Consider the following 51,503-nt stretch of genomic DNA (forward strand, 5'->3'; position numbering starts at 1 on the left):
GTAAAAATATTAGAACAATTTTGATGCGTACTGTAACACCCCCATTTATTTAAGGGCCTGAACTAGGACTCCTCAGATAAATAATGGTGTTACCATCTCGGAAGCCCGAGGCAGTAGATAACAAAGGAAAGAAACACAGTACTTTATTATAATGTTTATAGTGACATTACAACTGAAATAAAAACAAGTCTCCAAATACGACAAAATAATAAGTCTGATAATCTACTCAAAAGACTAAGGTGAGCTAGGCACTAAGTCGGTCATCCAAGCTCTCTTCCCGGCCAGCTCCCATCGTCTACGAATACCGTCAATCTGCTCCCAATAATTGGATCATCAGGGCGTACACGAATACACGGGTCGCCCACGAAGCCGAGTAGGTAATACGATAAAAAGAACACAAAACACATTCTCCTCCATCACCAACACCGCCATCACAACTCACAACCCGGACAACCCAACCCATACCGATCCCGGTAGACTATAAATATCGACCGTAGCCGATCTCGCATTTCCTTGTTGAGGACACCAGGGCAAGTCTGCAGAACCCGCCCGGGCCTTATCACAACGTCATCATCTCCACCTCCACCAACTCCACGGTAATAATATAATAAAACAGTTCAACAATAGTACTTAACGGAATTAAATCAGACAATCATATTATAACATGTAAATCACCGATTCAGCCAATCCAGTCACATAACACGATATCAAGTCCAGTGTATTCCCCTACCTCAAATAGCGATAAAGGCTAACTGCAGATCAGAAGTACTCCACCCGAAACTCGCCACCTAAACATACACATAATATAATTAATTCAATTAACTATTCCCGTTCCCATACTCAAGAGCTACTATAAGTAGAAACCTTCCCAATTTAGAAATTACTAAAAATATAAGTTACTCAAAATAGAAGGTTTTCCTAAAATGGGGAGTTTCCCAAAGTAGCGATTACCAAAATAGCAAGTTACTAAAAATAGTAACTTTCCCAAAATAAAATCCCGACTCAAAAGCTTAAATACATTATTCCGTTACCGCTACTTAAAATCAACTTAATAATCAAAACTAATATTATAAGTATACGCATTCCCGACTCATTAAAATAAAACCCGCAACAAAATTAATTCGAAAACAAAGACACACGCACCCCCCTTTTCCAACCCGTCACAAACCGCCCCTCAACCACCACTCTTCACCGTCGACCACCAGGCCTGACACCAGGTCTGGCCTGGTCACTACCCACCACCACCAACGTGGTCGACCCACGCCGGCGGTCCTGGCCACCACCACAAAACCCCCTGCGCGTCCCCGCCGCCAAACACCCCGAATGACCCCCTTATCTAACCCGACAACCACCACGACACTCCCCGTCACCCTACTAACCACCACCATTGCCACCACCGTCGCATGGCGACTCTGACACACGTGGCACCACCGATTCGACCTCCCCCGAGTCCACGGTGGTGCCACCCCTTTTCCTATGTCTGAAAATGCTACCCAAAACACCCCATCGACCCCGACACCTAAACACCACCACTGCAACCACCACCATCCACGACCACCACTCTAACCACCACCACCCGACTCGACTCTACACCCACAACACATCTCACCACCCCACGACCACCACCACAGTCCCTAAAAGACGCATAACACAAAAAACAAAACAGAGGGATAAATAAAAACGAGAACCCTTACCTATGACGGCCGTCGACCTGAGCTTTTCCGGCCAGAACAACCACCAACGACCACTAGTAAAGACTCCCCTGGACTCCTGGCAGACCCTACTACCTCCACCCTCACTGGCGTGCCCTCTTTGGCCGTGTGCAAAGCTTAAACAAGAGAGGAAGGAGGGTTGTTGTATTGTGTTGTCAAAATGACGGTAGGGGGAAGGGATAGGGTTTTAAAGGTGAATTAGGGTTTGTTTTAGGGTTTGGTGAGGTAAAAATGGTAGGTGGGTAAATGGGTAGTAAGTGGGTAAATGGGCTATGACCTCTCGACCCAAAATGTTACTCGATTATAAACCCGACTCATCTCGCGATATAAATTAAACAATTCTTTTTACGCTTTTACCATTACCTTTACGCTACCATAAAATAATAAACTCGCCCGGACAACAATAAAATACGGGGTATTACAGTCTTCCCCCCTTAAAAAGAACTTCGTCCCGAAGTTCGCCCCCATACCAATCATGACATACGAAAATATAAAAGACATCTCGTATAACTAACACGGTCAAGCACACTACTAGACTACATAAACACGAAATGTTACATTCTACCCTCCTAAAAAGAAAGTTACGTCCCGTAACTTACCTCAAGCGAACAGATGTGGATAACTCTCTCTCATCGCGCCTCGGTTTCCTGTAGCCTCCTCTCGCTTTATGATTGGACCACAACACTTTCACTAAAGCCGTCTCCCCGTGCCTGGTCTTTCTAACCTTCCTGTCTAAGATCTCCTTAGGCGTCTCGATGTAAGTCAACTGTTCGTCCACCTCGACCACATCATGGCTCAAAACGTGCGAAGGGTCACTCATATATCTCCGCAACTGAGAAACATGGAAGACATTATGTACCCTGGCTAAAGCTGGTGGTAGAGCTAGTCGGTATGCCACTTCTCCAACTCTATCCAAGATCTCATATGGCCCAATAAACTTCTGGCTCAACTTTCCCCGCTTCCCGAATCTCATCACTCCCTTCATCGGAGACACTCTAAGAAGTACTTTCTCCCCACCGGAAAGAAATGTCACTTCTCCTAGCATCGCCGTAGCTCTTCTCGCCGGCCCCGGGCAGCCCTCATCTTCTCGTCGAATGATCTCGCACTGTTCAACCATCTCCGAATCATCTCTGGTCCCAAAACTACCGCATCGCTCTATCATCCCAACACACAGGACTCCTACACTTCCCGCCATACAAAGCCTCAAATGGAGCCATCCCAATACTAGCGTGGTAACTGTTGTTGTATGAAAACTCAATCAACCCCTGGGCCTATCCTCCCAAGACCCGCCGAACTCCAAAACACAAGCCCTCAACATGTCCTCGAGCGTCTGAATAGTCCTCTCTGTCCGACCATCCGTAGTTGGATGAAAAGCGGTGCTCATCTTTAATCGAGTACCCATTAGTGATCAGTAACTCCCGCGAATTTGGATAGAAACCGGAGTCTCTATCGGAAATGATGTCCTTGGGTACACCATGCAGCTTCACCACATACTGAACATAAGCCTTGGCCAACTCAGCTTTACTCCAAGTATCCTTCATGGGAATAAAGTGAGCCGACTTGGTTAGCCTATCCACGATCACCCAAATCATGTTGTTACCTTTCTGAGTTCGAGGCAACCCGACAATGAAATCCATGGAAATGCTTTCCCACTTCCACTCTGGCACCTCTAGTGGTTGAACCTTCCCTTGCGGCCTCTTATGTTCACCCTTCACTACGGCATGTCAAGCATCGAGCTACGAACTCAAGAACTTCCCTCTTCATATTCGGCCACCAAAAGGTCTTCCCGAGGTCCTTGTATAATTTATCTCCCCAGGATGAACCGAGTATGGCGTGGCATGTGCCTCAAGCAAGAATCTTCCTCTTCACTCATCATTATCCGGAACACACCACCGTCCCCCAAACCTCGACTACCATCAAGATGGATAACAAACCCGGAATCAACCCCGCCCGCTCTGTTTCCGTGCTTTGCGCCACTTCGAATTCTAGCATCGGTTTTCTGTAGCTCTCTGATCTCCTCATATAACTCTGGCTCAACGGTCAAGTCCCCAAGAGTCTCTCCTTGCCGGATCACGTGGATTCCCATCCCTCGCAGCTCATTAAGCATCCTCACTCTAGATCTGGCACTGCTCAAAGCATGGATGGATTTCCTGCTTAAGGCATCGGCTACGACATTCGCTTTCCCCTCATGATAAAGTATCTCCATGTCATAGTCGCCAATCAATTCGATCCATCTCCTCTGTCTCATGTTCAGCTCCTTCTGCGTGTAAATGTACTTCAAGCTCTTGTGGTCGGAAAACACTTTGAAGGTAGCCCCATAAAGATAATGTCGCCATAGCTTGAGCGCAAACACCACAGCCCCCAACTCTAGATCATGAGTAGGGTAATTCTCCTCATAGGTCTTCAACTGTCGAGAAGCGTAAGCGATTACCTTCCCGTTTTGCATCAATACGCACCCCAGACCCTTCTTGGAAGCATCGGTATACACCTCGAAATTATCATTCCCATCTGGTAGTGCAAGGATAGGAGCTGTAGTGAGTCGTTCTTTGAGGGTTAGAAACGCCTCCTCACAACTCTCATCCCAAACAAACCTGTTCTCCTTCCGCATCAAGGACGTCAATGGCTTGGCGATCTTCGAGAAGTCCTTGACAAACCTTCGGTAATAACCTGCTAGCCCCAAGAAGCTTCGGATCTCACCCACATTCTTAGGACTCGCCATCTCTCACACGCCTCAATCTTGCTAGGATCAACCGACACCCCTTCCTTGGAAATCACATGGCCCTGTAAAAGCAACTTTCTTCAACCGTAACTCACACTTGCTCACTTGGCACATAACCGGTTCTCCTCCAAGGTTTTCAAGACTAACCTCAAATGTTCCTCATGTTCCTCCTCATTCTTGGAGTATACCAGAATATCATCGATGAATACAACCACGAACTTGTCCGGTAAGGACCGAACACTCGATTCATCGTGTCCATAAATATCGCCGGCGCGTTAGTCAACCCAAATGGCATGACCACGAACTCATAGTGCCCATATCTTGTTCTGAAAGCGGTCTTAGGTATATCCTCGTTCTTAATTCTCAATGGTGATAACTCGACCTCAAATCAATCTTAGAGAAAACTCCGGCTCCACCAATTGATTGATCGAACAAATCATCGATCCTTGGCAAAGGATAACGGTTCTTGACGGTCACATTGTTCAACTCACGGTAATCCACGCAAAGTCTCAAGCTTCCATCTTTCTTCTTGACAAACAACACTGGTGCTCCCCAAGGTGAAACACTTGGCCGTATGTAACCTTTCTCTGCTAGCTCATCCAATCGCTTCTTCAATTCCTCCATCTCTTTCGCCCCATACGGTAAGGTGGTTTAGAAATCGCCCCTGTTCTCGGCTTTAGATCAATGGAAAAGTCCACTTCTCTTTTCGGTGGTAACCCTGGAATGTCCTCCGGAAATACATTCTCGAACTCCCTCACCACTGGAATCTCAGACACCTTAGGGGTCTCCGACTCACTATCCCACATCTGACACAAGATTAATCGGTCCCCTTTCCTCGACTCGACTTCAGGGTAATTAACAGATATGAATTTGACTCTTGGCTTGACCACATACCCCTTATAAGACACCCTAACTCCCTTAGGTCCCCTCAAAGAGATCTTCTTCTGATGGCAGTCGATAAAAGCTTTGTACTTCCCTAACCAGTCCATCCCCAGAATCACCTCAAAACCCCCCAAGGGAAACTCTATAAGGTCACAGTGAAACACAACCTCTCCGATCTGAATTGGTACCCCAGTGTAGACTCTATCACAAGATACCGACTCCCCCGAAGGTACCACTACCGAATCAGCAATTCTATCATATGACTTAAGGTTTAAGACTCTGGCATGTTCCGCAGATATAAAAGAATGAGTAGCTCCGGAATCAAACAACACAAAGGTGGGTTTAGAGTTAACAGGAAATGTACCAGTCACCACATGAGAGTCATTCTTAGCTGCCTCCTTGCCCATGGCGAAGAGCTTGCCACTGGACTTAGCCCCACCCACTGGTTTGAAGAAGTCGCTCCAGATTGTTTGTTCCCTTCATTTGCGTCTTCGAAAGTTGGTGCTCCCACTCGCCGGCTCTCTGATTACGGTTCGATAGTTGTTGTAGCTTCCTTGGTAGTTACATTAGCCCTGACCTCGCACCTCCCCCATAGCCGACATAGGTGTGCGATAATCGTTATACCTGCACCCCACCGAACGAGAGCCACCGAACCTGACATAGGTGCCCCGTATCCGCCGGATCGATTCGCCCCGGATGATCGGCATTCAAACCTCTTGTGTCCAGTCTTTCCACAGCCAAAACAAGTAAGCCCCGCAGAACTACCTCCCCACCGGTGCCCCGAAGCCACCTCCACTCGAGCTCTCATACCCCCGGGGCACCGTTAGTGGAGTACCCACCATATCCGCCCGAACTCGCTTCTTTGCCCCAAAGATTATCACTTGTGGTCTCCGACTTCCTTTTCTCGCCTTGCCTTTCTTATCGCCTTGATCTGCTCCGAGAGTCTTTCAAGAAGACCAGCCCTCAAGTAAATGTCCTGAATCGTAGTGGGTGGAGAGCTGCGTGAGCCTCTTCTTGATGTCCATAGTGAGTCCCCGCTCAAACCTCATAGCCATCATAGCTTCATTCTGCCCAAAGTCATCAATGTATGAGGATAACTGTCGAAATTTCCGATGATAAGTCTCCACTGTCATATCTTCTGTCATCTTGAAGGTGTCAAACTCCTCCCGAAGTTTGGCTTTTTGGAACTCGGGCATAAACTCATTCTTCAGAAGCTCTTGGAATTCCAACCAAGATACATGTCCCGTCTCAAGATCCCTAGCAACCTCTCGTATTTCCACCTTGTTCCTGGTCCACCAGTCACCGGCTGTGGCCCTCAGATAGTGGGCAGCTTGGTCCACCTGCAGCTCCTCCGGACATGCTAATAATTCAAACAGATTGGTGAACTCTCTACACCATTCCCCCAGCAACTGTGGTTCTCCCTCTCCAGTGAATTTTGTGGGGTTATGCCTTGCCACAATGGTACTCATCTTTCCCGGATCCAATCGTTTGGCCTTTAGGGCCTCATTCTCACCGAGTTGATCTAACTCTTCCCGGGTGATGTTCACACCGTGTTCCTTCTTGGAGGCATGACTACAAGAGAATTTTAGGGATTAGCTGCAACACAAAACACTTTGGTAATTCTAGCCAATTCTTTTACTCTTATCTTACTTGTCTATCTAACATGGCTTAGGGATCATATAACCGCATATCACTGGGCCTAGCCTTCTGACACAACTTAATAGATGTATAAGTATAAATCAATCTTAAAACATGCCAAGTATTATGCCACAACCTCCTATCAACTTTTATGCAACAATTATCATATCAATCAGTTAATACTTAGGCAATAATATATGGAGTTATGCTCAGTATCATGCAACTTCTCTACCCTTCCTCTCATGTGCACTCAGGGTTCCCGGGTCAAACTGAGAGGGCCAATGGTTCGGTGTGAGGGGGCCCCTAACTCATCCCTTACCTTTAGTGTGCTCCTAACAGTTCTATCCCGGGGTTCATTTTATTTGACTCTTCCTACATTCATTAGATTCATTGGTTTAGGCCTGAGGATCGTTCGCTCTGATACCACTTTGTAACACCCCCATTTATTTAAGGGCCTGAACTAGGACTCCTCAGATAAATAATGGTGTTACCATCTCTAAGCCCGAGGCAAGTAGATAACAAAGGAAAGAAACACAGTACTTTATTATAATGTTTATAGTGACATTACAACTGAAATAAAAACAAGTCTCCAAATACGACAAAATAATAAGTCTGATAATCTACTCAAAAGACTAAGGTGAGCTAGGCACTAAGTCGGTCATCCAAGCTCTCTTCCCGGCCAGCTCCCATCGGTCTCTCGAATACCGTCAACTGCTCCCAATAATTGGATCATCACAGGGCGTACACGAATACACGGGGTCACCACGGGCCGAGTAGGTAATACGATAAACAAGAACACAAAACACATTCTCCTCCATCACCAACACCGCCATCACAACTCACAACCCGGACAACCACCCATACCGATCCCGGTAGACTATAAATATCGACCGTAGCCGATCCGCATTCCGTTGAGGACACCAGGGCAAGTCTGCAGAACCCGCCCGGGCCTTATCACAACGTCATCATCTCCACCTCCACCAACTCCACGGTAATAATATAATAAAAAAAGTTCAACAATAGTACTTAACGGAATTAAATCGACAATCATATTATAACATGTAAATCACCGATTCACCAATCCAATCACATAACACGATATCAAGTCCAGTGTATTCCCCTACCTCAAATAGCGATAAAGGCTAACGCAGATCGAAGTACTCCACCCGAAACTCGCCACCTAAACATACACATAATATAATTAATTCAATTAACTATTCCCGTTCCCATACTCAAGAGCTACTATAAGTAGAAACCTTCCCAATTTAGAAATTACTAAAAATATAAGTTACTCAAAATAGAAGGTTTTCCTAAAATGGGGAGTTTCCCAAAGTAGCGATTACCAAAATAGCAAGTTACTAAAAATAGTAACTTTCCCAAAATAAAATCCCGACTCAAAAGCTTAAATACATTATTCCGTTACCGCTACTTAAAATCAACTTAATAATCAAAACTAATAATATAAATATTATAAGTATACGCATTCCCGACTCATTAAAATAAAACCCGCAACAAAATTAATTCGAAAACAAAGACACACGCACCCCCCTTTTCCAACCCGTCACAAACCGCCCCTCAACCACCACTCTTCACCGTCGACCACCAGGCCTCGACACTGTGTCTGGCCTGGTCACTACCCACCACCACCAACGTGGTCGACCCACGCCGGCGGTCCTGGCCACCACCACAAAACCCCCGTCGCGTCCCCCGCCGCCAAACACCCCGAATGAACCCCCTTATCTAACCCGACAACCACCACGACACTCCCCTGTCACCCTACTAACCACCACCATTGCCACCACCGTCGCATGGCGACTCTGACACACGTGGCACCACCGATTCGACCTCCCCCGAGTCCACGGTGGTGCCACCCCTTTTCCTATGTCTGAAAATGCTACCCAAAACACCCCATCGACCCCGACACCTAAACACCACCACTGCAACCACCACCATCCACGACCACCACTCTAACCACCACCACCCGACTCGACTCTACACCCACAACACATCTCACCACCCCACGACCACCACCACAGGCCCTAAAAGACGCATAACACAAAACAAAACAGAGGGACAGAAATAAAAACGAGAACCCTTACCTATGACGGCCGTCGACCTGAGCTTTTCCGGCCAGAACAACCACCAACGACCACTAGTAAAGACTCCCCTGGACTCCTGGCAGACCCTACTACCTCCACCCTCACTGGCGTGCCCTCTTTGGCCGTGTGCAAAGCTTAAACAAGAGAGGAAGGAGGGTTGTTGTATTGTGTTGTCAAAATGACGGTAGGGGGAAGGGATAGGGTTTTAAAGGTGAATTAGGGTTTGTTTTAGGGTTTGGTGAGGTAAAAATGGTAGGTGGGTAAATGGGTAGTAAGTGGGTAAATGGGCTATGACCTCTCGACCCAAAATGTTACTCGATTATAAACCCGACTCATCTCGCGATATAAATTAAACAATTCTTTTTACGCTTTTACCATTACCTTTACGCTACCATAAAATAATAAACTCGCCCGGACAACAATAAAATACGGGGTATTACAGTACAAGATTTGAACTCATCAAAAGTCACTTACATTATCAGAGAGGGTTCTCCATTTGCATGACGCTAACTTCTTTACCTGATTAAATTTTGACAAAATAATGTATTAACCACGAAGGTAAACAAATGACTGAGACGGAGGGAGTATTAAATACTTCGTATTAATTACTAACCTTGGGATACTCCAAGTAAGGTCTCTGGTTCCTTATTTCCGCCCTTCAAGGTTAAAGTGAGACAATGTATATTAAAATTACGGCGTACTCCGAAAAGCATAAAATTACTCACCAAAAAAATAGAAGAGATGTTCTTTCGTATACCCCTGAACTTTTTTCTTTTCTGGGTGTACCCTTTTTTTTTTTCACAAAAAACTTTAACCGACAATAATTCTCTGTTACGAGTTCAGAAAACGGCAATTTTTTTTCAAATCAATTATCTCGTCGAGGCCTTGAATTTGAAAAAAAAAATTCACCGCTTTTTGAACTCGTAGCCGGTAGTTATGGTTGGTCAACCCAAGAATAAACTTTGACCGACCATAATTCTTGACTACGAGTTGAGACGTCGGTGATCGAATTCTTTTTCAAACTGAAAACCTCTTAAAGACGGTTAATAAAAAAAAGTGTCGTATTCTGAACTTGTAGCCAAGAGTTATTGACGGTCAAAATTGTTTTTGTAAGAAAAGAGAGTACATCTTAGAAAATGAAAAAATTAAAGGATACACGAGAGAATATCTCAAAATAGAATAACAAAAGCTTATAAGTTGGGTAAACATACGCTACAAGGTAGAATGCACGAGAACGAAGGTTGCCTGACGTTTCTCTAACAAACAAACACGACGGTCAGTAAAAACTTTAATCCGAAATAGTTTCTTTAACAAAAATAATGACTATGATGTTTTAGGGACAAGCTGACGTCATTAGAACTCACTCACCCAGTAACTAATGCAGGGGTATCCGAAACTGCCTCATCGCATCCCGTGTGAGTTGTACTCTTGGTATGTTCCTCCTTTGATTCACATGCCTTCTCATTAGTTTTAGTTTTGCCATTAGTTTTTCGACTTCTATTCTTTCTCTCTGCAAGCAAAGACAGCAATGACTTCTCTACCAGTTTTTTTTTTTTTTTTTTTTTTTTTTTTTTTTTTTTTTTTTTTTTTTTTTCAGTTTTTTAAGTTTTTAGGTGAAACCGCTAAGTTCCCTAGCGGTTTGTATCTGTAACACTTTCCAACTGGTACTGTTAAGTTCTAGAAAAAGAGCTAGAAGGGCATAAGCCGCTAAGAACTTAGGCGGCTTGCATGCTTGGGCTCCACCTTTCAAGTTGCAACTTTAGAAAAATTGGTAGAGGATAAGTCATCTAGTTTCCTAGCGGCTTACTATTCCAGTACAAAAAAGTTGGAAACACACATTACACCAACTGGAAAGTGGTAGAGATACAAGCCGTTAGGGGACTTAGCGGCTTCACCTAAAAAATGGAAAAAAAAATACGAACTAATGACATGGACCCCATTCGCCCTAAATAGTTTGAAATGAACTAACCCCAAAAGTCTAATTAATTTGGTAAATAACACTATTTTAGCCAAAAAATTCTACCTCCTTCCCTAATTTGTCAGATGATGTCAAACGTGGTAATTATCGTATATTGCAATTCTCGAAGCAATGTTCATCTTAGGTAATTTGGAAATAGTCTCTTTGTGTTGCTAAGAGACAAGGGTAAGACTACATACCTCCGATCTTCCTTACACACAATTTACGAAAGTTATTGAGGGATTGGGTTAATGTATTATTGTAAGATCAGATGAATAGGAAGAAAGAAGTGAGCAAAATAACCTCGTGTTTCTGACCCGTCAACTTTGTAAAAATAACCATTATCGGAGCAGGAACCATCAGAATCCACCCAACCTTCAGCCGTGTAGGTTGCAGTCACCCGATCAGCTCCTTTGGCTCGAAAATAAACAGAATATGTTCCACTACAATGACGACCCGCTTTCAGGAGGCGAAGAGGATATTTGGGGTGGTTATCCTGCAATGTCAAGGTGTTAAAACAAGAGGTCACAAACAAAAAGGAAAACACCGCTGGCTACATTCAGTGGCGGAGCCAGGATTCCCTGGTTACATTAAAGTGTCGAAGTAACATAGGTTTGAGTTAACAGTTTTAATACCATCTCCTCAGCAAATTCAAGCGCGATATGATGAATGATACGCTTAGCCGCATCCCATTCTGGAGTATTTCGTGCAACCGGTGCAAAATACCTAAATCCGGTGCTACGAAGGTAGTGGTTGAATCTCCCTCTCATCTTCAAGCGTTGCCTAGGGTTTGCGGTAACACTTCTACGCTCTAAGTTCTAACCTCTCAAGTTATATAAATATACAAACTCTAGGGTTTAGATTCTTCTGCCCAACTTGCTTAGCCATTCAGGTAATCAATATAACTTGGGTATTTATTAGCACACACCAAAGACGTACAGCGGCTCCCACTCCCCCTCGTCATCAGGAAAAAATAAAAATATACTCTACACCGAAATTTTATATTTTTGTGTATGACCTTATTTGGTCGGATTAATTTCAGAATAAACATATTTTATTAGAAGGTTTGACTATCATATTATAATTAACAGATTAATTTGATTGTTTGGTAATTGACAGATTATGATTAGTAGATGGTTAGTTTTCTTTGTAAAATGGAGAAAAATTTCCTATTTTACAATATGCTAACTAATATGCTCGGGTAAGGTCTATGATATGGTATCTTTAGTAATCCCCCGTCTCGATCAATATATAGTTATCTATTGCTTTTGACACAAAGATTAAAGAAATAAATATGGGTGAATTTGAACCACACAAATCACTTAACTCCATATACACATGAGAAATGGCCCAGAAAAGGTTATCAAGAATGAAAATAGATAATTATTCACTGAAACACCCAAAAATAGAAATAGATACTACTGAATGGGACGGAGGGAGTATCTTGAGATAATTATCAAAAAAAAATAAAAAAAAATGTGATAATATCTTGAGATTTTATAGAATATTTCTTCATTATCTTGTTACCTTAAGTCTGTAATTATAAATATAGATCTTATCCTAGGGTTTTCTACTACCAAATTGTAGGTATGATGAAATAAGTAACAAAACGACCTCATTTTCTACTCTACCGGATTAAGTCGATAAAACCCCTGTAGTCACTATCAAAACCCTAGCCTTTAGGATGAAATCAAGAGAATCCCGAAAATTATAGCCCTCAATCTTTCGATTATGAAATAAAATCTTGTTTCCGTATTATTTATAAGAATTTGTGCTCCTTTTAAGGTTCACCTACTATGAGAGATTTTATTAAAGTTAAATAATTTAAATTAAATAATAATTATTCCTTACCTTTAATAGAAGGGGTTTTCTAGAAAGTTTAAGTAGCCCAAAAAAGAGTGATTATATTTCTCAAATTCAAAGTGGGTTTACATTTCAATATTCATATTTTTTTTTTTTAAATCATCCTCAATTAGAGCAACTTCAATTTCACAAGACAATCGCTCACAAGTGATATGAGCCATCTTTGTCCTATTGATCATATGCATGTTGGGCCTAGTATAAACGTGCTGAACATATTTCAACAGTATTAGTTTGGTTATTTTCTGTGTGTTTTAACAACTGTCGGAATGAAACTGGCATCAGAAAACATGTTTTGATTGCACTGACCTATTTTCTCCAATATATAGATTGCATTAATATGTCACATGCTGGCTTTTTTCAGAACATAGTCGTTAGTCGGGAAGCGAGGAACGTAATTTGAGCAGATATCAGTTGGTCTGCAACTGAGTTGCACATTGTGAGTTGTGACCCCAGAAAGAAAGAAAGAAAGGTAAACAGATTAAGTAGACAATAGAGACAACACCAGTACACATTGATAATCCCTAAACCATCTTATCCTCATTAATATAACATCAGTGATTTTACAGTTAAGCAACAGGTGTAGCAATCAATTTCTCAAAATTATCGCAGTTTAGTTTAGCCTGATGGGGGAGGTGGAGGCGGCATTGAATATTGCTGTTGCATAGGAGGCCTACCAAGTAACTGTTGAGGAGGAGGCGGCGGCCTCCAGCCAGGCGGACCCCCCATAGACATAGGAGGGGGTGGCCTTGCTAGACCTTGACCTTGACCTTGCTGAGGCGGTGGTGGTGGCTGCATCATGTTTGGATGCATGGGTCTAAACTGAGGTGGCGGTGGCATAGAGTGCTGCATAACTTGACCTGGATGCTGTTGTTGGCCTGGCCATTGACCACCCATCTGCATTGGTGGTGGTGGTGGTGGAGCGAAAGCATTCATTGGTGGAGGTGGCCTAAATTGCTGCATTGGGCTTGGCGGAACCGGGACTGCACCATTGGCCATGGGTTGAGGAGGAGGTGGAGCGGGTACGCCACCATTGGCGGTTGGAGGACCACTAGCAAATAAAGTGTGGGGCCTGCTTTTGGGTGCCTGAGGATTACTGGCGGCCAGAACCCTCTCTGAAGTTCAGAGTAAAGTTATTTAAAATGTTAGATAAATACTTTAATTCAGTGCAAATTACTGTTATTCTATGGTCAATCGAATAGCCATAGTATGTTGCGTGATTAATATTGGTCAAAGTCGACGTCGCCTGACTACCAAAGTCAAATGGGGACGATAAATTTCGGATGAGAAACACTTGTTAACGCGTCTGACTAAAATAATAATCGATGCTAAATTTTGGCATTTTTTACGATACTTGATGTAAGAAGGGTTTCTAAGCAACCATTAGAGAAAATGTGATGAGCAACTTTTATCAAGAAACGAAATCGAAAACTGACCTGCTGGAGTGCCATGTCTCTCTCCTTTTGTATCTTTCTTGTATGCATAAGACACTGCTATTTGACGATTGCATAGATATTGGCCATTCATTGCCTACAGTACCAAACAAAACCCAGTACTTTAAACAAACCGTCTTATTTGTATGGCCAACCATATCAAGTTAGTACCGAAAAAGGATATTAAGTTCGGAACCTGATGAAGTATGGACACTGCTCATGTAATGAGGTCAGTCTATTCTTGTCAGGTCCAAGTTGGACGCTGACACTTTTGTACACTAAATACAAACTTTTAACAATAATAAACCGAAAAATAGACAAATCAACGAAACAACAACGCAAACCCCTTGATCCCAAAATGCTTTGTGGTCGGCTAACATGAATCAGCATTCAAAATCGTTTGGGCACGAGTCCAATAAAAAACAAGTTCTATATAAGCAAAGGTAAATGAAAATAGAATTTATGTACCTGGAACTAATAGGTTGTAAAATATAGAGGCTAAGAAAAAGTGAAAAATGGGAAAAAGCTACAGATGCATGAATATGTTCCAAACACCTTATTGGGCACTACGAGTACGGACCACAAACATATGTCACTTTCTAGTCTCTTCAGTCTTCACCCATATCCTCAATAATACAGATTGATACCTCCAAAATTATATGAAGAAAGGTGGTTCAAGGAATCAAGGTTCAGAAAATCAGAACTATTTACTAACTGATAAAGAATCAAACTGGAATTGGGTAAAAATTAAGATGTTGAGGAGCTTATGAATATTGGATGGTGGATTAATTATCTGAATGGAAGTTAATGATGAATCCTCTAACATGTCGTATCTTAATGTATTTTCAATATTTACATATCCATGAGGCATTGTTGCGCCATAACTAGACTTGTGTCAATCCTTTACGAAAAACATAATGAATCGTACCCGAATAGATGATGACTGAAGTAACTGAACCTTGATTCTATATTACAAAGTAGCATTCAATGATGCAAATGATGGTGAAAGGAGAAAGTTAAATGTATCATTCCTCAAAAGCTTAAAGAGCAAGCACTGGCCGAGGATTAAGGGCTTACATTAACTCGAGAAAATTATAAAGCATCAAAATTCAAAATAATCAGATAACTAATACACCTTTTTCATTGATTTCTTCCACTTTTCCTTTTTGGTCCATTTCTTCCACTTTCTCTTTTTGGTTTTTCACTGCTCTCACCTTCCCCCACCCATCTCTCTCCTTTTGGGTAGTTTATACATTATCTTACATAATGTGCCACTTTGGGAGTGGAACAAATCATAGAAATGGAGGTAGCAGTTTTATTACAGTTACAAGGCCAACAACTACACAGCAGAAAGATAATGGATATAAAACAAGGTGCATACCTCAATAGCGGCATCTGATGCATCGAAAGAATCATAACTAATGAACCCAAAGCCTCGTGAATTTCCTGTTTCTGGGTCTCTCATAATCTGCAGAGCAACAAGACCAATCAGATGAATAGATACCTACGGTAGTATGCTTTACATGATAAATAGTGTAAGGACCTGATACAGAATCTATTGGGATCAGTCTTAGAATGAATCTCAGGAAGATGACTGTTCCACTCTTTTCTTTGATTAAAAGGAGCGAGTGTATTTGCTTAATAATATAAGACGAGCATGTTGGCGAGCAGGTTAGGAGACGAGCATGTAGGCATCAGATTCCCTGACCTTATTTTTTGAAATGATTTAATGTGGAAAAGAAAGAACTCAATTAAATAGGTGTTTTTCGCGTCGAACAGATTATGAACTTGACCTTCTAAGGCAATCCTGTTTACCTTTTCGTCCATGGAAAGGTCAACTGAATATTTATTGAGTATAAAGTTCACTCGCCACTTAACTCTTAGCATTAACACGTTAACAAAGGGCTCGCCAACAAAGAACAAAGTCTTCGACTTCAACTTGTTCGTCTTTAAATGCGAGTAGCTAAAGCTATTCACGGGTGCCTACTGAAAACAACTAATTAAACCTATCCGATGTAAAGTGATTAGGTTTAGGTGTTTTAGAGTTTACATAGAACTCCAACATGTCAGCTGTATGTGTCGCGTTATTGTACGTCATACAAGTTTACCGAACAGACCAAATACTAACAACGATGCAACAACTACCTGGCGTCGAATAAAAACACAAAACACTAAGGAGGAGTTTCTCTGGAAAAAAAGAGAGAAAGGAAAATGATTCGTCGACCTATAAAACTGTAGGTTACTTCCTCCATCCTATTTATATTGTCCCTTTTGACTTTGGGAGTTAAATTTGATGGGTATTATTTTGATAATACACAATAGATGTCTTTTCAAAAAACTGAAAAAAATTATAAGTGTTGATAATTTTAACTAACTTTACATATGAACCGGACCGGCTGGTCCCAGTCGGTCTCCAGGACAACAAAAAGATGGTGGCCGGTCTCCGTTCAAGTCCAAGCTTGAAAAAGAACCTCAACTTACCAATCTTAGTCAAATCGGTCCGATTCAGAGCCGGATAAAACTGAACCCAAAGGGTCTGGTCCGGGTTCCCTCCTAACCGGTTCGGTCTCCAGTTTTAGGGTAAGGGATAATCCGGTCTCCACGTTCTTCCAGTGACTAGTGAACACCCCCTAGGTCAAAGGAGACAACTGGGGCTTGTTTCCAGGGAAAGATGGTTTTTTAAGTAAGATTGAGAAAAATGGTTCAAATGTTATTTAAAGACACCCTTAAAGTCAAAAGGAAAGATGGTTCACCTTCCCTAGACAATAAAGAATAATTTCAGGGCGTAATCATTTGAAAGATGGTAGCCTAGAATTAACAGTCCACACAAGTTACACCAGTATGCTAAAACACGAGGCAAACGTTGCATTACCTTCGGGAATGTGACAATGACACCAAATGCACTGAAAGTATCATGCAAAAGTTTTTCATCTACGTCCTGCAAAAAGAAAAAAGCAGATTCTATGTCAGAAGAGAGCAAGAACTCGACAAAATTTAATAGTGTGGCACAAACAAATACTGTGAAACAGAAACTTTATAATAGTGAGAAGATATATCAAAGTTCCTTACAGGATCCAAATTCCCAACAAAAAGATTTGCTCCAACATCCAAGCTCTTCTTGTCTTGAGAAGCCTGTAAAATGAGCAGAGATGGAAATTAAGAATATAAGAAAAAGTAAAACTATAGAGGAAGTGGACATATGCTGCTCACACATATCTCAAAAGTTCACTATATTATCATAGCTGGACTGGATAATAAATACCTTATTCACACGTATGGGCTTCCCATAGAGTTTGATCATGTTAAGAACTTTGATAGCCTGCATTACATGATGAAATAAAAAGGTCAAAAACAGTTTTATATTGTGTCTCCGGAAACAGCAATAACAAAAGGGTAAAAGTTACAGAACCAAATCTTAAGAGAAAGCTTACATAATCAGCATCTTCTTCACTTCTGAATTCTACAAACCCATAACCTTGATGAAGGTTTGTCACTCTATCTTTAGGCACATACACATTGACTACAGAAACAGCAAAAATTATATGAGATAGGTCACCAAGGTCCAAACTATTGGTCTAACAAATGAAGGTAATTCAGAAAAATTATGTGCAAAGATTTACCAACAGGGCCTGCTTGAACAAATATTTCCCAGAGCAACTCTTCTGAAACCTGCAAGAGATCCTTCATAAGGTCATAAGGAGGGATTGGATGAACACAGTCGTACTCCTCAAGAGATTGTTCCCGCAAAACCCCAAAATGAAAATAGCATTGAGAACTGCATCAAATGATTGTTTTCAACCTAGCTACTCAATATTCTTCCAAAATGATGCCACAGATAAACAAAAATACACATCTCAAGAATTTTACACTATTTCAAAACAAACGTTTATATTTAGCTTTGGTAGTCATATGACACTAACTCTGATAGCTAACCAATAACACAATTACTGTCTAAGACGGTTTTACATTAAATACCCGTCTTCACTTCTTTCAAAAACTATTCATGACTCTAATGAGGATACATTGGTGTTTGGTAGATGGATTTACACTAATTTGTGTAACATACACAAATCCTATTAAATCCATTAAATTATCCTATTGAGCTAAATTAGATCTAAACTCTAAAGTCATGCATTATGTATTGACTTAGCCAAATCAAGATTTGAGCTACTACTTTGCTGACAGTTTAATAGCCAACCAGATTACTAACACGCCCAATAAGAAGAGGTAAGACAAATACGCAATTCGGTCATAATGTACTAACTGGCACAGTACGAGTGTTATACTACACTCCCTCCAATCGAATCCACGCAAGCCGCCTACAACTACCGCAATGGAATAAAATTGATAAAGAGGTAGCAACAGCAGCAACACCGCACTAAACTACCAGATTCCTAATACGTCAAATAGGAATTAGTAATACAAATAAGCGATTCGGTCTTACTAGAGTAACTGGCACACTCCGAGTGTCGTACTCTCTCCAATCGAATCCATTCAAATCGCCTACGTCTACCGCAATATCAAAATTACAGGAAAAATTTGATAAAGAGGCAGCAACACGGCACTAAACTACTAATAACAAAAATCAAATAACTCAAGGCATACGATAAGTCACAATCAATCACATAATACAATCACAAACCCTAAAAAAGAGGATAAAATAGGGCAAAAGGAAACCTTAGAATTGAAAAAAATGGTGAGAAGAGGGAAAAATTAACCTGAGCTTCGAGATTACCGACATAAGCGGTGGCGTCTTGATTACGTTCGGCGGAGTGTTGACCAAGTAAGTTCGCTCCAACTCCAGGTGCGATTCTTGTTGTCATTTTTAATTAGGGTTCATTCGTCGATTGAAGTTGGGGGTTTTGATTAGGGTTTTGGCGATCTAGAAAAACCCCAATTCGATTGGAGGTTAATTGTTTTAGCGGCCAACTTGGTAAATCAATGTATATATATAAAAGAGGCTTTTTTCAGGCATCCTGAGAAACTCCAACTTTTCTAAAACACTTATATAAATAAAATATTTTCAATAGTTATTAATTAAAAGTTATTTATTAAAATTGAGAAACTCCAACTTTTCTAAAACACTTATATAAATAAAATATTTTCAATAGTTATTAATTAAAAGTTATTTATTAAAATAAACACAGTATTGTGAAAAGATATAAATTCAGCCCAACAAAAAATGCAAAAAATAACGTATATATAAAAAATTGTTGTCCTGCGTGGTTATACTTCTTTACAAGAATTCCTCTTACATTACAAGTCTACATCCTCTACAATATGAAGGAAACAAGCATATTTGACTATTTAAACCACTCTGATTACAATTACATACCATTGTTTTGTTTTCACCCATTATTTGCTTAACTTGATTGACAATTGATTATGGTAAATATTAATTGGTTGTTTCTCTTTCATTATTTTGATAGAATATTTTGGTTATTTCAGAGACTATGACAAAGAAATTGGATTCCTTTATGGTGGATTAAAGGTAAGCTAGATTTTTAATAATCAAGCACTCTAACTATTAACGTAATAACGTCTAATGTCGATCTACTTTTTTTTTCCATTACACATTTACGGTATTCCCACCATTCTTATAGTATTCTCAACTTTGTTTTTGTTTTGTTAATGATCCTATAGAGTATGTATTAAATTTCATATTTATACTTTTAAGGCTTTATTTTTCTTATGAATTAACGTCGTCGTATTAATTGTAAAATCTTAATATTACTTTCTCTTTCTTATATTTGGAGGAAGCATGGCAGAGATCTCTATTCGACCGGGACATTCATGATCAAAACTCAAAAGTAACACTATATGATCTATTTTATAAGTATAATATGCTATTCCACAAACTAAGATATACATAGTATTTTTTAAGATTACAATATCTGATCTTAAAGTGTGCAATTCAAGTACAAGATACTTATTTCTATTTCTAATATGGTATTCCACCAATATATCTTAGATTTTAATTGAATAATATGTTTATATAATGTTAAGTAGGCCATATGTTAAAAGAGGTTTAGTTGAGTGATGAACTTAGTAGGAGGAGGGAAAAAAAAGAGTGGTTTTACTTCATTAGTAAATATTTAGCTTTGTAGTAATGCGTGTGATCAAGCATCTATGGTCTTAGAATTATGATTAAATACGTTGAGGAGTTTTTTATTTTCATTTTTGCGTCACATGAGGCATGAATATATTGTCACGATAGCTCCGTCTTAATTGATAAACTAACCTCTTTGAATAAGGCGTATGAGTTGTATGGGGAAACATTACTATAAAAGATATACTCCTTAAAAGACTACGGAGTATTATGTAATTATGTAAATGAAAAAATAAATAACTTGGAATGACATCGAGATTCACGTTATTGTTAAATTATTAAGAGTGATGATGTTTATCCTAAACTTTAAAGGAATTCGGCATGAATTATACTCTTATCTTGTAGATGATATGTGTTTGCTACCGAGTAATATTTTTTTCATATATACTTGCAATATGATAGTCATATTTTATATTAGCTATTTTAGCTATAGCAAAACTTTAAAGAAGATATAACTCGAAGAGAAATTTTTTGATAGTTAAAATACGAATATCGAGGTCATGTTGGCTATGAATTGTTTGATTATTAGGACTCTTTTCTTTTTGAGTTCTCACCATCTATCTATATACTATAAAGTATAAAGTATATATTACGAAGGATAATAATTTAATATGTTATGTAAGAGATTTTTTCAGTCGATTTGGATAATCTTTTTCCCCATCAGTAGTTCATTACTATATCATTTTCAATTGAGTAGTACATACATTAGATCTCTCAAACGGCCCAAACGGGTCAGGTGTAGGCCGGGTCAGAATATGGATCGAAATGAATACGGTCGAGTCAAATACATGTCGCGCTATACGAGTTACGGATCGGGTCATGATCATAATACGAGTAAAAAATTGTTAAGATGCTTTTATATATTGTCCTTTTCTAAAAAAAACTAATAATTTGACATTTTATATATACGTATTTAGTAGTTACCGCATTTATATAGATTTTTTTATAAAAAAGTTATTTTTTATAAGTTACATTTAACTATTTAAAAAAAACTCACATTTCATATATATTTATGTAATTATGTATAAAAATATAAATATTTATTTGGTTAAATAAACTACTTATTATATACTTGGAAAAAAATAAGTTAGCAAAAATTTTGGTTCGTTGCAAGTTTTAGTAACCGTGCAACGCACGGGCATGAAATCTAGTATATACTACTAGGTAGTATTCCCGCTTCGCGCGGCCTGTTTTAATATTTTATGATTATAATTGAAGAAAATTTATATAATTTATATATGACCTCCAATATTTTCTCTTATAAATAATTTTTTCTCAAATTTAATATTTTTAGGTTTAACTTCAATGTTTTAAAATAAAATACATAAGAGTTTTAATTAAAACTAATAAGTGATAATTAATTATGCATGATCAACATTTTATAAATAAATTTGTGACTGGTGAAATATCATATTAATCAAAATAAAATTTATTCGAATAATACAACAATCAACAATAAGTTCTCAAATTATATCATTTCACGATATTTTATGTCTCAAATCAATTAATATTTATTCAAAATGATGTGAACATAATTTTATGTAATTTTTAATTTTTTATGTATAACATGTGACATTTATCTATCAAACATATAGAGTTCAAACTCAACTTATTCAAATGTTTTGATTGTGTCTTGCATGTGATATGTGTCAAACATATCTATGAGAAATTTGCACCTTTTGTTTTCTTAAACAATTATTTATAATGATGTTAAAGAGTTTATTACCTGTAAATATAATAGGTTGAAATTTCTCAAATATTATTTTTTGATGTTTAACTTCAAAGACATATAAAATATTTAATTAAAAGTAATACGGAGTATTTGGTTTGTCATAATCAATATTTTATATTTGATTTATACATATTTAATTAAAGATATTAAAAAATGTAACGTGTTTTCTATTTTTTCATGTCATTTATAATATTATATTACTTAATAATCATTACTTTTGTTTTGATTATTCAAATGTACTTGCGATCACTATGTACATATACACTCGTACACATACTCGTTATCACACTATTGAAACCTATCAAAATCTCATATGTATTCAATTTGCCTAATATAATTTTTTTCATTCTCGGACTATAAAAACTTATCTCTTAGTAGTTTTTTTAAAGTTGTGTTTTTAATATATACAATTACTCTTCCAAATATATTTTTCTTAATAGATTTAATAGTCTAAGTTTTATAACTTTCTCAAAATGTTTTTTACGTGAATGTAAAACATTGTGAGACACTCACTTTAATCATCTCTACATATCAAAATAACTATTTCAATAAATATAATGAAAATTATACTCAATTAAAAGCATTTTTCACAATGAACGTAATTATTTACATTTTAGATTTTTTATCAAAATAACTTTTTAGTAAATTTAGAATCAAATCACCGTAATTATTTAATATAAATTTATAATAAAATTTATTAAACGATAATTAATACTTTGCTGAGATTTATACAGCATTTATTATGTTTGTATTTAATTTAAACTGTATTTAATATGTGTATTTAAGGCTGGGTTGACACGTGGCGCATCCACAGTGTTTCAACCCAGTTATATATATATATATATATATATAGAGAGAGAGAGAGAGAGAGAGAGTGGTTCTTCTAAGGTCCTTACATCCATTGAGTCCCTAAGTCCTTATAAGGGCCTTTGGATGGAAGGGATGTAGGGATGAGATTACATCTCATTCAAGGGTCACAAATGAACCTCCCTAATCTCCCTCCCTAATTGTGTATAACTCTTCCATCATTCTAATCTCCCAACTCACTTCCTCATTATTCATTCATTCACACTTCTCTCATACACTCATTCTCTCTCATCTTTCTCTCATTCTCTAAAAAAAAAAACCAAATCAACAAAAAAAAAACCAACAAAAAAAAAAACCAAAAAAAAAACAAACAATGACAACTTCATCGACAACCATTCACCACCACCATAACAAACCACCTTTCCACAACCATTCACCACCACCATACCGTCCTCCCTCCTTTACCCCACCACCATTCACCACCACCATATCGTCCGACAAACCACGCACACCCCGTCTCCACATTTTCGAGACCACACCACCGGACCACCATCAACCATCCCGACTCCACCACCACGCATCCCACGCCAACCACCACCTGCGACCTCCTCACGCCGTCACCCTCTCTCCTCTCTTTCTCGCCCCACCACAACACCACTGCAACCACAACAACAACAACACCAGCCGCGACATCAACAACCACAACCAACCCGACATCCCTCTTCTCTTCCATTTCCCGCCACCTACAGCCACCCTCACGGCCACCCAGACCCACCACTCGACTCCTCTCACCACCCTCGACCTAGATCTGTCCATACCCAGACCCAAACCAACCCGCAACCCCTTCAAAAATGAAGCCCTAAACCGGGTCACCAAAGTCCTTATATTCGTTCAAATTTCAAATTTGAAATTTCAGATTTGTTATTTTGTTTTTTTCGTTTGTTTTTTTTTTTGTTTTTTTTTTTTAGATTTTAGATTTGCTTTGGTTTTTAATTTTTGTTATTATTGTTATTTGGTTTTTTGTTTTATTATTGTTATTATTGTTATTTGGTTTTTAATTTTTGTTGGTTATTGTTATTTGGTTTTTAAATTTTTGTTGGTTATTAATTTTTTGTTGGTTATTGATGGTTGTTATTTAATTTTTTTTCAGATTTAATATTTGTTGATTAATTACGATTTTTCATATTTATTTGGTTTTTATAAAAATTATACTATTTACGACTAAAGTTATACACTTACAACATTAAAGTTATACATTTTATGACTAAAGTTATACACTTTTTACATTAAAGTTACACTATTAACATCTAAAGTTATACAGTGTATAAATTGAAGTTATACAACCATTCAAGTTTGTTTTGTTGGTTTTTTTTATATTTGTTTTTTTTTTGTTATTTGTTTTTTTTTTAATTATTGGTTAATTTTTTATTATTGTTATTGAAGTTTTTTTATTGTACTTTTTTGACTTATTGGTTTTTTTAATATCATCTTCTTATATGTTGTTTCAAATTTGAATTTATAGTTCTAAAGTTATACAATTTTGAACTAAAGTTATACAATTTTGGACTAAAATTACACAAATTTGGACTGAAATTATACAAATAAAGACTAAAGTTATACAAATAAGGACTAAAGTTATACAATTTTGGACTAAAGTTTTACAAATTTGGACTACAATTATACAAAAAATGATTGAAGTTATACAAATAAGGACAAAAGTTATACAAAAATGGACTAAAGTTATACAAAAAAGGACTGAAGTTATACAAAAATAGACCAAAGTTATACAAAAAAAGACTAAAGTTATACAAAGATTGGACTAAAGTCATACAACAATGGACTAAAGTTATACAAAAATGAACCAAAGTTATACAAAAATGAACCAAAGTTATACAAAAATGGACTAATGTTATACAAAAAATTGGACTAAAGTTATACAAAAATGAACCAAAGTTCTACAAAAATGAACCAAAGTTATACAAAAATGCACCAGAGTTATACAAAAATGCACCAGAGTTATACAAAAATGCACCAAAGTTGTACAAAAAATGGACTAAAGTTATACAAAAATGAACCAAAGTTATACAAAAAAGGACCAAAGTTATACAAAAATGAACCAAAGTTATACAAAAATGGACCAAAGTTATACAAATATGGACTAAATTTGGTGCATTTTTTGTATAACTCAGTGCATTTTTGTATAACTCTAGTGCATTTTTGTATAACTTTGGTCCATTTTTGTATAACTTTGGTTCATTTTTGTATAACTTTGGTTCATTTTTGTATAACTTTGGTCCTTTTTTGTATAACTTTGGTTCATTTTTGTATAACTTTAGTCCATTTTTTGTATAACTTTGGTGCATTTTTGTATAACTCTAGTGCATTTTTGTATAACTTTGGTTCATTTTTGTATAACTTTGGTTCATTTTTGTATAACTTTAGTCCAATTTTTTGTATAACTTTAGTCCAATTTTTGTATAACTTTAGTCTTTTTTTGTATAACTTTGGGCTATTTTTGTATAACTTTGGTTCATTTTTGTATAACTTTACTCCATTTTTGTCTTAGATGAAAAAAAAAAGTATCTCACAAAAAAAAACGAGATTTAAAACACGAAATCTTAAAAAAAAAGTATAACAAGAAGACATTTAAGAAAATGAATAAAAAATGATAACTAACAAAATAAAAGACAACTAAAATAAAATAAAAGACAAAAAAAATAATAAATGGAAAAAACAACTAAAAACATACAAATTAATACAAAACGAAAAAAAAAAAAAACAACGAAAAAAAAAAAAAAAAAACAATGGCGGTGGGGTGGCGGCGGCGGGGGTGGTGGGTGGTTATTTGGTGTCGGGTGGGTTGGTGGTGGGTGGTGGTGAATGAGGAAGAGAGAAATGAATGATTTATTTGAGTTTTTTGATTTATTTGGATTTTTTGGGTTTTTGGGTTTTTATTTATTTATTTGGGTTTTTTTTTAGAGTTTGAGAGAAGAGAGAAATGAAATGTGTAAGATGAAAGAGAAATTGATGAGTGGAAAACAAATATATAGTAAATTAGTGATTAATTAGAGTGGATTAGTGAAGGAGGAGAGAGATGGTGAGATTAGCTTATAAACACACTTTTTGGGGTTGATCTCATCCCTCCATTTCCCTCCATCCAATGGCTCATAATAGAAACTTATGACCAATATAAATGTGGACCTTAGTTGATCTCTTCTCTCTCTCTCTCTCTCTCTCTATATATATATATATATATATATATATATATATATATATATATATATATATATATATATATATATATATAGTGTAAAGATCATTTGAGTCTCCTCTTACACTTGAGTCATGAGTTCTCATCCAAGCCATTGGATGAGGAAGATGGGTGGTGGAGATCAAAACACAAAAAGGTGATTAATTAGCCAAAAAAAACACTCTCTCTCACTACCTTAACTAATCCACCCTAATTATCACTAATTTCACTATATATAATTTATCATCACACCCATTTATCTCTCATCTCACACAATTCATTCACATTCTCTATCAAAAAACCCAATAAAATCAAAAACCCAATAAATTCAAAACCTAAAAATTCAAAAAAAAATTCCCCCTCTTTTCCTCACCAACCCACCTCCTCAGCCGACACCACCTCCTCGGCCGCACCACCACCTCACCCCACCCACCACACCGCGGCACACCCCACACCTCACAGCAATAATAAAATATCCCATTGTCGTTAAAATAACAATGTAATTTTAGCATTGTTGTAAAATATGATCCCAATATGTAACCACCGTACACTTATCCTCCTCCCCAATATTCTCCACTACTTGGTTCAATCATTCAGTCGTGCGTGTAATGTTACATTGAATAGATCTAGTTTTTTTTCTTTTTTAATTTTCTTTTTCTTTTTATTATTATGGTAGTGGTTTACAAATACTCCGTATTGTTGTCATGGTGGGGTTATTTACTTTGTTTTTGTGTTTGTTTATGGTTGTGGACTACTGGACGTGTGGTTGTGTTTTTCCCTTTTTTTTTTTTTTTTTTTTTTTTTAAAAAATTTCTTATCTATTTTTGTAAAATAAGATGGTGGTGGTTATTATTGGTGGGTTATTGTTGTAAAATATGATCCTAATATCATTTTTTTAAAAATGAGATAGGGAGGAGGAGGACTTATATGATCCTAATATCATTTCTTTGGTATATTTTAGTTGTATGTTTTTTAAAAGAAATTTGATTTTTAAAAATTTTAGATCTCACATAATATCATTTATTTTTCGAGTAAAAGTTGTGTTGGTGGTGTTGTGTTGGTGGAGATTTGATTTTTAAAAATTTTAGATCTCACCGTACATTTATGGTATTTTTTTTTCTTTTTTGGCTCGTTTTTTCAGATTATTTCGTTTCTTTTTTTACAATAAATTTCAGATTTCATTTTTATGTTTTTCATTTTCTTTAGATTTGGAGGTTATTTTTAAAATAACACTTTTTTCGGCTAAAATTACACTTTTTGTTGTTAGAATTACACTTTTTTCTGTTAGAACTACACTTTCTTCTCTTAAAATTACACTTTTCTTCATTAAAATTACACTTTTTCTGTTAAAATTATATTTTTTTTTGCTAGAATAACACTTTTTTCGGCTAAAATTACACTTTTTTTCATTAAAATTACACTTTTTTTGTTAAAATTATACTTTTTTGGCTAGAATAACACTTTTTTCGGCTAAAATTACACTTTTTGTTGTTAGAATTACACTTTTATCTGTTAGAATTACACTTTTATCTGCTAGAATAACACTTTTTTCGGCTAAAATTACATTATTGTTTTATTTGGTGAAATCTCGTTTTTATGTATATTTTTAAAAAAAATCGCATTCTTGTTTATTACCATCTATACATAAAAAAAAATCGCATTCTTGTTACAACTTTTCTCTATACATAAAAAAAAATCGCATTCTTGTTTTTATTTTGTGAATTTTTTTATTTTAGTAGTACTTCTCATATAATTTGTTAAAATTATACTTTTCTCCATTAAAATTACACTTTTCTCCATTAAAATTACATTTTTCTTCATTAAAAGTACACTTTTCTGTTAAAATTACACTTTTTTTTATTAAAATAACACTTTTTCTGCTAGAATAACACTTTTTTCGGCTGGAATAACACTTTTTTCGGCTAGAATAGCACTTTTTTCGGCTGGAATAACACTTTTTTTCGTTAAAATTACACTTTTTTCTAATGAAAAAAGTGTAATTCTAGCAGAAAAAAGTGTAATTCTAACGGAAAAAAATATAATTCTAACAGGAAAAAGTGTAATTCTAACGAAAAAAAGTGTAATTCTAAAGAAAAAAGTGTTATTCTAGCAGAAAAAAAGTGTTTACCGTTAAAATTACTCTTTTTTCTTTAGAATTACACTTTTTTTCGTTAGAATTACACTTTTTTCGGTTAGAATTACACTTTTTTCTGCTAGAATTACACTTTTTTTCATTAGAATTACACTTTTCCCGCTAGAATTACACTTTTTTCGTTAGAATTACACTTTTTTTCGTTAGAATTACACTTTTCTGCTAGAATTACCCTTACTTCTATTGGACTAATGTTACACTCTCAATGGACTTGGTTATATTCTCATTGGACTTATGGACTAATGTTACACTCTCAATGGACTAAAATTACATTCTCGATGGGTGATTTGAAATTATACTTTTCTTGACTAAAATTACACTTTTCCGGACTAAAATTACATTCTCCTGGACTAAAATAACAAATTCATTGGACTGAAATTACACTTATATGGACTAAAATAACACTTTTTGTTGTTAAAATAACACTCTTAAAATGCTAAAATTACAATAACTTGTGATAAAATGACAAAAATTCAAAATATTATTCGTTAAAATCACTCGGAAAAGATTGAAGTTAAACTTGTAAAACGCTAAATTCTCGAAAATATTTCTTAAAATTACACTTTTTGCCGTTAGAATTACACTCGTAAAATCCTAAAATGTCAAAAACTTGTCTCGAAAAAAAAAAAACGAAAAAAAAACGAAACAATAAAAACTTGTCTCGAAAAAAAAAAAACGAAAAAAATCGAAACTGGAAAAATGTTAACAAAATTTTCATAAACTTTGAAGTATAAGACAAAATATGGTGTTAATTGTGTATGATAATGAATTAGTGAATGTATTATTAAAACTAGAGAGAGAAGTGAATTCATTAGTGTTAAGTGTGTTTTTTGTTTTCAATCTCAACCTTCCACCATGCATGATCCAAGGGTTGTGGGAAGGACTTATGGACTCAAAAAAAAAAGGGACTTAGAAGAACTTTACTCTATATATATATATATATATATATATATATATATATAAGATAGCACTCCTTCACCGACTCATCACACTCCCTCTCCTTTGTGACGGGTATATTCGTTCGTCACAAGCTTGTCACAGGTCAAATATTACTCGCATGGGTTGATAAGACAAAAATTAGAGTGCCTTGAGAATCATAAGTGATTTGTCTTATCTACTCATATGAATTTTATTAATCCGTCACAAGCTTGTGATGAATATCGACCGTCACAAATGAGAATTTGTGTCCTACTCCAGTGTGAGTTGTAAGTTGACTGGTAACGTTTGTTAAGATCAAAAGTTCTAAAATATCGAAGGTATGATGTTATCGTACAACTTGATCAATGGACGAGTTACCCTAAGTTAAATTATGGTTATTTAAGGGAAATTATTATATCTATTTTCTTAATCGTACAGGTATAAGGTGCGTGATATACTACTGAATGGACGTGGGAATTTCTAATATCACAAAACTACAAAAAGGAAGGATTAAATGATTAAAATAAGTGATCGAATAATAAGTTGGTATCAAATTCCCCTCATCATGTCTATTCTAAAATTAAAAGCACAAATCGGTTATTGCTGGCAAAATTTTAATAAATTACAAAAGAAAATATTTGATAAAAATAAATTGGTAGAAAAAAATAATTAAGTAAAAGGCACAAATCGGTTATTGTCGGCAAAATTTCAAGATAGATGTTAAATTAGAAAAGAAAATAATTTGATAAAAATAAATTGGTAGAAAAAAATAATTAAGTAAAAGGGATGAGCTCATTCTAGCTAAATAATGGAGACTTAACTTTATTTAGGTTGAATAATTTAATTTTGCCCAAATTTACGTTAATATAAAGAAAGGTCTTAAATTATACGGAGTAATAACTACAAATATTTCGCTAATTTTTAAATTTATTATATCATTATTTATATACTCTATCTATACAATATCATAATCCACATATTATCAATATATACAATATAGTTTAAAAGACTACATAAAACATTAAATTTTATTCCATAAGCCATTTTTACAATTAATTTGTATTTTATATTTGATTATATAATATTTGATTAGTGGCAAATTACAGTACAATATTGACGTATTGACAGATAATTCTTACTAAAAAAACACACATTGAATGGTAATTGAGTTAGTGCCCCACTAAAACAAAGTAAAAGCCTATTTGGGGAGGTGTATATCAATTATAAATAATTTTCTATAATAATAAAAAAATTACTACATGAACACCGAAACTTTGACTATTTCTAATACTCCCTCCATTAAACTCCACTTTGCATGTTTCTCTTTTGCACACTATTCGCAAGCGGACATTCAACTTCAATTTTTTCTCGATACATAAGTTAAAATATATTCATGTGAGATCTTATTTGATTCGTCTTTAAAAGTACATCAAAAATATATAACTTTTATAATTTTTGCAAATACGTAGCTAAAGATATTTACCATGTAAAAGTCGTGTTAGCAAACGTGATAAAGCAAACATGTAAAGTGGACTTGAATGGGGGGAGTATAACACTGTTTATTTTGAATGAGACCATTACAAGTAACTAAATTACCCTACAAAGTAATATTTACAAATTTTTGGGATCAACTTAAAATTAGTTAAAGTATTTGTGACTTAAAAATTGAGAAAATATTGCGGTCATACAAAAGAATGGTCTCACAAAAAAGATTATCTTTATGTAGAATTTAGAACATAATCAACACAAATATTTATTATAATATGTATGTCATAATAATGAAAAAAAATGATGCTCAAAAGTCATGAACTTTGCTCCATATTTATGCCTATATTAAATTTGATAATAATGAAAAAGGATGTTCAAAAGTCATAAAAAATATCCTCAATTTTTTATATATTTTTGATGGATGAAAAAAATTGCGAGACAAGAAAAAAATCTAAAACACTAAAATCCAAATAGCATAACAAACATTAAAATTTGGCCTTTTTAATTCTAGATAAATTAAACAACAATTAAAAATCAAATAAAATTCATACTAAATTTTAAATTTCTACTTTATTGTTAGAATATTCTAAGCAACATATAAATATCACATAATTCTAAATTTACGCCGTTTATAAAATAATAAAGAATTTGTAAAGATTAAGGGCGAATAATAAAATACTTAACATTAAACATTGACCTTTTAATTTTTCAAACTAGAATAGGTTAAACGACAAATAAAAATTTACACCACTCTAATTTTAAACCGTTTATATGTGCAATTTCCTCTTAAATCTTATTGCAATAAACTTGCTCAATTTTATTAATTGAATACATATATAAATCTATAAATATAATTTATAAATAAAAAAAAAAGCAAAATATCTACCATCGTTTAGTTTCATAAGATATCTCCTTAAACAATTCTCATACAAGGTGGATTTTGTAAAAAAAATAATTAAAGAAAACCTTTTATATTTCATTTCTCCTTACTCTATATTTATGTCTATATTAAATTTGCTAAAAATGAAAAAGAATGCTCAAAAGTCATAAAACTTTGCTACTTATTTATGTATATATTAAATTTGATAATAATAAAAAAAGACGTCAAAAGTCATAAAACACATCCTCATTTGGCTATAAATGTTTGATAGTAGACAACATTTGTGAGCCAAAGAAAGCCAATATCTTTTTGCCCCCATCGCCAAAAGAACGTAAATATGTGTCAATAATTTTTTCTTATCATTTTATCAGCATCAAAGTTAGTGTATTAAGGTTTTAAATTAATAATTTATTTATTTAACTTTAAGTTCCATTGGTTATGAAGTACACTTCACATTTTTAACCTTCTCATATATGTTGTTTTGTTCCATTTAGGGGCTATCAAGATTTGTGTTGTGCTATTCAAAGGTAAATACACTTACATCTTTATGATTCAATGCCCTCTAATCATTTTTTCATTATTTACGGGGTAATTTGATAATTTATACCTTGAATAACTCACTTTTTCAAATCTTATACCTTAGATAATTTTGTTTAAAATCTTATACCTAAAATAACATTTTCTTCGAAACTTGATACCAAATCTTAAAAAAATCTCTAAATTAATGATTTTGCCCTTACTAATTTGATGGTTTTTAGTGGTGATAATCGTGGATGTGTGTGTTAATAGGTGAGACAAAGGATGACAATGTTTAATTAGTAAGGGTAAGATTGTCAATTCAAGGCTTTTTCTCATATTTGGTATCAAGTTTGGAAGAAAATGTTATTTTAGGTATAAGATTTTACAGAAAGTTATCTTAGGTATAAGATTTGAAAAAGTGACTTATTCAAGGTATAAGTTATCAAAATACCCTTATTTACGGGAAAACTTAAATTAATAACGATAAGGTTAATATTACATAAATCAAATTCCACCATTTCGTTTGTTATTAATCACTCAGATCAGTGGTTTTTTTTGTAGGAATATTCATTGAAGAAAGAAGACTATATGAAGAAAAAATTACTAGAGTTGTATAAATATATACTCCTTCCATTCCACTCAATACTATATTATAAACTAACTACAAGATTGACAAAACGAATTGAATATTAATGACTAATTGTTTTTAGGTTCATAATTTTTTTTTTAGGATTTCAGAAACTTTCAAAAGTATGTTTTATTTGGGTATGTGTTGCTTTTTTATTCATCATTTTCCTTTGAATAATAGCTCTCATAGAATGAAATTGGAGTTGCGAGGATCTCAATCTTATTAACAAGTTAAACAAAAAAAATCCTATTGACATGGATAATGGCTAAATGTAAATTATTATCTAATATTTATGCATACATGTCATATTATCTATCTAATGTATATATACAACACATATAATGAGATTGAAATGAAATTTGTAGTAGGCTACTATATATTTAACTCATTTTATTATTTATGCAAAAATTTAAAATTTAGAATTTTTGACAAATTGATATAGATGATATACTAAGACTAGCATTTATTAAACTTCATAACTATGTTACTATAAAAAATATAATTTATGAGACTTAAAACATTGAGAAGATAAAAAAACCCTATAACCATATGTTTTAAGCTCCTTACATTGTGAGATTTATCATTCTCAAAACAAAACAAAAAATAATAATAAAAAAAAATTCATTATTATGCATTAATTTGTCATTTCATCTTCAACTTACTAACTTTATTTATCCTAAATGACAAAGGGACGTTCAAACTTTCACATAGAAATTTAAGTACAAAATCTATACAATCTAATTCAAAGACCATTTAATTTTTTTTTTACATGGGTGCCATGATTACTGAACTCATTGATAATTTGAAGGTATTTTTTTGTTTTTTTAAAACCACATTTTATTAGTATATTAATCAAAATAACAACTAAAGTACAATATATAGTTTAATTGTCAAAGAAATAAGACGTTAAGTAACTAAATTTTATGTATTTCAAGACTACATTTTTTAAATGGATCAACTAATTGTTCGGACAAATATAAACAATACGATAAAGATAACAAAACTAAATCAGATAAACCCGTGAATTTCACGGGTCACAAACCTAGTTTTATTACTTATAAATTGTAAAGTGATTGTTATTTAACATTTTACTATGCGAATTTCATTGAGTGATGATGTTAATTTGAGAATATAAAAGTGAAGAGTAGTATGTGATTTGACTTCGTTAACTTAGAAGGTCAATGTCTTTTTTTACGCTTACGGCTGAGAAAGAACGTGTCAAGGATATCAATAGCCTTCCTTCTATGTGTAATTGTGAGAGTATAGAGATAATGGAAAGTATTAAAGATAGTATTCCCTTCTTCTTAATTGGGAAGGAGAATGGGTGTAGAACCACTCGAGTTAAGGTTGATGCTAGCTGACAGTCTAATCTTAGCTCCTCTATGAGCTGGATTGCTTATGATCGCGATGATGTGTCAATTTTTGAAGGAAGTATGGTTTTCATATCACAATCGCCGATTAAGGCTGAGGTGTTTGGTATTCGTGAAGTTCTATTGTGGGCTGAATATTGTGGTTTTCTTCATCTGGACGTCTCCTCTAGTTGCCTATAGATCTTATATCAGATCAATGGTGTGGAGAGTGGTCAACACTTGGCACAAGGGTTCCTGGATGACATTATTGCTTATTCGTTCTTCCATTGCTTATGTTTCAATTTTATTCTTCGTAACCTTAATAAGGTGGTTAGCTAAAAGAACCTTGAGTTTGTAACTTTCTTTTTACCGTTGCCAAAAAAATCTTTAGAGATTACATGTGGAACTATGAGGCTATTTCATGATAGACTTGGGTCGAATTCTGGAATCGGTGTTAAGCTTTGTAGCGCGAGTTTACATATGAGCTGGACGGTCATTTTGCGGAGATCACCTTCACTCCAAGGGATCTGAACTGAACTTAATAATTAACCAGAACTTTAACACTAATAATAATGTTACAAGATTATTCTCCTATCATACAAAACAGTCTTGTTCTTTTGAAATAAAAAACCTTGAAACTACGGCATAAGAAACACTTGAAGAAAACTACCAACACAAAGCTTACATCCCTGAACTAATGGAAAAAACAACATACTTATTGCTAAAAACATAGAGAATGACTCTTATAGTCTTACTACATAATGCTTACATCGTGCTAACTGCTGAGAAACGAAGAGTATTAAAGCCATCCTCTTCCAGCTTCGTCCTCTTCTCCTTGCCTTTCCACTTCTTCTATTTCCTCCCTTCTTCCCATGTCTTCTTCGGACTCTTCCTCGTGTCTTTCACTTTCTTGGCGTCTTTCACGTCTTTCCTGTTCCCTTTGCCTTTCTTCCTCTTCTCCTGTCTCCTCCCTCCTCCCCATTTCTTCTTTGGATCCTTCCTCGCTTCTTCCACCTTCCTCTTGTCGTCTTTCCCTTCGCTCTGCCTCTTCGCGTCTTTCCTTTTCTCTTTGCCTTTCCTTCTCTTCTTCGGTCTCCTCCCTTCTCCCCATTTCTTCTTTGGATCCTTCCTCGCTTCTTCCACCTTCCTCTTGTCTTTCCCTTCGCTCCTCTTCACGTCTTTCCTGTTTTTCCTCTTCTGTTTGCCTTTCCTCCTCTTCTTCGGTCTCCTCCCTTCTCCCCCTTTCTTCTTTGGATTCTTTCTCGCTTCTTCCACCTTCCTCTTCTCTTTCCCTTCGCTCCTCTTCTTGTCGTCTAGCACCGGGCTCCCCTTCACCTTCACCTTCACCTTCTCCTTTTCTTTCTTTTTCTTCTTCCGCTTCCCTTTCTCCCTCTCCCCGCCTTCCCGTCCCCTTCTCCTCTTCGGAAATCCCCTCCTGTTCCTCAGCACAGGAAGTACAATCCTGTAAAATTGACTTCTTTCTCACACTTATCAGCTGACCAATTGTCGTGTTCGATACATTAAAGGCTACACCTAATATACCCTTATCTAGTTTCTGAAGAAACGAAGCCTTTCCGACTAGGAATTGAGGTTTATCCTTCTTTGATATACTGCTGAACCCCATAAAAACAAGTGAATCGCTGTTGAAAGACATCTGCGCGACTGGATGAAACCTTGGAACCGTAAAAACATCACCTTCTTCAACTCGAACTCTTGTGTTCTTGCAGTCTTTATTTGTCAGCGAACTAGCGCAAACCACCTGGACCATTCCTTCACCCTCTAGCACCACGGATACCTCGTTGGCATAGGGATTCCAGTGTGGCCCCACCATTGAACCCTGAAAAGCGAAAAACCAGTGGGACTTCCGATTTGGCAACCAGGAAAAATATTAAATGTGATGGATAAAAGAGTGTAATTTGACGGCTCACCGTGGTTAAGTTCACCATGTAAACTCCGATTTGGGAATCACGCAGTGCGCGTAAATCATGTTTTGAGACGAATTTTCCCCATCCATTGCAGTTCTCAAAATCTGGTTCTTCTTTGAAAAAGTTAAATGTCTTGGTGTGTTTCTTTTTCTTATTTTCTGATGCTCGCATGCTCAGCCTCTGAATTCCGAACATGGCCTTGACAAACGGAAATTCTTCGTCCTCCTCCTCTTTGCTTTGCTGATCTGCAGATACTATAACTGCGGTATCTGATGTGTTTGTTAACTCCTGTATCACTTGCTCAGGTACCTATACAGTAAAAATAGACAAAAAACAGTTCAGTTTCTCGAATTCATTTGTCGCCTATATTACTCCAACCCTCGTAAGGAAAAATTACTAGAAACCGAAGAACCTGAAAAGCTGACTGAAGAACAGGATCGTCAAAACCGCGAACAAGTTCGTTGATGGTCGAATATGGTCCAACAGATGGGCTCTGAAGAAAGTTTCAATCTTTTATTATTTATAATTTTGGAAGATTGAATATAGTTTTAACTGAAATATTTTGAAATTAGTCCCTCTAATATGAACAACATGGTTTTAACCTGTAACTGCTCTTCATCAGGGTCGTCAAAAATGGCAACGATTCGAAGACTTGGTGTTACAGACCAGAAGGTGTTGGTGTTGTTGCTGTTAAGGTAGAACAAGGTGCCCGACTGCAGTCGATAAAGGTCCCCTCGCTGCAAATTTACTTTGTTTATCTTGTCATCCTCTGTCCAGCTTAATATTCCATTTCCTGCATTTAATGTAACATTACTGAATGTTGCCATCAAAACTCCTTAATTGCAACAAGAGCAGTATAATATCAGGGGTAAAGGGATTCGAACCTGTGACCTATTATCCGCTATACCTCTTTTTCTTAGCCACTAGACTAAGACATCTTCGAATATGAGTAACAAATATTTAACAATAATTATTTTGCTAGACTTTTTAATCTTGTGCGGGGGAACTTACTGGTAGAAGAGGTAACACTCGCTACCTCCAAATTTCCAAAAAAAAAAAATGGTTAAGATTATCAATTTTTACTACACCAAAATTCTTAAATATGAGACGTTAACATAATAAGTACTCCCTCCATTTTCCTATTTTTACCCATTTGCTTTTTGGAGGTCAAAATTTTCAAACTTTGACCGTCAATAAGTTGGAGAATAAAACTATTTATTTATAAAACTAAAACATTTACAATTAATATCACGAAAAAAAATTCAAGAAAAAAAAATAACATATAGACATCGAAAAATACGGTTAAAGTGGCGTCTTGAATACTGAAATAAAGTAAATGGAGTAAAAATAGGAAAATGGAGGGAGTATTATGGCTACCCAAAATTTTATTTTCGCGCATAAAAATTTGAAAAAAAAAAAAATCAGAAGATAGACAAACCTGAACGGACATAGAAAACCATGTCAGCATGTAGAAGAACAGGAAGAAACAAGGCATTCGGCTCCATATTTATAAACTGAAGATGATACTTATTCTTTTCGGTACCATCATCGATATCCACAGTCGATATCGACCCAAACTCCGATTCAAAAACCGTCGTCCTCTCATCCTTCTTCACCACCTGCGCTGCCGGTCCACTCACTTCATTCTTCACCCTCCCTGACACAATGTTCACGGGTAACTCCAAACATATGATAAAAATCACTAAGTACGATAATACCGCCATAACTCGTGACGTTTTCGACATTATTTGATTTGTTTCGTATATAACTTAAACCGTAGTGATGATGGAGTTGAACTGTTGAAGTGAAATGGTGTATATAAGATAAATGAGACATGGAAGAAGACATGCATGTAAATGACACGTTGTTCATGGGAGTATAGACGTGGCAGCTACGTGAATTTGGTGCATGGTTTCCCGCTTCAAGTTCAGAGTTTTGGAGTTTTGAATGTCTGTTTAGTTTGACAGTATTTTGGAGGTATGTACTGCTCATTTTGTGTAGTGAGGATTCATGTTGGTGTTTTCTGAAACGTGAATCTTCGGAGAAGTTGCACAAGAGAGTTGTGTGCTTTTGATCTACTTGGGGGTAGACATGGCCACAAGCCGGTCCGATCCAACCTATATGGCGACTGGGTCTCTGACTCTCTGAGGTGGAGTATTGGACCGGCTTGTGGTGTGACGAGTCACACGGCCTGGGATGGGCTGTGTTAGTCTATCAATTTAGACATATAAAATAAAGAGAGTACTTAAGATAGGGGTTGCGCAACGGCTATAATGTAACGGCCTAACGAGCAAGACCAGTGAGAGTGGGAGTTTTGGCGAGTAGGAGGGCTAGCCGAATTTCAATTTTTTATTGACAACGATGAACTAAGATTAAAATAAAGAGAGTGAGTTACAGTACAAACTTCGGAGTACCGAAGTCCTTTAGACTATTAGAAAGCCAACTAACCGAACTAAAAGTACATGAGAATGAAGCATAAACAGTAAGATCACGACATTTCTTGTAGGGAGGATGGTATAAGTTGTCAAAATAGAATTGATCTGCCTCCTTCGTTTTAGACCTCGTAGCTGAAGGGATTTGTCAGTACTTAAAATGATTTTATTAGACAAATCTCAAGGATCATAAACAAGTTAGAAATCTGAATTAAACACAAAAAGAGGGCAATCGAATTACCTTACAGCGAATTAATCCGTGGGCAAATAATATCCATCAAATAATATCCAGCAAATAAGAAAATAAGACCGGATCTGAATAACCCAACTGCTACAAATAACTAAGAGCACTCCAATTGTAGTGCCTCCACCAGTATCCACGCGAATGAACAAGAGATGCGATTTGTATGCCAGTACACAAGGTAGGGTTTTATTATTTAGAATAGGATAATTAAACTGACTCTCATATACTCCCTCCTATTCACTATATTCTTCCCCTTTCCTTTTTGCACAAGCAATAAGAAAGTGAATTTGGACCACACAAAACACACTACCCCACATGCAATTTAATTTGGACCATACAAATCAACCCAAAAAAAGAAATAGGGAAGAAAACCCGAATAATCCAAATAAGGAAATAGGGAAGAATATAGCGAATAGGAGGGAGTATCTCTATATATAGGGGAGTAATAACTCAGTTTCCTAATCAAACTCTTACATTAATCGCAGCTGAGCCTAATCTAATTAGAGCCCTATTTCCATATAAATAAGAAACACCATATTCATCTTGTGTGTGATCCAATGGGCCCGTTTAATTCTACACGAATTCTTAAACTCATTTAAGATTCGGTCCGTAAGCGGCTTCTGGCAAAACGTTACGGTTACATAGAATATAAACCGGGTTACCTTAATTGGACTCTGGACATAAATCCAACAGCCTCCCACTTGTACTGTGTCCAATTAAAACTGTCTCTTTGCTTCGATTGTTCCAATCAAGACTAAGGGGTAGGAAAAGTGTGAACCTTATATGTCCTAATCATTTTCCCCGAATCTCTGAGTTGAATTGTTAAAGCAGACGACTGACAATCACCTCGTCTGAGCGCGACCACGCATTTTACAATTCACACTCTTCGAGGCCAGAAACAATAAACTTCCTTCGGTAAGGAAGGAACAAATCCCATGTTGTTTAACCACACATCCTATCACATGATCCACAATAAGTCCAACCATTGCCGTTATAGTCACCAGTCACGGCTGACGTTTGGCAATGTCAAAATCAACTACTTAGCATGTACAAAATAGTGAAAAACTCAGGTCAAAAGACTGTATATTCACTACTAACTAGTGATAAGAAACTTTACTGACACTAAGCGAATCCTTAGTAAAGTTCTTAACGGGTATGTCTAATACATGTTCTCTAACATGTACCCATATGCCTGGTTTGCTATCCCAATATCATGACTTAAGGAACTTAGTCATCAACCAGCTCATATACTAATCATTTTAGGCATTCAAGTGTTCCAATTTAATGCTCAGATTAGAGATTATAATAGAAAACATCATCCAAATAGAGTTCCAAAACTAAGTCACGTACTTAGTGATCTATTTAATCAATGTTGACTATTGTGGAACAAACATTTAATTAAACAATAAAATGAATAAAATCAAATAATAATTTTACTGAATAAATGAAGTAAATGTTACATATAATCAATTAAACATGTCAAATAAACTCCCACTAAAACATCTCATAATAGGACTAAGACCACTCGCTAATGCATCTTAGACGAATGGCACCTCTGTGACTCTCATGCTTAGACTGCGGGAGAGGCTTTGTTAAGGGACCTGCAACATTTGTATCAGTCGGCACTCTGCATTTAACATCACCTCTATCAATGATATCTCTGATAAGGTGATATCTTCTCTCTATGTGTTTGGATTTTTGATGTGACCTCAGTTCCTTAGCTTGTGCAATAGCACCATTATTATCACAATAAACATCTATGTACGTGTTTGGATTTGTCAGTACTTAAAACGATTTTATTAGACAAATCTCCAGGATCATATGCAAGTTAGAAATCAGAATTAAACACAAAAAGAGGGCAATCGAATTACCTCGCAGCGGAATTAATCCGTGAGCAAATAATGAATTATGATAACTAGTACAACATCAGAGCCTTAATACCGAAATGATTTAAGTTAGTTGATATGAATCCTCCTTTAAAATCGTCAATAGAAAACCTGAAATGATTTGCGCTTCCTAGGTGCTAGTACAACATCACAACCTTACTACTGAAATTATTTGAATTCAGCTGATATGAACCATCCTTTAAAACCGTCAGAATCCTAGGTGTTATGATAACTAGTACAAGATGAGAGACTTAATGCCGAAATGATTTGAAGTCGACTAACATGAATCATCCTTTAAAACCCTCAATTAAAAAAACAGAAAGTGAATTGAAGAAGAAAATAGAAAGGGGAAATACTTGAATATGGTGGAGAAGAGAACGGGCAGAATTCAAAGAAATTATTTGAACTCGACTAACTTAAATCATTTAAGTAAAGAGGTCCGATTACAGACCGAACACCGTAGGAGTGCTAAGAGGACTCGGCTCAGAGCACAAATGAAAAAAAGAGGTTGAAGGGGAACTGTGGGTCAAAAAAAGAATCTAGAACAGAATCAAACCATGGTCGAGCATTTGAGGCCGCCGAAGATTAGCCGAAGGACGGCCCCATCTCGGGCGGTGCCGGAGGGGAGTAACGAATGCCTAGGAGGATGGCGGTGGCAGTAGATCAAAGTTTACATATTCACATTTATCAGTCGGACCAATATAATCTATTAGCCGAATTTCATGGGCCTTAAACATGCCCAACATTTTGGCAAGTCATAGAGGGCTTCTTGTGGGCCGGGTACGTAAAAGTTGACTTGTGTGGCAGGTCGGGTCGGGACAGCCCAATACCTAATAGAAACCTTTGATGTCAAATTCAAACCGAGTTCAACCTGTTTTAGACAAGTCTTGACCAATGCAAAACCAAAGACCGACCTAACTTCGGTATTAATTAGAGAATAGTAAACACAGGTCTTGATCTGCGAAGCTGAACCAATTCAACACCTCCTAATTTGCTACATACTTTATTTCTTTCTCTTTTTTTAGTGATGTGTACGTTAGTTTTTTTTTGGACAACGTGTGTACGTTATTGATTACACTTGGACTTAAGATAATAAGTCGCAAGTGTAATACTCCTTCGATTTTTACGAATTGCTCCATTTGCATTTTGTTTAAAGATTAAGGAATGAAATTGGTGTGAGTGGGTGGTGGGTTCACCATCTACACATTGAATTAAATCACACTTAAATAAGAAAGAGAACAATTCTAAAGAATAGAGCAAAAGTAGAAAATGGGGCATTTCCTAAGAATCGAAGACATAATAATTTAAAAGTTTAAGAAAAGTTCGAAAAACTTACACACTCAATTCACCTCTTTTTGAGTACACTTTGATCCTAAGTTATATTTTTATCTAAAACCATTTCACACGTGGCTAGTTATGTAATACTCCGTATTTATAAGTCTTGGGGTACTCTATCGAGTAGGCCTTACTCTGTTGAGTAAGGGTAAGTTGCGTTTTAGAAAAGTTTCTGACCTGTAGGGTACTCTATCAAGTAGCCTTATGTACTCGATAGAGTAAGGGGGTACTCTATCAAGTAGCCTTAGGTACTCGATAGAGTAAGGGGGTACTCTATCGAGTAGCCTTAGGTACTCGATAGAGTAAGGGGGTACTCGATCGAGTAGCCGGTTTACGGGGTGATAATTCGACGGGTTTTGTTAATAACACGGAGTAATATATAAATCTTTCCGTCACTTTCATAATACACCTTTACAAACCTAATAACATTAAAAGGGAGATTCAAGTTACGTTCTTCGCATTCATCCGTGTTGTTGACAAATCCCGGAGCTTGAGAGGTCGGATTTCATCGTTCTTTGTATCATTGTGATCCTTGTGTCAAGGGTAAGTCCTACGTACCATTTTTATAGCTTTTGGTTAAGATTGTTTAAACCCTAATATGGGGAATTGGGGGTTTTGTTGTAGATAATGATTGGTAGTGATTATGTGTATGTATGCTAGGAGGAGGATTTGTAGAAGAGGCTTTTTGATACAGCTGTTGAGACCGTCTGATTGTTATGCTTTCCAGGTAGGATTTCCTACTCAGTATTAGTCCCATAATGGGATATTGGTTGATGTGTTGAGATTGATTGTTGATATAGTAATTGTATTGTGACGGTTGTAATTGCGATTGTGTTTGTGATCGTTGTTGATGGTTCTCGAGATGCGTTCTCGGCTGAGTGGGGTCACTTGCGGGAGTGGCTTCACGCCCTAGTTTCGCCTTCTGTGGAACCCGCCACAGAAGGGATGTGCACATTAATGGACAGGGTTATCGCTCACTATGTGGAGCGGGGATTTGGTGGGTACGGCTGCGGTCCCCCACTGGCAGGGCTGGTCCAGTGGACAGTCGGTGATTGAGATGATTGGAATTGGTGTGGTTGTGTGTGTGACAGTTAAGCTGTCTGTTTATCTTATTGTTGATATATATATATATATATATATATATATATATATATATATATTGAGTTGTGTGATTAGTACTGACCCCGGTTGTTGTTTTGTAAAACCTGCGGTGATCCATTCGGAGATGGTGAGCGATAATTGAGCGAGTTTGAGTTGAGAAATCTTGGGATATTTGGGAGGTGCCACCGTCTGACGATAGAAGTCTTCCGTTGTAGTCTTATTAGTTTTTATGACATTTCAGTATTTCAGTAGACAGTTGGTTTTGAGAACTTGTACCCGTATTTTGGGATTTGGATTCAGTTGTACTTTTCACTAAGTTATATTAATTAAGTTGTTTCTTTATTGTCTTATGAATATCATGCCTCGGGTAACCGAGATGGTAGCATCCTTATACCTGAGTGGTCCTGGTAAGGCACTTAGAGTATGGGGGTGTTACAAGTTACATAAATAGATGAACTATGTAAACAAATGAAAACCTTAAACTTTTTTTTTTGTGCATAAATATTTACGGATTGCCTATCAAACAGGCTATATACTAACACAATGAGAATAGAATCCCTGATTTTGGACGCTTTACCATTGACGCCAACCCTTAATCAAACTTAAGCAAACATAGTAAGTAAACATTCATGACCAGAAATTTGGAAACCGTCAATCAATCAATCAATCAATACTATATATTAAATCCAGAAACCAAGGGACTTCAATGTAATTAAAGAAAGTTATACAAATTAATTATACTATATAGTTTTAAATTACTAGCACCGTGTGATAGACCCGATTAAGGGATCTCAATGCAAATATTATATAGTTTGGGTTAGAATTAAATTATATAGAAGTTTGGTAATTTTCCTAAACATTTGTAAGAGACTAAAACATAGTCAATTTCCTTAAAATAAAATAATTAATTAAGATGGTCAATTTTCTTAAAATAAAATAATTAATTAAGATGCTTGGTAATTTTCCTAAATATTTATAGAAGACTAGAAGATGGTCAATTTCTTTAAAATAAAATAATTAATTAGTATAAATATGCACACTTATGGTATTAATTATTATCATCATAAAATTATATATTAAATTTAAAATCTATGCAATTTTATTAAACTTTATAGTTTATTAGATGTATAGAGATGTTAATTATTTAACATACAAAAATATAATAAGTAGGTTATAAATAATTCAAGTTAGATTCCATAATACTCCCTCCAATTTCATTTATTGTTCCTCTTTCTTTTTGTCATAAGAAACAAGGGAATCAATTTAGAACACACAATATATATATCCCACATCAAATTGATTTTGGACCATACAAAGTTGTCCAAAAGAGGAAAGATGGAACAATAAGAAAAATGGATGGAAAGGGAAAGGGGAACAAAAAATGAAATTTGAGGGAGTATATAATATTGCATAATTTTTTCGATTTGATTTAATGCATATATGTAATATATTTAAAATTAAGGTGGGAGTAGTGAGAGTAACAATGATTACGGGCAAGTAGTGAAATGTTATTACTATTGTCTCTTTAATAAGAGTAAAATATTAATAGCGGGAGTAGTGAATTTGTCTCAAAATTTATTTCATCGTAATTTTAGGATATGTCATTGGAAAAATATATTAATGATAAATTTATAGGTTATGCCACTTTAAGTAATTTTATTTAATGAAAAAAAATAAAGGGTAAGTAGAGTTAGCCCGGGCGAAGCCGGACACCAATACTAGTTATTATTAATAGGGAAACTCCGAAGCACAACAGTCTCGATGGTAATGCCGGGCCCAATACCAAGCAGAACACCGTAGTCGAACCCTTGGCCTGTCGTTGACATACCTTCCTTGAACGACCTCTTCCTAATCTCATCCAACACAAATATAACTGTTGTACTCCACATGTTCCCGAACTCACTTAACACATGTCGACTTGCTTCAAGTTTGTGCTTAGTTAACCCGAGTTGAGCTTCCATTTTGTCTAGAATTGCTGGTCCACCCGGGTGAACCGCGTAGAATATCGAGTTCCAATCATGTACACCTAATGGATCAAGGGCTTCAAGTAATGGCTTTTCAATGTTATCAGCAACCACTTGAGATAGTTTCTTAGACAAATAAAAGTTTAAACCGGTTTCTCTTAATTGCCCTCCAACTCCCTATTTTGTATCCGGAATTAGGCTTTGAGAAGCCGATACCATTTCAAAAATGGGTCTCTCCCCGATCGATTCATCTACGTCTGCCCCGATTATCATGGCGCTTGCACCATCGGTGAAAAGGGCTTGTCCCACCATGGAACCCATATCTGCCATACCTATTGGATTCGTTGTAAACTGATCAACTGAGAAATATAATCCCTCTATCTCGGTTATTTGTTTATTTTCTATTTTGACACAAAGACTAAGGAAAAGCGTTTGGATAAAATAACTTGAGACATCAATTTAAGATGAAAAACTAGAAGAAAATAAAATAAAAGAGGTGCAGTTTTACTTATCATCACCTCCATTTTACTATGTTTTTGGTATTTACTTTTGAAAGTGAAATTTAAAATACTTTGACTTTGTATACCCTTAAGTATACCCCGTAAGATTTTATAACATAATTGTCACATAATTCAAATCCATTTTCGAAATGGAGAAAATACGGCACAAATAGGATTAATCCAGTTGTATATAAAACATTGTACAACCAAGGTATAAGAATCCGAGCTTGTATATATTTTTTTCCGAGATAATTTAAAGTTCATATTGTTAGGAATTCGTGCCTTAAATTTGTGTCGAAGACAAAATAAGTTAAGGAAGAAATTGGCTTAGAAACATGAACATATGTCAAGAGAAGACCGTGGCCCGCGTGAGGAAGCAATTTTCTACGGGTCGCATATTTCCCTGAGATCAATATGTCATTAGGTGTTGTGTGAGTTGACATTGTTTATGTTTCTTGGATACTTAGTGGGTGTGGGTCCCACTAGAGTTTTTCCTAGTTGTTTTGTACGGGGTTTAGGAAATTAGTTAATAATTTCCTATTACTTTATTTCTTTATTAGTCTAGATATTTTATCTTAGTAGAAATAAATATATATAAATACCCAAGTTTTATTTTAGGTTAATTAAGAGAGAGATTTGAGAGCACAATAAAGAGGGTCGATTTGTGAGGTTCCTTCTGAATAAGAAAACTCAGTTTGTTCCGGGCTCTATTATTGGTGTTCGTCTGTCTTTGAAGATCGGAGGAGTTTGTTCAGATCTTGGTAGGCCTCAAGATTATTTGTCCTTCGTCTTATTGGGGTAGTCTCTTTTGTTCCTTTGAGACTACTATATTTGTTGGTAGAATAGGGTATACTTTTGGCTCATATTGAGCGCGTGTGTACCGGTCTACTGCTGTACTATTTTCTCCACTATAGTGAAATTTGATCTCCTCGCAGGGTGGACGTAGCCAATTATTTTACTGGTGAACCACGTAAATCGTTGTGTCAACTTTATTTACATTTGTTATTTATTGTTCTTATCGCCTTATCAATTAATTGTTTGGGTAACGGGACGCCTCCGTTACAACAATTGGCACCAGAGCTAAGGTTCTGATTTGGGATCTGTTTTCACGTTAGTCGTGTTTTAGGCGTTATTTGGGTTTCTTGATTTTCAGGTGAAAAGATGTCTACGAATGTTTTGAATGTTGAAAAGTTCACTGGGAGAAATAGTTTTGGGCTATGGCAGTTAAAGATGAGAGCTTTGCTTAGACAGCAAGGCGTCTGGTTTGTTATCTCAAAGGCAAATTCAGCAGGTAGTTCGTCTGATGCAGCAAAGACAGATGCAGATGTAGTCTTGGAGGAGAAGGCTCATTCTTTAATTCTGTTATGTTTATCTGACCACGTTATGGTTGAGGTTGCCGATGAGGAAACTGCTATAGGTTTGTGGTTGAAGTTGGAATCTTTGTATATGACAAAGACTCTAACCAACAAGTTGCTTCTTAAGCAGCGTTTGTTTGGTCTTCGTATGCAAGAAGGTACGTCTCTCAAGGACCATCTAGATCATCTTAACTCTATTTTACTTGATTTACGTAATTTAGATGTTAAGGTAGATGATGAGGATGCTGCCTTAATTTTGTTAGTTTCTTTGCCAAATTCGTTTGAGACTTTTGTGGAGTCGTTTGTTGTTGGTAAATATTCTTTGACCCTAGAAAAAGTGAGGTCAGCGCTTCACACTAGGGATTTGCGCCGAGTAGCGTCAGGTGGTGTTGTAGACAGTAGTTCTGTAGGGCTTGTTGTTAATTCAGAGGGTTCTAGTAAGGGTAAAGCCAAGTCTAAGGGTCCTCGTAAGAATGTCTGCAATTACTGCAAAGAACTAGGTCATTGGAAAAATCGGTGTCCTAAGTTGAAGGAAGTGGTGTTTTTTTGTTGCACAAAAGGTTGCTAAATACGATTCTGAGGAAGATTATGCTCTCGTTGTTGATGTTGTTCCACGTTCTTCGGATAGTTGGATTTTGGTTACGGGATGCGTTTATCATATGTGTCCTTTTAGAGAATGGTTTACTTCTTATGAAGCTTCACATGGGGTTAATGTTGCCATGGGTGACGGGTCTATTTGTGAGGTGCTTGGAGTTGGGACTGTTCAGGTTAGGACATGTGATGGTGTTGTTATCTTCCGAGAAGGTGTTAGGCATGTTCCATGTTTGAAGATAAATCTTGTATCACTTGGAATGTTAGTTGATCAGGGCTACAGTTTTCAAGGTGACGGTGGATCATTGTGGGTTGGTAAGGGTTCTTCTGTTACTTGGAGGGGTGTTAAGGAAGGAACTATTTATTTCCTTCAAGGCACTGTGCTGACTGTTGGAGCATCAGGTAATCGTTCTTCTGTCTCTCTCGAATCTAAGTTGGGGCATATGCAAGTTGGATATGTGAACGATACTTTGAAGCACATCCAGTTTGGGTCACTTGGTGATATTCTGGATAATTCGGGTTTGGATAGCTTTAGTGAGAATGGTAGTGTTGACATTAAGGTGGAGTCTATTCCGGTACAGGTCAAGCTACAGGGTTCTCAAGACAAGCTATCTACTTTTGTCTCTTCGCCTCAATGAGACGGTCTACGCCCCAAGAGGTGGGGCGGTTTGGGGCTCCAGGTGGAGCTGTTGTGGCTCTTGAAAGAGAGCCGTTTGGGACCTCATAAGGGGTCATTTGAAACTTCGACGGGAGTTTATTCTTTGGAGCTTTTGGGTTGGACTATCTTGTCTAACAATTTGTATCTTTGATAGAGGTAATTTGTGCTCACTTAGAATGTTTGTTTTTGTTTTGGTTTCGACTTGAGTTTTGTTGCCTTGGTGTAGGCATTTTTGTGGTGGTCATGACACCTAGTTTACTCAAGTGAGACATTTGTTTTGTTTCGTGGCATTTGTGTTTCTTTTGAGACAGTTTGGTACGACGGTACATTTAGCTATGTAGTTTGGAGGAGATTTTTTTTGGAGTCTTGTGTGTTGTTTTGGTACACCGTTCCATCTTAGTGACATTTGGTATCTCATATATTTGTGTTGGCGTTTGGTAGCTTTTGCTCTCTTCACAGTTTGCTACGTTTGGTCTTCCTATTAGACCATCCCCAAGCAAGGTCACCGACTGGGTCGTGACCTTGTTGGGTCACCTTAATGACCTCTTAAACTAGGATTAAGGGGTTGATTTTGGTGACCTTGAGTAAGTGAAGGTCACCAGGTGACCTTGAGTTGAGAAGGGGGTGAATGTTGGTGACCCGGTAGGTGGCACCTTCTCATTGGCCGGAAACAAAAAAGGACAACCATCAAAACACTTGAAAGCTTTGATGTTGGCTCGCTTCTTTTGTACGTACATCTCCATATCTCCCAAAAAAATAAGAAAATAATAAAGATGTAAAACAACAATTATATAGTAAAACACAAAAAAATAAAATCTGAGCATACCCAAAATGATTTTATTTTTTAATTAGCTACAAAATGAACTTAGTTTTGACATAATTTGAGCAACTTTTTTTCTAGATCTGGTGAAAATAAACCCAAATCGATCAACCTTCATTAAAAAAATGATCAAGCTTCATTAATCTGGCGAAAATAATCACCTTCATTTGCGTAAATCGCCTTCATCAATAACACGTAAAATAAACCCTAAAAATGCCGAAAATGATCGAAATAATTAATCCCAAATCGAAAAAAATGATCTTTATTTGTAAATCAAAATAAATCAAGGCGATTAAGGTTAATTTGTAAATCAAAAGTCGAAAATAGGTTTATATAAATTGAAAATCGAAAATAATCTCAAATCGAAAGAAATCCAAAATCGAAAATAATTCCAAATGAATGATGTAGGTTGGGAAAGGATAAAGACTATATAATTGTGGTAAGTGATGAAATGATATATTTGTGGTAAGTGATAAAGTTGATTTATGATGAATGATGTAGGTTGGGAAAGGGAGAAAGAACTGAAGAATGAGGTAAGTGATGAAATGAGTGGTTGGGAAAGGGATAAAGACGTTACATTTGTATTTTGTGTTTTTTTTTTTTTTTTTTTTTTTTTTTTTTTGTATAAGACGGTTTTATAATGTAAGACGATATATTCGTATAGATCATAATAAAATAAATTTTTTGAAGTAATTGATGATTGCAAGATTATATGTCGATGTATTTAAACTTTGATTCTCTTTGGATATAACCGTCTATCAAAGTAATTATTTTTTTACGTTTTTTAATATTTAATACTGATTTAAAATTAATTTTTTATTTATTATCCGGATCATTTTTTAATATTAAGATACTAACAAAATTAAATATAAAAAAATAATTTATTTATAATTTGTTAGTAATAATTCTAAAAGTAAGAGAGAGGTTTTGGTGGGGTAGTGAATGTGGTAAATGATTGGAAATGTTGGAAAGTGGAAAAATGATTGGGTTGGTGACCCAGGTCGTGACCTTCTGCTTGGGAGGGTGAAAGTGGGTCAAGATTAGTAAGGTGCGATTAAGAGGAAAATTTTTGGTGACCCGATTAAGGCGACCTTCTGCTTGGGGATGGTCTTAGTATGAAGATATGTTAGGTACTTAGTACAATTGGTAGTTTTCAGCTTACTACATTGGGTACTTCGTATATTGGTCACATTTGTTGCACACTTGGTTCGTTTGTCCGTTTTGTGGGTTGTGTTCAAGTCAGTGGAGACTATCGGGACAGGTAGTGACTTGAGGATCGACTATGTTGAAGCTGCTTTGGTTTTGTTTCTTCTATGCTAGGTTCGTATTTGGATAATTCAAGTGAAGGTGGAGATTTGTTAGGAATTCGTGCCTTGAATTTGTGTCGAAGACGAAATAAGTTAAGGAAGAAATTGACGTAGAAACATTAACATATGTCAAGAGAAGACCATGGCCCGCGTGAGGAAGCAATTTTCTACGGGTCACATATTTCCCTGAGATCAACAGTATAAATTTGTCATTAGGTGTTGTGTGAGTTGACATTGTTTATGTTTCTTGGATACTTAGTGGGTGTGGGTCCCACTAGAGTTTTTCCTAGTTGTTTTGTACAGGGTTTAAGAAATTAGTTAATAATTTCCTATTCCTTTATTTCTTTATTAATCTAGATATTTTATCTTAGATGGAATAAATATATAAATACCCAAGTTTGATTCTAGGTTAATTAAGAGAGAGATTTGAGAGCACAATAAAGAGGGTCGATTTGTGAGGTTCCTTCTGAATAAGAAAACTCAGTTTGTTCCGGGCTCTATTATTGGTGTTCGTCTGTCTTTGAAGATCGGAGGAGTTTGTTCAGATCTTGGTAGGCCTCAAGATTATTTGTCCTTCGTCTTATTGGGGTAGTCTCTTTTGTTCCTTTGAGACTACTATATTTGTTGGTAGAATAGGGTATACTTTTGGCTCATATTGAGCGCGTGTGTACCGGTCTACTGCTGTACTATTTTCTCCACTATAGTGAAATTTGATCTCCTCGCAGGGTGGACGTAGCCAATTATTTTACTGGTGAACCACGTAAATCGTTGTGTCAACTTTATTTACATTTGTTATTTATTGTTCTTATCGCCTTATCAATTAATTGTTTGGGTAACGGGACGCCTCCGTTACAACAATTGGCACCAGAGCTAAGGTTCTGATTTGGGATCTGTTTTCACGTTAGTCGTGTTTTAGGCGTTATTTGGGTTTCTTGATTTTCAGGTGAAAAGATGTCTACGAATGTTTTGAATGTTGAAAAGTTCACTGGGAGAAATAGTTTTGGGCTATGGCAGTTAAAGATGAGAGCTTTGCTTAGACAGCAAGGCGTCTGGTTTGTTATCTCAAAGGCAAATTCAGCAGGTAGTTCGTCTGATGCAGCAAAGACAGATGCAGATGTAGTCTTGGAGGAGAAGGCTCATTCTTTAATTCTGTTATGTTTATCTGACCACGTTATGGTTGAGGTTGCCGATGAGGAAACTGCTATAGGTTTGTGGTTGAAGTTGGAATCTTTGTATATGACAAAGACTCTAAC

At 36.1% G+C, this 51,503-nt stretch overlaps 4 protein-coding genes across 4 annotated transcripts; all 4 read right to left on the minus strand.

Annotated features, from left to right (window-relative positions):
* Positions 1-731: 731 nt before the first annotated feature.
* LOC141600623 (uncharacterized) lies at positions 732-11,893 on the minus strand. Its single transcript, XM_074420868.1, has 7 exons — positions 11,643-11,893; positions 11,311-11,503; positions 10,419-10,560; positions 10,262-10,306; positions 9,664-9,706; positions 9,525-9,569; positions 732-788 (listed from the first exon to the last, which is right to left on the minus strand). The coding sequence occupies exons 1-7, from the start codon at positions 11,775-11,777 to the stop codon at positions 732-734; spliced, it is 660 nt and encodes a 219-aa protein (XP_074276969.1). The 5' UTR covers positions 11,778-11,893.
* Positions 11,894-13,334: 1,441 nt separating this feature from the next.
* LOC141599217 (uncharacterized) lies at positions 13,335-19,278 on the minus strand. Its single transcript, XM_074419161.1, has 9 exons — positions 19,019-19,278; positions 17,921-17,969; positions 17,732-17,820; positions 17,563-17,619; positions 17,370-17,432; positions 17,173-17,238; positions 15,682-15,768; positions 14,304-14,397; positions 13,335-13,982 (listed from the first exon to the last, which is right to left on the minus strand). Exons 1-9 carry the CDS (start codon positions 19,121-19,123, stop codon positions 13,486-13,488), a joined length of 1,107 nt encoding a protein of 368 aa, XP_074275262.1. The 5' UTR covers positions 19,124-19,278; the 3' UTR covers positions 13,335-13,485.
* A 15,425-nt stretch (positions 19,279-34,703) lies between these two features.
* Positions 34,704-38,191, minus strand: LOC141602457 (vicilin-like seed storage protein At4g36700). The gene is made up of 5 exons (XM_074422736.1): positions 37,496-38,191; positions 36,660-36,850; positions 36,470-36,550; positions 36,061-36,366; positions 34,704-35,969 (listed from the first exon to the last, which is right to left on the minus strand). Exons 1-5 carry the CDS (start codon positions 37,800-37,802, stop codon positions 34,932-34,934), a joined length of 1,923 nt encoding a protein of 640 aa, XP_074278837.1. The 5' UTR covers positions 37,803-38,191; the 3' UTR covers positions 34,704-34,931.
* A 6,582-nt stretch (positions 38,192-44,773) lies between these two features.
* LOC141600624 (polyketide synthase 5-like) lies at positions 44,774-45,349 on the minus strand. The gene is made up of 2 exons (XM_074420870.1): positions 45,236-45,349; positions 44,774-45,145 (listed from the first exon to the last, which is right to left on the minus strand). The coding sequence occupies exons 1-2, from the start codon at positions 45,347-45,349 to the stop codon at positions 44,774-44,776; spliced, it is 486 nt and encodes a 161-aa protein (XP_074276971.1).
* Between the last annotated feature and the right edge of the window lie 6,154 nt (positions 45,350-51,503).

This window comes from Silene latifolia, chromosome 9 (genome assembly GCF_048544455.1).
Source record: "Silene latifolia isolate original U9 population chromosome 9, ASM4854445v1, whole genome shotgun sequence".
NCBI lineage: Eukaryota > Viridiplantae > Streptophyta > Magnoliopsida > Caryophyllales > Caryophyllaceae > Silene > Silene latifolia.

What these genes read in the sequence shown, in the direction of transcription:
- LOC141599217 (XM_074419161.1), bottom strand. Translation starts at nt 19,123, where the DNA reads ATGACAACAAGAATCGCACCTGGAGTTGGAGCGAACTTACTTGGTCAA. An exon ending in TTGTTGGGAATTTGGATCCT is followed by an intron (nt 17,239 to 17,369) that starts GTAAGGAACTTT and finishes TTCTTTTTGCAG; the next exon opens with GACGTAGATGAAAAACTTTT. An exon ending in GAGACATGGCACTCCAGCAG is followed by an intron (nt 13,983 to 14,303) that starts GTCAGTTTTCGA and finishes TCTGAACTTCAG; the next exon opens with AGAGGGTTCTGGCCGCCAGT.
- LOC141602457 (XM_074422736.1), bottom strand. Translation starts at nt 37,802, where the DNA reads ATGTCGAAAACGTCACGAGTTATGGCGGTATTATCGTACTTAGTGATT. An exon ending in CTGATGAAGAGCAGTTACAG is followed by an intron (nt 36,551 to 36,659) that starts GTTAAAACCATG and finishes AACTTTCTTCAG; the next exon opens with AGCCCATCTGTTGGACCATA. An exon ending in ACATGGTGAACTTAACCACG is followed by an intron (nt 35,970 to 36,060) that starts GTGAGCCGTCAA and finishes TTCGCTTTTCAG; the next exon opens with GGTTCAATGGTGGGGCCACA.
- LOC141600624 (XM_074420870.1), bottom strand. Translation starts at nt 45,349, where the DNA reads ATGGCAGATATGGGTTCCATGGTGGGACAAGCCCTTTTCACCGATGGT. An exon ending in AGAGACCCATTTTTGAAATG is followed by an intron (nt 45,146 to 45,235) that starts GTATCGGCTTCT and finishes TATTTGTCTAAG; the next exon opens with AAACTATCTCAAGTGGTTGC.
- LOC141600623 (XM_074420868.1), bottom strand. Translation starts at nt 11,777, where the DNA reads ATGAGAGGGAGATTCAACCACTACCTTCGTAGCACCGGATTTAGGTAT. An exon ending in TGACGGGTCAGAAACACGAG is followed by an intron (nt 10,561 to 11,310) that starts GTTATTTTGCTC and finishes CTTTGCTTGCAG; the next exon opens with AGAGAAAGAATAGAAGTCGA. An exon ending in GGAGAACCCTCTCTGATAAT is followed by an intron (nt 789 to 9,524) that starts GTAAGTGACTTT and finishes GTGTATGTTTAG; the next exon opens with GTGGCGAGTTTCGGGTGGAG.